Below are 72089 nucleotides of genomic sequence, written 5' to 3'. Positions count from 1 at the left end.
GCACCGGTTCAATCTCGTCGCGCGGAAGCCGGCAAGATACTTCTGCCGGTATCCTCCAGGAGCGGTACAACCAATCGATCTCTGCCTGCGTTATGTCTGAGCCCTTCCAGGCTCCGCGTGTGATTGGGGCAGGATCCGCTCCGGAACCTTGGCCAGAGCTGCTGGCCTCGTTGCCCCTACCGGTACCGGTTTCTTGAGCGTTAGAGGAGGATTCCATCCGGCCGGCTGAGATCTGCTTCTCAATAGATGTTGAGGGGGTCTCGCTGTGAGGGCTGCTGCCGGTTGGTTCGCTCAGGTACTCTTCGCTGGACATGCAAACCTAAGAGCGCCCAAATCTACCCGCGAACCGGTTCCCAAGATCTAGCCCCACGCGAAGATCTACGAGTAAGAGAAAAACCAATAGAAAAAGGGAAAGTAAATCCCCAATCGGCCAAAGAACTAGAAAGCAAGAGAAAAGAAAACAAAGAGGCATTGGGGCTAACCTGAGGCGGCGCGAGATGCTAAGGACGATGGTCGCCGGAGATACAGTGAAGTAGTAGGCGGTGAAGATGAACTGCGGTGAGGAAGAACAGGGGAAGACGAATGACTCCCGAAGCAGCAACAGCAAAGGCTCTGCGGAGAGTCTCCACGCGGCGGAACTCAGTGGACTCGCTGCAGAGGTTCGCCGGAGAACAGAGCTCTGGCGGCGAACGACGGCGGCAGGGGCGCAGAGAGCAAAGAGCTCAGAGCGCACGAAGAAGATGGGAATGCGGAGAAGAAGTGGGGAAAGAACCGCTCCCCCCTTAAATAGGAAAAAGAAGTAGTGGGCTGGCAACCGCTGGGCCGCGGCGGTTCGGTTCGTGGGCCGCCACGTGGCGTGATGATACACGCGCGGAAAACAGAATGCCACAGGGAGGCCGCACGGATCCAAAACGGCAGCGAGGATCCGGTGCGGCGCCATAAATGCTAGCGCAGAAGCCGAAGGGAAGTGACCCCTGGCACTGGCGCGTCAGAAACAGTGCGCATGTCTCTGACAGGCACTGTACCCGAGAAATTCTTGACTTCACCGAGGAAGAGTTTAATGTCATAGATACCGGAAGGATCCGGAAAGAAAAAGAGAGAAAGTCCGGCAAAGATGCCGGAGGATTTAAACTGGCTACCGGAAGGATTAAACCGGTACCTTGTGAAATGGGAACCTGGCATGGTCCGTCGGATAAGATCCACCGGACTATACCAGCTTCGGGGACTAATGTTGGGGGGATGGCCCCCGGTAGGCCAAAGGCCTGGCAAACCGGAAGGTTTGAGCTAACAAGTTTAAAGGTTATTCCGGGCTGTGAAGCCAAACAATTGGCTAAGTAAGTCTGTACCGGCATCCCATGGGGGGGTATGCCGGAAAGAGCTAGGAAGACACCGGGTTACCGGTAAGATGTGCACTGTAGCACGTCGGCAAGACTGGTCAAAGATTCTCTCGAGAGCTAGAGGACAAGGATGAGCTAAGCAAAGTAGCTTTAAACGAAGCCCTGACGCCAAAGACGAAGGTGACACTGAAAGCATCCGGAGGATGTCAGCCTCCCTGATTAAAGAGATACCGGCGTCACCAGTGATTAAAGTAGCTTTGTAAAGTAGTTTGTCTGTTCAAAGATGCCATTAGGGTTTCCTAGGGTTTCGTCCCCTGTAAGCCACCCTCTCCCCTATATAAGGAGAGGGGGCACACACCCCATCGCGGGCATGAGCTCTTGTGTCCAATCTTGTATGCACAAACCTGTAACCTCTTGTGATCAATGAATAGAGAGATCTGAAGGGAGGAAAGCTCTTGTGTTCTTCTTCTTCTACCTCTGGCCAAGGCAAAGTTCTTAGGAGATCCATCCCATCCTTACCAAAAACCCTCACCCAAATCCTCTAGCGCCCATTTGGCCCCAACTTAAGCCATCCTATGGCATCTGTCTGTTCACCACGACGACACATGTTGAGTGAATTCAACTCACCCCACAACTTTTGGGGAGAAGCCATCTCTACGGTTGTCCACTATTCCAACCGGCTCTTCCTCCGCCTCCTCCATAACAAAACTCCATACGAGCTTCTCATAGGTAACAAGCCTAATGTCATGTACATTCGTGTCTTTGGATGCAAATGTCTTGTTAAGAACAACAAAGGGAAGCTCGGTAAATTTGAAACTAGAACCATAGAGGGCATATTTGTTGGATATGCGGAGAACTCCCACGCCTATAGATACTACAACCGGTCCACTGGGACTATTGAAGTATCTTGTGATGTGGTGTTCTTGGAGGATAATGGCTCCCAAGTGGAGCAAGTTGTTCCATGTGTTGTAGGTAATGATGATGATCCATCTAGTGCCATCAAGCATATGGGCATTGGACACATCCGGCCCATGGAAGTTCATAATGATGATCAAGATGATGGAATAGAAGTATCAAGCTCACCTCAAGTTGAGCCTAGCCCAACTCAAGTTGAGCCATCAAGTGCAACTCAAGATTTATCCTCTACTCAAGATGAGTCACATTCCAAAGAACAAGAAGAAAGCCCTCAACCCACTGAGCAAGACCATGATGATGATCAAGAAACATCCTCAACTAATGTTCAAGCTCAAGTTGTCCCTCATGATCAAGTATTAGCAAGAGATGAATTCATTGATCATGAAGGAACCATTCGGAAGATCAAGGCGGCTACAAGGGCAAGTGACATGAAAGTAGATCAAGTCCTTGGAAGAATCTCAAGAGGAGTGGTAACTCGTAGACACCATGCATTACTTATCACTTATTGTCAACATCATGCTTTTGTGTCCAGTTTTGAGCCACTCAAGGTACATGAAGCCTTGGTTGATCCGGATTGGGTTATTGCCATGCAAGAAGAATTGGAGTGTTTCACTCGTAATGAAGTAGGTCTCTAGTTGAGAGACCCAAGGATCATCGCATCAATGTTATTGGGACCAAATGGGTATTCAAGAACAAGCAAGATGAGAATGGCATTGTCATTAGAAATAAAGCAAGGTTAGTGGCGCAAGGGTTTGCCCAAATAGAAGGTATGGATTTTGAGGATACCTTTGCGCCGGTAGCCCGTCTTGAAGCTATTCGTCTTTTGCTTGCATTTGCATCTTTTCACAATTTCAAACTATATCAAATGGATGTGAAAAGTGCATTTTTGAATGGTCCCCTAAAACAAACTGCATATGTAGCTCAACCCCCGGGTTTCGAATACCCAAGCCGACCCAACCACGTGTATTTACTGCATAAGGCACTCTACGGTCTCAAGCAAGCTCCACGTGCTTGGTATGAGTTCCTTAGGGATTTCTTACTACATGATGGGTTTTGTATGGGTACGGTCGATTCCACCCTTTTCACCAAACGGGTTAAAGGGGGTGGCTTGTTTATATGTCAAATATATGTTGATGATATTATATTTGGTGGAACTAACCCCAATCATAACAAAGCTTTTGAGCTACTGATGACTAGGAATTTTGAGATGTCCATGATGGGAGAGTTGAAGTTCTTCCTAGGCTTCCAAGTGAGGCAACTTGTAAAAGGCACCTTCATCTCTCAAGAAAAGTATGTGAAGGACATGCTCAAGAAGTTTGACCAATGTGAACCCAATGAAGACACCCATGCCCGTAAAGGGGCAACTTGGCTCATGTGATGCATGGTGAGAAGGATGTGGATATGAAGGTATACCGTTCCATGATAGGATCCTTGCTCTACCTTTGTGCCTCTAGGCCGGATATCATGCTAAGTGTAGGGATGTGTGCTCGTTTTCAATCTGCTCCTAAGGAGAGCCATTTGATGGCGGTCAAACGGATTCTAAGATATCTTGTTCATACTCCTACTCTCGGACTGTGGTATCCAAAGGGGTCAACCTTTGAACTCATTGGCTATTCGGATTCCGATTGGGCCGGTGATAAGGTTGACCGGAAGTCTACCTCCGGGGCTTGCCAATTTATTGGCCGGTCATTGGTGAGTTGGTCATCCAAGAAACAAAACTCCACCGCTTTATCCACCGCCAAAGCCGAATATATATCCGCGGCATCTTGTTGCACTCAATTGTTATGGATGAAGCAAACCTTGAAAGACTATGGTGTGTGTCTTGGTACGGTGCCTCTTCTATGTGACAATGAAAGTGCAATAAAGATCGCCAATAACCCGGTTCAACATTGTCGCACCAAACATATTGACATTCGCCATCACTTCCTACGTGACCATGTTGCCAATAAGGACATTGCTCTCACTCATGTGGGGACAACATACCAATTGGCGGATATTTTCACTAAGCCTTTGGATGAAGCCCGGTTTGTGAACTTGAGAGGAGAACTTGGTATTATTGATCCTAAAAACTTAGATTGAATAACTTCTTGCACTATATTCTTGCATTTATCTAGCTATCTAGCTTAGAGGCACAACACACATGGGGATAGTCATCTTACCATGTCTTGGTATGATGCATACATATGTGTGCAACATAAATAGACCCAATGTCATTATATGGACCCAAGCATGTCTCTTCGAGGTCTCATGACATTTGCGCTTTCACATAGGGGGAGTAATCCCCCGCCCCTCATTAAGCCTCAATTGCAAATTAATTCGATTCTACAAGGCTAAATGATCTTATTGCAAAAACTATTTCAAAATGATTTATGATTCTTGATATTCTTTGAATCATGCCCATTGTTGCTATTTATATCTTGTTTGGATTTCACTCCAATGGGTATGCCTAGAGAGCTTTGTGTTTCCAACCCCATGTCTATGCTCATCTCATCATCGTTTATCTACCTATATGTACATGTCATCATCTGAGCATTCATACACATTTACACAAAGAATAGGGGCAAAACGAGGCAAAACGGGACAAAACTGGGAAAAATACCTCTGGCTGGTCTCTGGCCCGGTTGGACCGGCCTCTGCGCTGGGCTATCCGGCGCCTGTCCCGGTCGACCGGGCGGCCAACCGGCCGTGCGGCTGGTTAAGTGGGAGGAGGTTACCCCTTGGGGGTTCTTCTTCCTCACTTCCCCCTCCACCTTACACACCATGGCCGCCGCCTCCACCATCTCCACCTCTCCCTAGGGCATTCCCACCACTAGAATCCCCTCAAACTTCACCCAAACATAGATCGGGATCTCTCAAGCATCTCCACCAAGGGATTTGGTGTCTCTCAAGCCACATTTGGAGATTTTGGGAATTTGGCCCTCAAGCTCTACCTAGGTGTTCTTCTTGTTCCCTTGAGCAAGGAGGACCATGTCTTCGGGTAAATTGTTCTCTCTTTCCCTCTTTCTCCAAGCCCTCCTCACACATTGCATTTTTCTTGAGGAAAAGTTGAGAAACTTAGGGTTAGGGTTTGCAAGTCCTCATGCCATTAGAGTGTCTCACATCACTATGCACATATTCCACTCTATTGCTATAGTCTATGTTCAAGTTTATGAGCTTTTGCATGATTTTGTGGTAGAAATTCTGGGCAACACCTCACAATTCGACAGACCCGGTCTATGGCCCGCTCAACCGGCCGGCCCGGCGTGTGGCCCGGTCGACCGGATATGGAACCGGCTGGCCCGGTCTCCCGTCCGGTTGGACCGGCCTGTGCGCCGGATTGCCCAGTTCTTCGCATAATCTCATCGAAACACTTGGATATATGCTATGCTTTTTGGCCTCCCTATTTACTGATGACATGTACACTTACCCCACTGCTATCCTCGCTCTATTTTGCTGATTCACAGATGATTGGAGTGGTGAGGACCGTGGCACTGCTGCCAAGAGAAGAAGGCATACGGGGCCTCCAGCACGACGTAGCGGTCGTGTGCCTTCCGGTGCACCTCCGCCTACTGGCCCTGGCAGCTCATCTGGAAGAACCAAGTCAATTGCCAACAAGAAGAAAGATAAACAGGCAGCACAAGAAGATGATCTTACTGAGCAATTGCCATCGTTCAATGTTGGCAATGTACACCATGGTGCATGGAGAAGACTTAGAGAGAGCAACCCCTATCGCTATGAGGAACCCACTTACACAGGGGGAGATAAGTTTTTCTGGACCAAGACACAACAAGTGATGTGGGAAGAATACTACAACGCCCGAGAGCACATGAAGAATGGTACTATTGTGATGCCCAAGGCCATCAAGGATGTCCTTACAATTCATGAAGCCACCACATATCGCTTTGTGGTTGAGACCCTGAAGCGGATGGGGCTGTTTGAGCTCATGTGCCTGACGCCTACTGATGGATGTTATTGTCCAATCCTTGTGAGGCAATTTCACTGCACAGTGTTTTTCCATGATGATGCAGCTCGCACTATGACTTGGATGACAGGCAAGGAGAAATACACTTGCAACTATCTTGATTTCTGTGAAGCCATGGGGTTTGCTGGTGGTCGTGCTCGTGGTTTCAAGATATACTCTCAGAACAAGTTCAATAAAGGGGACATTGCCTTTTGCTATCCTCCGGAACCCACAGCTGGTCCTCCCACTATTTCTGGTATGTACTACTCCTACCTTTTACTTGCCAAGCTCTTCCGTGAGAATCTCATCAGCAAGTCCGTCGATACAAGTGAATGTCGTGCATACCATTTGAATTTGATGTACTACTGCCACCCTGAGCACCAGAAGACCATTGATGGCTGTGATCTCCTCTATTGTGAACTCAGGCGCTCTGTTCGCGAAAGGATGACTCCAAACTACGCTCAGTACATTTAGCTGCTTATCAACAAGGTTGTGAAAGCACCTCACAATACGCAAGGTGAACGGGTCAAGATGGAAGCCTTCAAGGTACCTATCCAAGGAGATAGACCGGATATCCCTGCCATGATGCCTTCTGAGCGTCGGTCCAAGGAAAGTCATGACCCAGCTAGCTCTCGCTACTCTAGGCGCCCACAACATGGTGTCTCACGGTTCTTGTCCAGCTTTTGGCAAATGTGCAAAAATATCAATGATGTTGCACATCAAAGCCTTGCCTTGAGCCAAGAAACTAGGAGGCGCCAAAATGACTTCATGGCTGCCAGAAATGCTCCTGTTCCTCCTTCTGGTCCTGAGATGGATCCTGTGCATGCACCTAACTGGGAGATGCCTCCTATTACTGATGAGATGCTTGATACGTCTCCAACGTATCTATAATTTCTGATGTTCCATGCTTGTTTTATGACAATACCGACATGTTTTGTTCACACTTTATGTCATTATTATGCGTTTTCCGGAACTAACCTATTGACGAGATGCCGAAAGGCCGCTTGTTGTTTTCTCGCTGTTTTTGGTTCCGGAAAGGTCTGTTCGGGCAATATTCTCGGAATTGGACGAAATCAACGCCAAACCTCCTATTTTTCCCGGAAGGCTCCAGAACACCGAAGAAGAGTCGGAGAGGGGCCGGGGGCCACCACACCATAAGGCGGCGCGGGCCGGACCCCGGCCGCGCCGGCCTATGGTGGGGCCACCCCGCCAGCCCTCTCCGCGCCGCCTCTTCGCCTATATAACCCCTTTCGACCTAAAAACGCAGTACCTCTTGACGAAACTCCAGAAAGACTCCAGGGGCGCCGCCACATCGCGAAACTCCAATCCGGGGACGAAGTCTCCGTTCCGCACCCTGCCGGACGGGGAATTGCCCCCGGAGTCATCTCCACCGCCGTCTCCACCGCCATCTTCACCGCCATCGCTGTCTCCATGATGAGGAGGGAGTAATTCACCCCCGGGCTGAGGGCTCCGCCGTAGCTATGTGGTTCATCTCTCTCTTTATGTGATCTAGTTGAATATCATCTATGTGCTACTCTAGTGATGTTATTAAAGTACTCTATTCCTCCTCCACGGTGTAATGGTGACAGTGTGTGCGCCGTGTAGTTCTTGTCGTAGATTATGATCATAATCTCTTGTAGGTTATGGAGTTAATTATTACTATGATAGTATTGATGTGATCTATGCCTCCTTCATAGTGTGATGGTGACAAGTGTGCATGCTATGTTAGTTCTCGGTGTAATTGTGTTGATCTATCTTGCACTCTAAGGTTATTTAAACATGAATATCGAATACTGTGGAGCTTGTTAACTCCGGCATTGAGGGTTCGTGTAATCCTACACAGCTAGTGGTGTTCATCATCCAACAAGAGGGTGTAGAGTGGTTCTATTATGTGATCATTATTGAGAGTGTCCACTAGTGAAAGCAGGATCCCCGGGCCTTGCTTCCAAGCATCGAATCTCCGTTTGTTTACTCGTTTTGTTGCATGTTTACTCGCTGCCATATTTTATTCAGATTGCTATTACCACTCATACTCATCAATATTACTTGCATCTCACTATCTCTTCGCCGAACTAGTGCACCTATTAGGTGTGTTGGGGACACAAGAGACTTCTTGCTTTGTGATCGCAGGGTTGCTTGAGAGGGATATCTTTGACCTCTTCCTCCCTGAGTTCGATAAACCTTGGGTGATCCACTTAAGGGAAACTTGCTGCTGTTCTACAAACCTCTCGCTCTTGGAGGCCCAACACCGTCTACAAGAATAGAAGCGTGCGTAGACATTAAGCTATTTTCCGGCGCCGTTGCTCGGGGAGGTAAGGTAAAAGGTATTCACATCCTCCGACTACTAAGCTATTTCCTAGCACTCGTTGCCGGTGTGTGAGTGCTCGAAGCTATCTCCTTTAGATTCTGCAATTGCATCTTTTTGTTTCTTGTTTTTATTTTCACTAGTTAGGCATAATGGAAAACAACAAAAAATTTGGTGAGCTTTTTAATCTTTTTCCTGATTTAGAATTGTTTGATGCGAAAATTAAAAAACCTATGGAACCTTATTTGCATGTTAGTAGCGATGTTATTAGTATGAATGCAATTACTCGCTAATGCTATGGAGAAGTCTAAGCTTGGGGAAGCTAGTTTTTGTGATATTTTTAGCTTCCCATCTTTAGGGGAGAAAATTTGCTCGATAATACTTTATCTCCCATATGCGATAACTCTAATGATGCTTGTGATATTTTAAATGCACCTACCGAAAGTATTCCATATAAAATACCTATGAAAATTATTGAACGTGTTATGGATAACCGCTATGAAGGGGATGGAACTGTCCATCCCGGAGATCATTTACTGTTTTTGCATGAATTATGCGGGTTATTCAAGTGTGCAGTATCTCTATGGATGAAGTGAAGAAGAAATTATTCTCTATGTCGTTGTCTGGTGAAGCGGCGCATTGGTATAAACTGCTGAAGGATGAGCATCCTCTTGATTGGAAGGATATTGTGCCTCTATTTTATTCTAAATTCTATCCTCCAAGTGAAATTCACAAAGACCGAAACCGAATATATAATTTCTGGCCTCATGATGGAGAGAGTATTGCCCAAGCGTGGGAGAGATTGAAGTCTTTAATGCTCAAATGCCCCAATCATGAGCTTCCTGGTAATGTTATTATTGATAATTTCTATGCAAGACTTTCTTTTCAAGACAAGACCTTGCTGGATACTTCTTGTTCTGGATCATTCACGCGCAATAAAGAAGAGTTTAAATGGGACCTTCTTAATCGGATTCAGGAGAACGCTGAAGATTGGGAGAACGACAAAGGTAAAGAGTCAGGTATAAATTATGATTATGAATGCATTGAAGCTTTTATGGATGCCGATAAATTTCGAAATATGAGTGCTACTTATGGTCTTGACTCTCAAGTTGCTGCAAATCTTTATAAAGCCTTTGCTTCTCATTTTGAATTGCCTAAAAAGAATTTTGATAAGTATCATGAACCTTTTAAAGAGGCTTGCATGAAGAATGAAATTGTTGTTAATTATTGCAATAAGCATGCTCAAACTCCTAAGAATGCTATTTCCTATAAGCATGTTAATTTTTGTGGAATACATAGACCTTGTGGAATTAATCAAATCAAAGATGAATATTGTATCCATCATGCTAATGAAAAAACTAGAGAGTGGTTTAGGGCTCTAGATGATCTTGGTAAAAAAGTTTGTGCCCTCTATCCTTTTATTTGTGAAGTTTGCCACGAAGTGGGTCATTTTAATTTCCAATGCTCTTCCAATGATAATTTGAACCCAATGAGTGCTGCAAAATTGTATTGTGATGATGAAATTACTCCTAATCAGCATGATGAACTTACTTTATTTTTGGGGTGTGAAGAACTGTCAAGAAAAATCTCTTTGTTACATATGAGTGATCTTGATATTGATGATGTCTTGCATGGGTGTTTTTCTTATTGCATTGATAATAGCCATACAAATACTTACATACAAAATATTTTAGAAGATGACACCTTGCCAAAATATGATAGGACCGCCGTGTGTTTTCAACTAATTAATGAAAAGGAGGGATCCTCCCAAGTTTCTTCTATTGTTTCTGAAAGTAAATCAGGTTATGCGGACAAGCCACCCTTCAAGCCTCTTCCTCCTAAAGAAGGGAACGAGGAGAAGGAAGAGAAGAAGAAGAAGAAGGGAACGAAGAAGGAGAAGAAGAAGAAGAAGGAGAATAAAAAGAAAGAGGTAACGGCGTATCCCCGCGTGAATGAGATAACGCTAGGTAACCGTAAGTATGTTGCTCCTAATGATTATTGTGATAATGAATCTGAATACGATGATCTTTCTATGCCCTTTACATACATTAGCGATCATGATTTGAATGAGCACACTACTTTTGATATTACAAATCTCTGGGAAACTAATTCTGAAAATGATGATAATAATTGCCATAGTGTCAGTGCTATCCATGCTTCCTCCCATAATGATATAGAAAGCTCTAAGCTTGGGGAAGAGGTGTTTGAAAACCCTTTTGCTACTGATCATTATGTGTTTGATACATCTCCTTCTAATAACAATGATGGTATGGACACAGATAAACCAACTGTGAAAGATAACTATTCTATTTCTTATGATGACACTGTGCCTTCGACCTTTGATGATTATTATAAAGAATGCTATGATATAGGTTATAACTATCCTTATGAAACTTGTCATAGTCATGATTGGATTACCAAAAACAATTCTTTTAATATGCAACTTGTTTACCATGTTCAAATTCTTGATAATAATCTTGCTCCAATTACTATTAATGAGATTAACTCTTCTTATGCCAAATTTAATGATACTTCTATGCATATGAACCATGATAAGAATGTTTTAAGTGATGGGTATATTGTGGATTTCATCAATGATGCTACTGAAAGTTATTATGAGAGAGGGAAATATGGTTATATGCATCTTAATAATATTAAGTTTCCCCTCTTTATGTTGAGAATCTTGAAGTAACTCGTATTTTATCCTCTTATGCTTGTCACTTTGTTCTTCATGAATTCATTTGTGTACAAGATGCCTCCTCATAGGAAGCATGTTAGACTTAAATGTGTTTTGAATTTGCCTCTTTATGCTCTCTTTTGCTTCAAATACTATTTCTTGCGAGTGCATCATTAAAACTGCTGAGCCCATCTTAACGGCTATAAAGAAAGAACTTCTTGGGAGATAACCCATGTGTTATTTTGCTACAGTACTTTGTTTTATATTTGTGTCTTGGAAGTTGTTTACTACTGTAGCAACCTCTCCTTATCTTAGTTTTGTGTTTTATTGTGCCAAGTAAAGTCTTTGATAGTAAAGTGAATACTAGATTTGGATTACTGCGCAGAAACAGATTTCTTTTCTGTCACGAATCTGGGCCTAATTCTCTGTAGGTAACTCAGAAAATTAAGCCAATTTACGTGAGTGATCCTCAGATATGTACGCAACTTTCATTCAATTTGGGCATTTTCATCTGAGCAAGTCTGGTGCCCTTTTAAAATTCGTCTTTACGGACTCGTTCTGTTTTGACAGATTCTGCCTTTTATTTCGCATTGCTTCTTTCGCTCGTGTTGGGTGGATTTCTTTGTTCCATTACCTTCCAGTAGCTTTGAGCAATGTCCAGAACTGTTAAGAATGATTGTGTCACCTCTGAACATGTGAGTTTTTGATTATGCACTAACCCTCTAATGAGTTTGTTTCGAGTTTGGTGTGAAGGAAGTTTTCAAGGGTCAAGAGAGGAGGATGATATACTATGATCAAGAAGAGTGAAGAGTCTAAGCTTGGGGATGCCCCGGTGGTTCATCCCTGCATATTTCAAGAGGACTCAAGCATCTAAGCTTGGGGATGCCCAAGGCATCCCCTTCTTCATCGACAAATTATCAGGTTCCTTCTCTTGAAACTATATTTTTATTCGGTCACATCTTATGTACTTTACTTGGAGCGTCTGTTTATTTTTGTTTTTGTTTTTGTTTGAATAAATGCTTGTGTGGGAGAGAGACACGCTCCGCTGGTTCATATGAACACATGTGTTCTTAGCTTTTAATTTTCATGGCGAAGGTTGAAACTGCTTCGTTAATTGTTATATGGTTGGAAACGGAAAATACCACATGTGGTAATTGGTATAATGTCTTGAATAATGTGATACTTGGCAATTGTTGTGCTCATATAGATCTTGTTTAAGCTCTTGCATCATGTACCTTGTACCCATTAATGAATAACTACATAGAGCATGTTAAAATTTGGTTTGCATGATTGTTCTCTCTAAGTCTAGATATTTTCCGGTTGAGGTGTTTGAACAACGAGGAGACGATGTAAAGTCTTATAATGCTTACAATATGTTTATATGTGAGTCTTGCTGCACCGTTTTATACTTGAGTTTGCTTCAAACAACCTTGCTAGCCTAGCCTTGTATTGAGAGGAATTCTTCTCGTGCATCCAAATCCTTGAGCCGATAACCATGCCATTTGTGTCCACCATACCTACCTACCACATGGTATTTCTCCGCCATTCCAAAGTACATTACTTGAGTGCTACCTTTAAAATTTCTATTCTTTACCTTTACAATATATAGCTCATGGGACAAAATAGCTTAAAAACTATCGTGGTGAAGAATATGAACTTATGTGTCTTATTTCTTAGTAAGTTGCTTGTTGTGCGGTAACCATGTTTCTGGGGACGCCATCAACTTTTACCTTTGTTGAATATCATGTGAGTTGCTATGCATGTTCGTCTTGTCTGAAGTAAGGGCGGTTTTCACAATCAAATGGTTTGAGTATGCATACTGTTAGAGAAGAACATTGTCTCTTATGAGAATATTAACTGTTGTTGAATGCTTAAGCATTAAAAGAGGAGTCCATTATCTGTTGTCTATGTTGTCCCGGTATGGGTGTCTAAGCTGAGAAAGATCAAAAGCGAGAAATCCAATGCGAACCTTCTCCTTAGACCCTTGTACATGCGGCATAGAGGTACCCCTTTGTGACACTTGGTTGAAACATATGTTATGCAATGATAATCAGTGTTAACCCAAGCTAATTAGGACAAGGTGCGAGCACTATTAGTATACTATGCATGAGGCTTGCAACTTATAAGATATCTTATACATAACTCATATGCTTTATTACTACCGTTGACAAAATTGTTTCTATGTTTTCAAAATGAAAAGCTCTAGCACAAAAACAAGTAATCCATGCTTCCCTCTGCGAAGGGCCTTTCTTCTACTTTATTGTTGAGTCAGTTTACCTATTCTTTCTATCTTAGAAGCAAACACTTGTGTAAACTGTGTGCATTGATTCTTACATGTTTACCTATTGCACTTGTTATATTACTTTGTGTTGACAATTATCCATGAGATAAATATGTTGAAGTTGAAAGCAACCGCTGAAACTTATATCTTCCTTTGTGTTGTTTCAAAGCTTTCTACTAAGAACTTATTGCTTATGAGTTAACTCTTATGCAAGACTTATTGATGCCTGTCTTGAAAGTACTATTCATGAAAAGTCTTTGCTATATGATTCAATTGTTTACTCATTGCATTAACATTGCTTCGAATCGCTGCATTCATCTCATATGCTTTACAATAGTATGATTAAGATTATGTTGGTAGCATGTCACTTCAGAAATTATCTTTTATCGTTTACCTACTCGAGGACGAGTAGGAACTAAGCTTAGGGATGCCGATACGTCTCCAACGTATCTATAATTTCTGATGTTCCATGCTTGTTTTATGACAATACCGACATGTTTTGTTCACACTTTATGTCATTATTATGCGTTTTCCGGAACTAACCTATTGACGAGATGCCGAAAGGCCGCTTGCTCGTTTTCTGCTGTTTTTGGTTCCGAAAAGGCTGTTCGGGCAATATTCTCGGAATTGGACGAAATCAACGCCAAACCTCCTATTTTTCCCGGAAGGCTCCGAACACCGAAGAAGAGTCGGAGAGGGGCCAGGGGCCACCACACCATAAGGCGGCGCGGGCCAGACCCTGGCCGCGCCGGCCTATGGTGGGGCCACCCTGCCAGCCCTCCTGCGCCGCCTCTTCGCCTATATAACCCCTTTCGACCTAAAAACGCAGTACCTCTTGACGAAACTCCAAAAAGACTCCAGGGGCGCCGCCACATCGAGAAACTCCAATTCGGGGGACAGAAGTCTCTGTTCCGGCACCCTGCCGGGACGGGGAATTGCCCCCGGAGTCATCTCCACCGCCGTCTCCACCGCCATCTTCACCGCCATCACTGTCTCCATGATGAGGAGGGAGTAATTCACCCCCGGGGCTGAGGGCTCCGCTGTAGCTATGTGGTTCATCTCTCTCTTTATGTGATCTAGTTGAATATCATCTATGTGCTACTCTAGTGATGTTATTAAAGTACTCTATTCCTCCTCCACGGTGTAATGGTGACGAGTGTGTGCGCCGTGTAGTTCTTGTCGTAGATTATGATCATAATCTCTTGTAGGTTATGGAGTTAATTATTACTATGATAGTATTGATGTGATCTATGCCTCCTTCATAGTGTGATGGTGACGAGTGTGCATGCTATGTTAGTTCTCGGTGTAATTGTGTTGATCTATCTTGCACTCTAAGGTTATTTAAACATGAATATCGAATACTGTGGAGCTTGTTAACTCCGGCATTGAGGGTTCGTGTAATCCTACACAATTAGTGGTGTTCATCATCCAACAAGAGGGTGTAGAGTGGTTCTATTATGTGATCATTGTTGAGAGTGTCCACTAGTGAAAGCAGGATCCCTGGGCCTTGCTTCCAAGCATCGAATCTCCGTTTGTTTACTCGTTTTGTTGCATGTTTACTCGCTGCCATATTTTATTCAGATTGCTATTACCACTCATACTCATCAATATTACTTGCATCTCACTATCTCTTCGCCGAACTAGTGCACCTATTAGGTGTGTTGGGGACACAAGAGACTTCTTGCTTTGTGATCGCAGGGTTGCTTGAGAGGGATATCTTTGACCTCTTCCTCCCTGAGTTCGATAAACCTTGGGTGATCCACTTAAGGGAAACTTGCTGTTGTTCTACAAACCTCTGCTCTTGGAGGCCCAACACTGTCTACAAGAATAGAAGCGTGCGTAGACATCAATGCTTCAGAACTTCGATCTATCCATGTATGCTTGGTCTTCCTCCTCGCACTGCTCAGGACCCTGCTTCCTCTGGACATAGGAACGATGATGATGAAGAGGATGAAGGTGATGAGGATGGTGATGGCCAGGATGATGATGAAGAGGATGATGATGGTGGTGATGGCAGCTCTCCCTCCGCGGGGCAGAAGTTCTATTGATGGGAGCGCTAGCATCTCTCCTCTTTTCTTCGCCTTTTTGGTGTTCCGATGCCAAAGGGGGAGAAGAGAGTAGAGTCTAGGATTACGGGGTCCTTGGTTGCACAAGCCATGCTTGACATTTTATTTGCTTCTTTTTGGCTTGTGCTTATTTGGTTGCTCTTTCATTCCAAGAACCATTTGCTACTTTAAGTAATTCATGTATGGACATGTACCTATATGCTTAATCTCTATGTTAGGATGATTATGTGTGCTATGCTTATATATCTTGATATACACATCTCCATACCATGCTTGTTTCCTAAAGATATTGGGGGAGCTTCTCATGTTCCACAAATGTTGCACTTTGCATTCAAACGCAAATTCTCCAAGTGCACACATTATGGGGGAGCTGTCTCAATATCTTATATGGAATCAAGGTTTAAAGCTTATCATAATATCTATATGTGACTCTAGCTCGGTTTGTCATCGTATACCAAAAAGGGGGAGATTGTAAGGGTATTTTACCCTTATCCATTATTTTGGTCACTATGACACCGTGCTAGAGTATTTGGACTAATACATGTCTACAAGATTATTCCCAGGTATTAGCCAAAGAGGTATAATGGTGTATCAATGGAACAAGAAGGCAATGGGAGACCCCCCACTTCGATGAAAAATCAAGAAGGGTTTTCCAGAGCATGGCCGGTCCCTGGCACCGGCTAGCCCGGCGCCGACCGGCCCCAGCGCTTGTGCCAACCGGGCAGATCCAGTAAGGTTGGGGCGCTGGTCCGGTCAGGGTCCGGTCACAGGCCCGGTCTGGACCGGCCGGTCCGGTCGGACCGGACGGAGGACCGGCCGCCCCCGGCGCCAACCGGCCCCAGCACTTGTGCCAACCGGGCGTGATCCAGCAGCTCCAGAAGCCCACCCGGTCGAGACCCGGTCCCAGCTCCGGTTGAAACCGGCCGGTCCGGTCGTCAGCCCGGTCTGACCGGCCCGTGCGCCGGCCTGTCCGGCGCCAAATCCGGTTGACCGGGTTTCTCGAGGAATCTGTTGATGTGTCAAGTGGGCAACAGCCATATTTCAAGTGACACTACTCTGAAAGGGTAGGCACTACACTACAATCTGTTCTTGAGCTCTCCCTCTCATACTCCATTGTTAGAAACACCAAGAGCCTCAGATCTCCTTCCTCCTCCACCCAAACTCAAATCCCTACGGGGAAACGATAGAGGAGGACCCGATCTACAATTCTACCAAGCCAAATCTCATTCCCCCTTGTATTCATCAAGAAGCTTGCTCTCTAGGGTTCCTTGGAAACCCTAGGTGGGCAAGAGTGGTCCGGAATCATCCGGGCTGTGGATTTGCTCCTGACAAGATTGTGAAGGTTTGGAGGCTACCTCAAAGTCTACCACAAGTGAGTGAGTTATTCCTTCGTGGGATAGGCTCCGGAGAATAGGGTGAGCCTTCGTGGCACGGGGAATCCTTCGTGGGACCTCCACTCCTCCAAACGTGACGTACCTTCTTGCAAAGGAAGGGAACACGGGAATAAACCCTCGTCTCCGCGTGCTATCGGTTATCTCTAACCAAACTCTTTACTTGTGATTTAACTGCCTGTGAGAGCCTTCGTGCTCGAGTTAGTTGTATCCTCATATAGGTTGTTCACCTAGTTTGCATTAGGCTCACCTTTGTATTCCGCAAAGCCTAATATTGCAAAGAAAGAATTAAAATCTGTAGAAACCTATTCACCCCCTCTAGGTTTACCATCTCTGAACTTTCAAATGGGCCTGCCGAATAAGGTACCCGGGAATAACTGAAGGCCCACAACCCGAAGATTATGAAGTCTAGAAGCCCAATAAACATCGATATGGAAGATAGAGATAGATTAGGAATAGAGAGTTTTGTAAATAATACGGGATGGACTGAAATAGTCTCCCGGACTTTGTAACTTGTACGATACGAAAGCCTCGGCTCCACTTCCTATATAAGGGGGAGCCGAGGGACAAAGAAAGGATCGAATCATTGTCAACACAAATCCTAGTTTTTAGCAGTCGAGCACCTTTTCGGCTGAAACCTTTGAGATATACTTGCCCTCTACTTTCCGCAAAACCCCAGTCTACAATCTGTAGGCATTGACAAGTTAAACCCTTGTCACCACCTTCCTCCATCTCCCCCACTTCCTCCTCGATGGGGATAATCTTGTGCTCTTCAGAATCAATAGAGTTGTCCGCGGGGAGCGGTTGGGAATGAACCGACCCCGTGGGAAAAGTGGAAATATCGAAGATCTAGAAAATAAGAGAAAAGGTAAAATAAATGCAAGAACTTAGAAAGAATCAAAGACCAAGAACACGAAGAACATGAAGAACTCGAACGGAAACTAATCTAAAAGGAAAGTTGGATGTGAGATCTAACTAACCTTGTTTGGGCTGCGTCGGTAGAGATTTTGGTCGCGGCGGCGTGTCCTACAGCAGTGGCGTCGAAGTAAGTGCGGGCATCGAAGTAGGTGCGGGCGTCGCCGATGAGAATGAGCGGTGGCAACGTTCATGCGTGATGAACTCTAGCGACGGTGGCCGAGAGCTCGAGGAAGACGAAGATGAGGGGAAAAGTGAAATTGCCTAAGGACCGGGGGTATTTATAACCCCGCGGAGTTCGTGGGTCACGGATTTACCGTGCCCACGATCCCACTAACATCGCGTGTATCGCGAGGGTTACGCGAGTTTTGGGGCCACACAGAGGGCCACATGGATCCCAACTGCCCGCATTTAATGCGCGCAATTACCGAAGGGGTAAGTACTGTATGGCCTGCGGCGACAAGACTGGTCGTGTGTCGGGAATAGTGACAGTTTTCACAGACAACTGTGAGTTACGAGATATTCCTCATCAAGTTGATTAGGCACATGACGTACCCAGCTTCGGGTCCCCTCGGTGGAGGATCCCTACGTGCTGCTAGCAATCTAGTATATGATCATAAGTATGTTTACAGGGTGCCGCCGTAGGCGGAGCTATGTTGTCTCTCCCTTGTCCTCTCGGGTCCCTGGCTGACTTTATATATGCAACCAGCCTAGGGTTTTACAAGAGTCCTAGTCAACTACTTCTTCGGGTTGCCTTCTTGGGCCTTCTTCATATTGGACCGAGCCAGGTATACTAATAATGGGTACCCGAAGGGTATGTCCATGAAAGTAGCCCCCCGAGTGTCTAGGGAAGTCAAAGACTTGCGTAGAGACTCCAATCGTAATCATCTCCGAAGTCGAAGAAATACAAGGCGAGGCCATTGATCCGGAAAACACATCAGGTCAATGTCGTAGATCATGTGTAGAGTAGATGATGTCGATGATTCTCGATGTTATTTTTCTATCGGGTGCGCGACCAGCGCTCCCGATGGGAGTAGCCCCCGAGTCTATGGGCAAGTGCTTGCACTTGGGCATAGACTCAAGTTGTACTACTCGATGAAGAACTTGACTATATTTCTGGGCGCAGCCCCTCTTTTTATCGACTCCTATTGGAGGACTTAATGAAATTCAGCGCTCCCGATGGGAGTAGGCTCCACTCGAGTCGCAGAGTCGAGTTGAGTCTACAAACCTTTATATATTTACAGAATCGAATGAATTTTCCGTACTTTTTCTCTTTTTCAAATTCTTCGAGACCGAAGAGACACTATATTTTCTTCGTCAAATATATTGTACAGGGATATTGGTAAATGCGGCTGGTTCATCTGACGGATCAGGTACCAGTTAATTTCTCTAGTGGCAAATCCAGATAAACCTACTTCAAACTCGCGTCCCCGGACACGAATTCGGGATACTGGCGTAATTCAGAATGTGCCGCTTTAGGACTTACCGAAACTGAATTCCAGCAAAATTATCGGGTCCACAACGCGTCCGCCGGGATTTTTCTTCACATCTGTTGATGTGGATAAAGTAGCAGAGCACATTCGGGTGCGATGCCACGCCACACAGGACGGATCCTGGGGTTTTACCTTCGTGACCTTTTTACGAGTCACGTCATTCGGAGTTTTTACCGCGGCGGACACGCTCCGAGAATATGTTGTCTAGCGCCTTGTTCGGCTGATGTAATAACCCATTTTTCGGGCTCTTCTATATTTTTCGCGGCGTGATGGGATGGCCAAATATATTCGGTTCTTCTACATTGTCGTCAGGTACATCGCTGATGCTCTTGATCGGAATAAATGACGAGTCAATGAACCCGAAGATTTTTCCACCCTCTTCTTCTTCCTTTTTTTGGGTTCCTCCTTGATAAAAATTTCGTCGAGTTCCTCCTTGAAGAAAATTTCTTCGGGTCCTCCTTGAGGAAAATTTCTTCGGGTTCCTCCTTGAGGAAAATTTCTTCGGGTTCCTTGCAGAATTTTTTTATCGAGTTCTTCATTGATGTAGATTTTTTGTCGACCTGAGATGTAGAGTGAATCTATATAGCGCAGCCCCGAGTGTCGGGTGCGACGAAAGTAAATGATAATCAACTTTGTGTAAATTGAAGGAAATACTTAGCTTATTAGGTACAACGGAGTTAACAGAGATATGCCGTGCAGATAAGTCGATGAAGCTTTGGTGTGCAGCGAAGAAGTTGAGCCGAAGTAGAAACCACAAAATAGCGAAAATAGATGGCGCCAAATTATTGATGAAGAAATATCCGAGCCCCCGAGCGCTGCTGGGGTGACATCATGATTGTTTCTTAGACGTCGTGTCGCAGTTGTGACCCTGGGCGAAGTTGTTGTCGAGCCCCCGAGCGTTGCTGAAAACGTTGTGCCGAAGTAGTGGTCGCCTGGAATATTATGTTATAGCTTTGCTCGGGGGCGAAGTCGTTGTCGAGCCCCCAAGTGTTGGCTCCATGGATATGTAACCTGTTTTTTTACTTCCGCTAGAAAATTCGATGAAATTGTCGACCCCATTGAAGCTGAAGCCATTTGAATATTAAGCCATTGAAGATTACACCATGAGAGATAAAGTCATTGAAGATGAATCCAACATGAAATATTTGAGATGAATCCATATTGAAGATTACACCATTAAATATGAAGCATATATTGAAGATGAATCCGCTGATATCATAGAGGATGAATCCATTGACCCGAAGAAAATAAATCCAGTAATAACCGTAGAAGATGAATCCACTGACCCGGAAACGCTTCGGGTGGTATTTTATAATAATATCAATATAAATGAATCCGAATAAAATAAATTCACCGAAGAAGTCAAATCCAATAAGCCGAAGAAGATAAATCCACGAGCCAAAGAAAATAAATCCACTGAGCCGGGGAAGATATATCCAGAGCCGAAGAAGATAAATTCACTAAGCCGAAGAAAATAAATTCACCGAGTAATCGAGTGTATTTGCGGTAACAATGTAATGGCGCAGCCCCGGATGTCAGGTGAATTTGCTGTAATGATGCAATGTTGCAGCCCCCGAATATTCGGGTATGGCGAAAGTAAATAAATAATTAAATCTTGGAGGAAGAGTAAAACTTAGCTTTTTATCGGGTGCGGTGAAGCCGATGTGAACGCAAGTCGTGCCTCGGACGCAATCTGTAGTTACGCGGCGCCTAGCCGGAAGTAGTAGATGTGGCCGACATAGTCGATGAAGAGGACGCAACCGATGAAATAGAGACATGCCGCGTTTTAGCCGAATGTTGTTGACCCGACGGAACGCAGTCGATGAAGTGGATCCGCGACGGGTGAGCCCCCGAGCGTGCCGATGTAGAGGACGTAGTCGATGAAGAAGGATGCAGCCGATGTGGTGAATCCGTGATGTTGAGTCCACCACGGGCGAGCCCCCGAGCGTGGCAATTGCACGATGTCGAGTGCGCGGCGGCAGACGCTTGATAATCTTTATGTTGAACGGCGAAGTGCGCACTAACAGGTTTGTGCTGGCAAATCCACGACGAACAAGTTTGGGAGAGTCTTCGTTTGCAAATAAATCTGAAATTTCTCGCAAAAAAATATGAAGCAAATATTTATCTATATTTTCTACATAGTGAATTTTCTTGCTAAAGATAAGATCGTGTGTTGTTTGCTTTTGTTAGATGAATAGTTGTCCAATCAAAGACCAAATAGTACAAACTGTAAGTACGTGTAAGAAACATCAATAGGAGTACTTACCTTTATTTTCCGTTACGTAGAGAACACAACGATCGGATCTTTAAAGCTCGTGAAACACCAGCTAATCCAAAATACGAGCTTCACGGACTTGACTTGCCCATCGTCTTGCAACCTATTGAATTGGCCTTTCGCGCATTGTTTCTATGAATCGATTATTCAAGTGTTCATGCACACAAAACAACATGCATATAGGTAAACTATTAGCTCTAATATAATAATTGATCATAAAGTACAAGAGAAAACGATTAGATCTAATAAAATATTGATAGATAGAATAAGCTGCAAGAGATAGAGATTAGGCTGGAAAATTGGCCATGTGGTCATGTGTAGCTGCGTGAGCAGTCTGGTTTCCTGATGCAGTGTTCTCTCGAGACTTGGACGCACCGTAGCTTGATTTTTTTTTCCGTGGGACCTCAGACGAAAACATCACGATGCCAACCATAAACTGGCTATGGTTGGTGCGCTACCTGTATGGATGTTTCCATCGCGTGGACTCTCTCGTCGAGTAGACGACTCTGTAAACCCGAGCCAAACGGATAAGCGCGGCGGGTGGCGGGCAGATGTCATCCCATAATCCAACTGTAAAATTTCTTAACGCGCAGCCGAGTAGCTAGATCCGATCTAGCGGTTGAAGACGATGATAGATCCCGTCCGAATAACAAAATCCAGTCGTCGTAATTTCCCACGGTCGGCGCTAATTGACGAGGGTTCACCTCGTCAATGCCTACAGATTGTAGACTTAGGTTTCGGGAGATTCCGGGAGCGAGATTAGGCATACGACGTACTGATGACCCACAAGTATAGGGGATCGCAACAGTCTTCGAGGAAAGTAAAACCCAATTTATTGATTCGACACAAGGGGAGACAAAGAATACTTGAAATCCTTAACATCGGAGTTGTCAATTCAGCTGCACCTGGAAACAGACTTGCTCGCAAGAGTTTATCAGTAGTAACAGTTTTATAACAGTAGCAGTAGTGAAATAACAGCAGCAGTGTAACAAAGACAACAGTAGTGATTATAGTAAACATCATGATTAAAATACTGTAGGCACAGGGATGGATGAACGGGCGTTGCATGGATGAGAGAAACTCATGTAACGATCAAGGTAGGGCATTTGCAGATAATAATAAAACGGTATCCAAGTACTGATCAATCAATAGGCATGTGTTCCATATTTAGTCGTACGTGCTCGCAATGAGAAACTTGCACAACATCTTTTGTCCTACCAGCCGGTGGCAGCCGGGCCTCTAGGGAATCTACTGGAAATTAAGGTACTCCTTTTAATAGAGCACCGGAGCAAAGCATTAACACTCCGTGAACACATGTGATCCTCATATCACCGCCTCCCCCTTCGGTTGTCCCAATTTCTGTCACTTTGGGGCCTCGGGTTCCGGACAACAATACGTGTATACAACTTGCAGGTAAGATCATAAAACAATAAATATCATCATGAAACAATAACATGTTCAGATCTGAGATCATGGCACTCGGGCCCTAGTGACAAGCATTAAGCATAACAAGTTGCAACAATATCATAAAAGTACCAATTACGGATACTAGGCACCATGCCCTAACAATCTTATGCTATTACATGACCAATCTCATCCAATCCCTACCATCCCCTTCAGCCTACAGCGGGGGAATTACTCACACATGGAAGGGGAAAACATGGCTGGTCGATGGAGAGGCGTCGGTGGTGATGATGGCGATGATCTCCTCCAATTCCCCGTCCCGGCGAGGTGCCAGAACGGAGTTTCTGGTCCCGAGACGGAGTTTCGCGATGGTGGCGGCGTACTGGATGGTTTCTGGCGACTTCGACTTCCCGTCTCGCGTTTTTAGATCGAAACCCTTAAGTAGTCCAGAGGGGGGGCGTCAGAGGCTGGCCGAGGGGGCCACACGCTAGGGCCGTGCGCCCCCCTACAGGCCGCGCCGGCCTAGTGTGTGGGGGCCCTAGGCCTCCCCCAGGCCTGCCCTTCTGGCTCCGTGAATCTTCTGGAAAAATAAGCCCTTCGACATAAATTCCGGGGATTTTCCTGAAAGTTGAATTTCTGCACAAAAACGAGACACCAGAACAATTCTGCTGAGAACAACGTTAGTCCGTGTTAGTTGTATCCAAAATACACAAATTAGAGGCAAAACAATAGCAAACGTGTTCGGGAATAGTAGATACGTTTTGGACGTATCAACTCCCCCCAAGCTTAGCTTATTGCTTGTCCTCAAGCAATTCAGTTAACAACTGAGTGCGATAAAAAACTTTCACGAACACATTTGTTCATATGATGTAAATATTCTCATGATATGGCAAGTACTTAAGCAATTCATAATAAGATACATGCAAATAAAATCATCTAATAGCTATGTCAATCATGGAAAAGGTACCAACAAATTAACAATAAGCATCATGAATCATGTCTATCAGTAGGATTGCAATGTTCATAAAAGGATATGATAAAGTGGTATCTCGCTTGCCCGTATTTGTACAGCAAAACATAAATGCTCGGGCACCTTTGAAGTTTGAGGGAAAACTGTAGGTAGAGACTATCAAAGATAAAAGCATCAAAGTTATACCACAGTTAATCATATTTTGGGACAAGCATATTATACTAAGAATGACAGTTGTGCTCTCAAGAAAGTGCTCAAAGAAAGGATGGAGACTCAATGTAAAAGTAAAAGATTGACCCTTCGCAGAGGGAAGACGGGATTAACATGTGCTAGAGCTTTTCATTTGTAAAAACAGGAGTAAAATTATTTTGAGAGGTGTTTGTTGTTGTCAACGAATGGTAATGGGTACTCTAACTACCTCATCAACCAGACTTTCAAGAGCGGGTCCCATGAAGGACGTTATCTCTACCACCAAGGTAGATCATCCCTCTTCTCTTTTGTTTACACATATATTTTAGTTTTATTATGGATGACACTCCCCCCAACCTTTGCTTACACAAGCCATGGCTAACCGAATCCTCGGGTGCCTTCCAACATTCTCATACCATGGAGGAGTGTCTATTTGCAAATTTAAGTTGCTTACTGATAAATCAGGGCAAAGCATGTGAAGAGAATTATTAATGAAAGTTAATTAATTGGGGCTGGGAACCCCGTTGCCAGCTCTTTTGCAAATTATTGGATAAGCGGATGTACCACTAGTCCATTGGTGAAAGTCCGTCCGGAGTAAATGACAAGATTGAAAGATAAACACCCACTAGTGGAAACATGGCCTTTTGCACCGGTTTTTAAAGGCCATATGCACCGGATGGCCAACCGGTGCAAACCATCCGGTGCAAAAGCCCCCCCCCCCTTTTGCACCGGTTCTCTTACGAACCGGTGCTAAAGGGGTCTCCACGTGGCCGGCTGTGGGGCGCTCGGCGGGGGAGCTTTTGCACCGGTTCGTAATACGAACCGGTGCAAAAGGGTTGGGCCGCATTTTAGTGCCCTTCCCTGCCGCGGCAGGGAATTGCACTAAAACGCTGCCGCGGCAGAGACTCTGCCCCATTCGAAATACGGTATAATATTAATGCGAATTCACATATATATACATATATATATATATACATATATATATATATATATATATATATATATATATATATATATATATATATATATATATAGGAAACCATTATATTACATATATCGATCAAAGTGACACACGTTCATGCATATATATTTATATATGTCTACATTAAATTTGATATTGGATGTCGCCCACATAGTGTTCTCCGTCTGGAGCTATGACTTGCTCAAGTAAGAATCCCGCCAGCTCTTCTTGAATTGCTCGTACACGCTCGGTTGCTAGAAGACCGTTCCGCAACCGTTGGATCTAATAATTTAAAGAAGGTACGGTGGTCAATATATATGTGTGTGTGTATGTGAATGAAACAGAAGGTGATAAAATAAAGCCATGAATGTTGTTTACTTACATCAAGTTGTTCCAAAATGTCCCTCTTATGGTGGGTATTCGGCGGATGAACTCGCAAACGTAGAACCCGCATAAATTATTCCCGTCCTCCCGCCTCAAGCACTTTACGAGAACAAAGTTCAATCAAAATAATATATATATAATCAAGGATGATAATAATGGTATTGAAACTACAATCAAAGAGATGCGCGGCCTAGCCAGTAGTACTTACCGGTACATGTTTTATTCGAAGTTCTTTATTCTTTAAACCCGAAGACTTGTTGGTGAACCGTTTCCAAGCCTTGAGGAGGATATCAGCCATGTCCCCCCACGCCTCAAGGGGTTTACTCTTCGAGTCCATGACTTCTACTATCCCGGTGTCGGGTTCAATGACTAGCAGGATATAGTGAAACCTGCGGACACACATATATATGCATAACTCATCAATTACACTTAACACATGGAGTAAGCGAAAAAGATTTTGATGTGTGAAGACAGTAACACTCACGCGAAGTTGTAAGGAAATAGTATTGCCCTTTTGTATGAGTTTTTCCTTAAGACATATACCAAGTTATTCTCCGTGTCCTTGGGAGAGTGGTCGACAGTATACCCATTCACGGTATATGGGTCAACGAACCCAAGATCATAGATTTGCCCCTTGCGGCATTCGCGGATCTTCATTCCGCATAATACAGGTGAGAGTATGGTTATATGCATGCAATGGACGAGCCGCGGTAGAGACTTAATTACATAAATAATACTTACAGATAGTAGGCACTCAGCAGAGATTTGTCGAGGGCGTCTTGGTTGAATAACTGAAATAATTCACAAAATTCGATGTTCATCACGTCATTTCGCCCGTAGTGCTCATCTGTGATTGCCACCATGATCCAGTTCTTACCATCCTTACATGCATCCATGTACCAATTATGCAGTCTTCGCAGTTGTGTTGATAGATTAGGCAACTCCTCAGCTCTGACAAGAGGTTGCCCGTACTTGTACTGGTATGCTATTTGGACATCATCACCCTTGAACAAGAATTCTGCATCGATGCGGCTTAAGTACTCAGGAATACTCATGCCGGCCGCATCTGCCTCATCTTTGTATAGTTTTACCATCTGCGGATCAAGGCACGATAGGACATCAGGATACACTTGGAGCGGGGGGCACGAGTTTTTCTGGGTTCCAAGTAGGGGAACTGGTTTCCCTTCTACCTTACTTTTTTCCCACCGATCTCTTGCTAACACATTTGACTTGCGAATATACCGGTCATAGTTCGATGAAAGACTTGGCTCGGGTTGATGAAGGTTCTTCAGCAGTTTCAACTTCTTTTCCAGAGATATAGCTGGCTCCGGCTCAAGCTGGGGCTTTTTCAGTTTCAACATCTGTTGCTTGTGCTGTTCAGCTACGATCTTGGCATTTTCCTCAACTGTATAGTCATAAGGTCTCTTGGGAGGAACCTTAGGCACTCTTGGGAGGGGCTCTTGTTTGCGTCTCGGTGATTTGTTACGACTCAGTGTCGTAGCGGTCCGCCTTTTGCTCTTAGACTTGGGCTGCGGCAGCGGAGAAGGCTCACGCGCCGGCGGGGAAGGCTCACGCACCGGCGGAGAAGGCTCACGCGCCGGCGGGGAAGGCTCACGCGCCGGCGGGGAAGGCTCACGCGCCGGCGGGGAAGGCTCACGCACTGGAGACGGCTGCATCGGTGGAGAATGCTGCCTCGGTGGAGACCTTGTTGGCGCCTTCCAACCCGGAATCACAATGAATTCCTTTCGCCATAGAACCGTAGTGTTCTTGGCTTCTCCCAGCTCTAGCAAATCCCCTTCACCGGCAGGGTGGTCAAGCCTCAGCGGCCCATACCCATCCATAACTTGATCCACCCCGGCAACGGCGTAGCCAGGTGGAACCGGATTGAAGTGGTATCTTTGATCGTGCATCGGCGGTAAGACATAGCCGACCGCCGCCTTGAGCGTTAAGTAGCCCATCGTTTGGAAATGTAGCTCACAAGGTGTAGACTCGTGATAAAGTCCACAGGGTAGAGATCAAGATCCATCCGCGGATCCACAGGTGAGGGAGGAGCCATCTCGCGGATCCACATGTGCATCATCACCGTGCAGCTCCGTGGAAGCCACGCCGCTTTTCCGCCGAGATCCCCGGCCGGTAGCATCGAATGCAACTTCTTCTATCTGCGGATTAGGTTGAGGTTGGGTGACCGTGATCGAGCCCGACATTATCATCCTCACTTGCTCCTCTAGCTTAGCAACGCGTTCGTGAACCACATCCTTTTGCCTCCGACGGCTTCTATCCGGATATTTCTTCGTTTCTCGCAGAAACCCAATACACCACGGCTTGCCACCCGATGTGGTTCGTGTTCGTCCCGAGTGTTCGGGATTCCCAAGGGCGCGTGTGAGCTGGTCCTTCTCTCTTTCGGGACGGAACTTCCCTCTTGAACTTCCTTTGCAACATTTCTAAAGGCTTCGATGGGAAGTGGGTTTTCCTTATGTCTTTGTGTATATATGCAAAACCCTTGTGCGTCCAACGTGCCCCCATGCGCGTAAAACCAATCCCTTGACCGCTGGTTCCATTTCAGTACCTCTGGCTGGATCCCCTTTTTAATTAGCTCGTTCTCCCATTTCTCCCACTTAGGCCAGCCAGCCTTGTAGCCTCCTCGCCCCATGGTATGGAAGTACATCTTATTAGAAGCATTTTTCGTATTGGTGTCTGACCTTTTCTTTGCCTTGTCCGATTTCTTTAACTTCACAAATTCCTCCCAGTGGTCTTTTATCTTCTCATAGGGGCCATTGAAATCAGGAGTCTTCCCTTTCTTGACAAAGAAGCTGTCCAATTTCTTCTTGTAGTCGTTGAACTGTACTGCCATCTTCTAAAGAGCCCACTTCTTAACTCTTCGCTGTACGCTATTCAGCTCGGGATCCTCAGGGTCTGGCATGTCATTCTCACTATCAGAGTCAGTTGGCTCCGGAAAGGTGAAATTTACCAGCAGCTTCCTAAACATCAGAATTTTTAATCTCGTGTCGACATAAGTAACTCCTTCGCCCCCCTTTACAGGTTTCTTCCATTCTTGAGTGGTGATCGGGACGGTGTCCCTAACAATAACTTCGCATTGACTTACAAACTTTTTTGCGTGAGCCTTGGGAGAAATCGGTTCGCCATCTATCGCGATTTCCGTGATGGTGAACCTTTCATGGTCTTCCATCCTTCTGGCCGCGCCTCGTTTAGTTCTGCCAGTAGAGTTTGTTGATCGGGAGGTCTAAAAGAAGAAACAACGTTAATACATGTATATGCACAAATCCGGAGGCTTGGTTAATTAATATATATACACCTCGGCGTCGTGAGCTTCTCCTCGCAGTCGTCACCTTCTCCCTCACCGGAGCCGTCTCCACGGTTGTCTTGCTCATCTTCCTCACCGGAGGCGTCTCCACGGGTTCGCTCGTCTCCCTCGCCGGATTGGTTTAGGTAAAGAGAGGTGATATCCTCATCATCACGGATAATCTCCTCGACGAGGTATTCTTTTTCTAGGTCTCGTTCCATAGTTTCTGCAAAGACTTACAAGTTATTCTAATGCTATAAATAAATGATATAAATAAATGATCAAATATTAGAGTTACACATATATATAAGTGCAAATTAAGGATAATGCTCACCTTAACCGGCCGGAGAAGGGGGCGGCGCGCGGGGGCGGCGGCGCGGGCGCTGGCAGTCGGCGACGACGCGGAGGAGGCGGCGCGGCGCGGTGGACGAGGGCGGTGGCGGCGCGGCGCGGCGAGCGGCGGCGTGCGCGGCCGGGCGGGCGGTGGCGGCGGCCCGCGGGGACGGGCGCGCAGGAGGCAGCGCGGCGCGGGCGTCGCGGGCGGCGCGGCGGCGCGGTCGACGGCGGCTGCGGGGATTCGGCCGAAAATTTCGGCAGAGTTTCGGTAGGAAATGGTTCCTCGCGCGAATTGGAGAAGATGGGTGGCGCGGGGAAATTTGTAGTCGGACCCTTTTGCACCGGTTCGTGGCTGGAACCGGTGCAAAGACCCTTTGCACCGGTTCGAGCCACCAACCGGTGCAAAAGACTCCTTTTTCGCACCCCTTTTGTATTTTCCCGCCATTTTTTTGCGTGTTTCGCGCGGGATAGGTTCCCGCCACGACGCGAGGGATATTTTCCCGCCACGCGACGATGCCGCGCGTGATTTTCCCGCCACGACGCAAGCGGCGCGCGGTATATTTTCCCGCCACGACTCAAACGGCGCGCGGGATATTTTCCCGCCACGGCGCCGCGCGGGATATTTTCCCTCTATAAATACTACGTCCCCGTCTATCCCACTTCGCTCATCACCAAACCCTAGCCCATTGCACAATGCCCCCAAAGCCGCACCCGCCGCCGGTGGAGGTGGACCCGCAGCTCGCGGAGATAGAGGAGTGGGAGGAGCTGCAGCGGCAGGAGGCGGCAGCAAGGAGGGCAGCAGAGGATGAGGTGGACCCGCAGCTTGCAGAGATAGAGGAGTGGGAGGAGGCGGCGCTAGCGGCTACCATAGAAGCATTTGAGAGGCAGAGTCTCCAGGAGCCGCATAAGCGGCCGTGTGTGGCGGATCCGGATAGTGAGGAGATGTATAAGCGTCGTCGTGAGGAGGAGCTGCGGCGAGAGGCGGCAGCCAGGAGGGCAGCAACGTATGCGCGGAAGAACTAGCTAGTAGAAGTTCTTATTATTTTAGTTTAAATTTAGTTAATGTTAAATTTCAATAAAGTCGTTGTCGTTGTTTTAGTTTAAGTTTAGTTAACGTATCTTGTTAAATTTCAATAAAGTCGTTGTCTTTAGTTTATATACCCCTTGTATCCCGGTTCCTGGCTTGAACCGGTGCTAAAGATGGTGGATTAGATTATATATACCCCTTATCCCGGTTCCTGGCTTGAACCGGTGCTAAAGATGGTGGATTAGATTATATATACCCCTTTTATCCCGGTTCCTGGCTTGAACCGGTGCTAAAGATGGGGGGCTAAATCTGGGGGAGGCTTATCTGGTGTTTGCCTTATCTGGGGTGGCCTCATCTAGGGGGGGGGATTATCTGGAGGCACATTGCTATATATAGCCCCCTCCGGGGAGAGTATAGAGAGCAGCCTGAGAGGCAACGACCAAGAAGGAAAGAGCCTCTCCGACGAAGTTTCTCGAAGATGTCTTAGATGGCTGGCCGTCTTAGACATCTTCGGAAGCTTCGCCCGAGTAACTCTTCCCGCAAGTCCCGCTCGGAAGCTGCTAGTATACACCCAACAACCAATAGCTCAGGGTAAGGAGGGCTTCCAGGAGCTTTTCGAAGGAAAGAGCCTCTCCGGCGAAGTTTCTCGAAGATGTCTTAGATGGCTGGCCGTCTTAGACATCTTCGGAAGCTTCGCCCGAGTAATTCTTCCCGCAAGTCCCGCTCGGAAGCTGCTAGTATACACCCAACAACCAGTAGCTCAGGGTAAGGAGGGCTTCCAGGAGCTTTTCGAAGGAAAGAGCCTCTCCGGCGAAGCTTCTCGAAGATGTCTTAGATGGCTGGCCGTCTTAGACATCTTCGGAAGCTTTGCCCGAGTAACTCTTCCCGCAAGTCCCGCTCGGAAGCTGCTAGTATATATACACCCAACAACTAGTACCTCATGGTAATTAAATAGGGCTTCCGGGAGCTTCTCGAAGGAAAGAGCATTTAGTTCAAACGACCAATGTTACTGATACATATCACAACAAACGCTTCACAATATGAGCTCATCAAGGTACAAGATAATAATTAATACATTATGATCGCTTCGACCGTAACCATGGAGTATCTTCAGCATTTAACGCGATGGTTGGATCAATGTTCACTGTGAAGGGCGGAATTTCAGCAAACTTATTATAATCTTCTGACATGTCTGTCTTGTCCTCGACTCCCATGATGGTTCTTTTCCCTGAAAGAACTATGTGACGCTTTGGCTCATCGGATGAGCTCGTTTCCTTCTGTTTTCTTTTCTTCGGTCTGGAGGACATGTCCTTCACATAGAAAACCTGAGCCACATCATTGGCTAAGACGAATGGTTCGTCTCTGTAACCAAGATGGTTGAGATCCACTGTTGTTATTCCGTACAGCTGGTCTACCTTTACCCCTTTTCCATCAAGCTTGAACCATTTGCACCGAAACAAAGGGATCTTAAAAGAAGGTCCATAGTCAAGTTCCCATATCTCCTCTATGTAACCATAATATGTGTCCTTTTCCCCACTCGTTAGTGTTTGTTGCATCAATGCGGACACCACTGTTTTGGTTGGTGCTCTTTTTATCTTGGGCGAACGTGTAGAAGGTATTTCCATTTATCTCGTACCCCTGGAAAGTCAGTATAGTCGAAGATGGTGACCCGGCCAACAAGTACAACTGATCTTCAATAGCGTTGTTATTAATGAGATGTGTCCGGAGCCAACCGCCGAATGTCTGCATATGTTTATGTGTTATCCAGTCTTCAGACTGCCCCGGATATTCGGAGCGTACAATATTCTTGTGATCAGTGATATACGGGGCCACCAAGGTGGAACTTTGTAGAACTGTGTAGTGTGCTTGAGTGAAATAAATGTCGTCCCTACATATCATTGATTTCCTTCCTAGCGTGCCTTTTCCACTTAGTCGCCCCTCATGTCGCGATTCAGGAACACCAATCGACTTAAGGTCAGGAATAAAGTCAACACAGAACTCGATGACCTCCTCTCGTTCCATAGCCCTTGGAGATGCTTCCTTCCGGCCTAGCACGGTTATGAACATATTTCTTTAAGACCCCCATGAACCTCTCGAAGGGGAACATATTGTGTAGAAAGACAGGACCGAGGATGGCAATCTCTTCGACAAGGTGAACCAGGAGATGTGTCATAATATTGAAGAAAGATGGTGGAAACACCAACTCAAAGCTAACAAGACATTGCACCACATCCTTCTGTAACCTTGGAAGACTAGCTGGATTGATTACCTTCTGAGATATTGCATTAAGGAATGCACATAGCACAATGGGTGTTCGAACATTTTCTGGCAGAAGCCCCCTCAATGCAACCGGAAGCAGCTGCATCATAATAATGTGGCAGTCATGCGACTTCAGGTTTTGGAATTTTTTCTCCGCCATATTTATAATTCCCTTTATATTTGATGAGAATCCAGACGGCACCTTGATACTGTAAAGGACTTCAAAAAAGATTTCCTTCTCTGCTTTGGTAAGAGCGTAGCTGCCAGGACTTAAGCGACTCTCTGTATCCGTCTTGTAATTCTGTTCTTGCTTGTTCTTTGGGACTTTCATACGATACTGGTCCTCCCTTGCTTCTAGTGTATCTTTTGTCTGCCCATACACGCCTAAGAAGCCTAGCAGGTTCACGCAAAGATTCTTCGTCAGATGCATCACGTCGATTGAAGAGCGGACCTCTAGGACTTTCCAATAGGGTAGATCCCAAAATATAGATTTTTTCTTCCACATGGGTGCGTGTCCGGTAACAACGTCTTTGGGAACAGATTTTTTCTTCGAATCCCTTTTTTTGGGAATAGATTGGCCGCCAGGACCCTTTCCAAATATTACTTTTATGTCCTTGACCATATCAAGTAAAGCATCACCGGTACGGAGTTCAGGCTTCTCCCGGTGATCTGCCTCACCTCCGAAATGATTGCCTTTCTTTCCGACGGGGTGCCTCTTTGGAAGAAATCGACGATGCCCCGTGTACACAACCTTCTTACATTTCTTCAAATAAGCACCTTCGGTCTCATCTAAGCAAGTGCGTGCATGCATTGTATCCCTTGTTTGTCTGTCCTGAAAGGTTACTAAGAGCAGGCCAATCATTGATGGTCACGAAAAGCAACGCTCGTAGGTTGAATGACTCCTGTTTGTACTCATCCCATGCAAGTACACCTGGTTTGCTCCACAACTGTAAGAGTTCTTCAAATAATGGCCGTAGGTAAACATCAATGTCGTTGCCGGGTTGTCTTGGGCCTTGGATGAGCACTGGCATCATAATGAACTTCCGCTTCATGCACAACCAAGGCGGAAGGTTATAGATACATAGAGTTACAGGCCAGGTGCTATGATTGCAGCTCTGCTCCCCAAAAGGATTCATTCCATCTGTACTTAGACCAAACCTTAAGTTCCTCGCGTCATCCGCAAAGTCCGGGAACTCTCTATCGATTTTCCTCCACCGCGACCCATCGGCGGGGTGTCTCAGCTTCTCGTCTTTCTTACGGTCTTCTTTGTGCCATCGCAACAACCCGGCATGCTCTTTATTTCTGAACAGACGTTTCAACCGTGGTATTATAGGAGCATACCACATAACCTTGGCAGGAACCCTCTTCCTAGGGGGCTCGCCCTCAACATCACCAGGGTCATCTCGCCTGATCTTATACCGTAGTGCATTGCATACCGGGCATTTTACCAAATTTTCGTACTCAGCACGGTAGAGGATGCAGTCATTAATGCATGCATGTATCTTCAGCACCTCTAATCCTAGAGGGCAGAGAACCTTCTTTGCTTCGTACGTATCGTCGTGCGATTCGTTATCCTTTGGAAACCTCCTCTTCATTATTTTCAGTAACTTCTCAAATGGCTTGTCACATATACTAGCCTCTGCCTTCCATTGCAGTAACTCCATTGTGGCACCGAGCTTTTTGTTGCCATCTTCGCAATTTGGGTATAACTTCTTTTTGTGATCATCTAACATGCCCTTTAACTTTCGCTTCTCGTTTTCGGCTCGCATCTCTGTGTGCATCTGCGATGGCCCGACGAAGATCATCATCAACGGGCTCATCCGATGCCTCTTCATCTTGATCACCTCCACCTGCCTCCTCATCTTCATCATGCCCCGTTGCGGTATCACCGTAGTTAGGGTACATATCATCATCCTCTTCTTCTTCGTCGTCGTCTTCCATCATAACCCCTCTTTCTCCATGCTTGGTCCAACAATTATAGCTGGGCATGAAACCTTTCCAAAGCGGTGGGAGTGAATGACTTGCCATTCAGGGTATTGCTTTAAGTTCCGGCAATCAACACATGGACAACACATATAACCATCCGCCCGTGGGTTTTCCTCAGCCACACGGAAAAATTCTTTCGAGCCCGAAGTGAACTCGGGCAGACGTCGGTCAACGTACATCCATTGTCGCCGGTTCATCTACATCAAATATTAAGTTTATCAAAAAACCATTACAAAACATCATAATATATATAGTGGATATTAGCACCGTACAAATGAAAGGGTAAAGTTGTTTAACCTTGATCGAGGAGGGAAAGAAAGAGGAGAAAGTTAAGTGTCGCTCCGGCACCTCATCTCATTTTTATTTTGTGTAAAATCAAGCGAAATCATTCTCTCAGACATTTCATCGAGCACCTTGTGTGCATGCCAAAGAAATGCAAGGTAGCACTCAACACACACACCTTCTCCTAGCAAAAATGAAGTGAGTGGGCTGTTTGGCCGGTAGTCTGAGCTGAAATAGGGCTGGGGACCTTTAGCACCGGTTCGTGTTACGAACCGGTGCAAATGGTCTATCTTTTGCACCGGTTCGTAACACGAACCGGTGCTAAAGGTTCCTCGCCAGGCACGTCTCAGCCGAGGAACCTTTAGCACCGGTTCGTGTTACGAACCGGTGCAAAAGATACCTCATTTGCACCGGTTCATAACACAAACCGGTGCAAAAGGTCTCTCGGCCGGCTGCGCACCACGAACCGGTGCTAATGACCCCTTTTAGCACCGGTTCGTGCCAAATCCGGTGCAAAAGCCATTTGGGGCAAAAAACCAAAGCCCTTGTTTCTACTAGTGACCACATACTTCCTCATGAGCTATAAAACATTAACACAAATTGAGAAGCATTTTGAAGGTTTTAAAGGTAGCACATGAGAATTTACTTGGAATGGTTTGAAATGCCATGCATAGGTATTTATGGTGGACACTCGGAATAACTTGGTTTTCGGGGTTTGGAAGCACGAGCAGCGTTCCCGCCGAGTACAAGTGAAGGCTAGCAATAGACTGGGAAGCGACAATCAAGAGAGCAGTAACTGTCATAATCATGCTTGCGGCAAAATAAATTAACGGAGGCATAAAAGTGATACAAGAACTCTGAGGTGAAGTAAATCATCGAGGCTTAATTGACTTTTGTTCAGTCATATGCATGCGTGAGCATGTGCCAAGTTGATTCAAGTGAAATATTCAGAGGAGGATACCACAATGTCATATCTATCTATGAATAAAGCAATGCAAGCAAATATTTATGACATGCTACTCATATTAATAAATTGGAGCTAATCATGAGAGATCATGAACTACTAGACTCTCTTAAATGACATATACCTCACATGAACCAACTAAGCATGCTCACATGGATGAGTATATGTACAAAAATGAAAACAAATAGAGTTCATACCAGACCTCTCACCACAGTCGGATTGTCGTAGATCGTCATTATTGCCTTTTCACTTGTGTAGCTTGAATAATATGGAATGAAAACCAAGCTCCAACCACCGAAGACCACTGAACTCCATAATGAACTTTACAAAACCAAAGAAGAACAGAAAATATTTTTGGTGTTTTCGAATTGGAAACAAAAACAAAAGGAAACAAGCAAACAAAGCAAAATCTTTTTGGATTTTCTTATAGCAAACCAACGATAGCAAATAAAGCAAAATGAAAGCAAGAAACCAAGATAAACAAATGGTGAAAAGAAACAACAGAAATATTTTTGGTCTTTTTGTGTTTTAGGAAAGAAACAAAGCAAAAACAAGAAAATGAAAACTAGAAGAGTCACATAAACACAAAGTAGCAGAAACCTGCCAAACTTGACAGCAGTACAGTAATCGATTTTTAAGAAATTCTTCAGCTGCCCAGCTCGAAAAGTGTTCAACTAATGAAAGTTAGATAATAACCTGGGGAACATGCACAAAAATTGGCTTCACAAAATAACGTTCTGGCTGTTTTTGAGAAGTTTTTTGGTAACAGTCCAGAATCTGTTTTCAATCAGCACCTCCCCAAATATCATCTCCCTCTTATTAGAAAACCACTTTTAAGAAGCTAAACAAGTATGTACAAGTATCCATCAACTATCATATGCAAAGAATGAGTGATGCCGGTATACCTCCCCCAAGCTTAGGCTTTTGGACCAAGTGGAGTTCAATCCCATGGTGCCCATGAAGTGGCACCTCCGTAGTACGACGAAGATGGATCCTGTTCTGGGTATGTGCTGGAAGAAGCACCAGGATACGTGACGGTGTAGTCGTGGGAGGGCTCGGCGTCCTCGGAGTCATGCTGCTGGTGGAAACCTTATATCTTCAGTTGCTCATCCACCTCCTCCTTAGAGCGCGACCACGGTTTCCTGTCAATACTAAACAAATCTGGCTGTGGCAAAGGGATTTCCCTTTCTTCCCCGTCAGCAAACAACATTCTATAGACAATATTATCCAAGCTAGAGTCATTTGTAACAAATTGGTGACTCTTCATAGCAGCAATATCAAGCCTTATAGGAGTTAATTTCTCATCAGTAGGGTCAAGAGGAAGATTTAAATATGCCAAAATGCGTGATGCAACAATTCCTCCAAAAATAGGCCCATTGTTAGACAAACGGCGAGCAACAAGAGCACCAAGATGATAAGGTGTCTCTCCAGTAAGTGCAGCAACTAAGAAAGCAAGATGATAACTAGAGATATTGCTAGTGTTCTCCCTACCAAGAATGCTAGTAGCAAGATAGTAAGCGAAATATTTAATGGCAGGAAGTTGAATATTTCTTATCTTGCCACACTGAATGGTGCGACAATCATCATTGGTGATTCCTCGATAGAGCTCCAGCAAAGCCTTGGGATTGTTCTCAATCCTCTTTGTTGTACCTACAGGGGCAATATCCAATGCAGTACAAAAATCCTTCAACTTCATAGTAATAGGATCACCATAAATCCTGAATGCAACTGATGGTTGGTAGTGCTTATTGTTGAACTGAAAGCTCTCAACAAAGATTTTAGTTAGCATGTAGTATTGATCCCTCTCATCTTCCATATAGGAGGTTAAACCCACATTATTGATAAGGACCAGGAAATCATCAAGCAACCCTGCATTACTTAAAAAGTTATAGCATGGAAAAGATGAAGCATTAGGGATTCCATTATCCTCTTCAACTTCGAAACTCGGTGCGATGACATCCTCATTATAGGATCGTCTAATCCGAGTGGATGACCTTGAGGGTCTCCCCGTGCTTGTCGTCTGTCCTTCAAACACTTCTCCAAAGTTATAGTTATCCATCTTCCTTTTCTGAAATTTTCCAACAAACAATATAAAATTTGATTTGGTGACATATAATTGAGGGAAACTACTATAGGAACTTGCTAGAGTACTAAACATGCATCAAAACTAATTTTTACCACTTAGAACAAGCATGCAAGATCACTAAACATGTTACCTACAACAGCAAAATATTCAAGATATACTCAACCAAACAAAATTCTACTTGGATAATCGGAGGAGTCACATACCGAAGAACAAATGTGCCAAATTTCAGACAGAAATCTGGGTTGAGCAAAGAGATCGAGAAATCTTGAGCTCTTGAGCAGAAACGCGAGTGAGAGAAAGTGAGTACGGGTTTTTTCGAGAGAGAGAGTGCAATGAGTGAAAGAGATGATGAAGCGGGGCAAGGAGGGCCCCACACAACAGGGTGGCGCACCCCCCTTCCAGGCCGCGCCGGCCTGTGGTATGCCACCCTGGGGTGCCCCACTGGTCATCCCCAGGTGCTCCCAGGTGCCTCTTCGAAAAATAAGACCAACGGTATAATTTTTGTGAATTTTTGAAAACTTTGAAAAACGCACATTTCTGGGTATTAAATTTATTATTACTGGGCAGAAAAAGATTTTGAAATCTCTAATTAATTAAAGAACTTTACAAAACAAAAGTGCTACAGCAAGTAAAACAAGTGGAGGGAGAAAGAAATGTTGTTTAGCTCCTCTATGCATATAAAATGTACTTGTTAACAAGGTTGATCAAGTCTTGCCACCAAATAGATCTTACATGTCATAAGAAGAATTAAACCTCAAATCAATCAAGTTTGATATTCTTCTTTAGGCTCATATATTGGACAATCAATATCTCCCACTTTGATAGATCTCAAATTAGAAATTGTATTAACTCCACATATTTTATCAACCTTCTTGGGAAAATAAACAGTATGCTCCTTGTCATCAACATTGAAAGTAACTTATCCTTTATTGCAATCAATAACAGCCCCTGCGGTGTTAAGAAAAGGTCTCCCAAGAATAATAGACATATTATCATCTTCAGCCATTTCCAACACAACAAAATCAGTTAATATTAAGCAGTTCTGAGTAAGTTGAACAGGAACATCCTCACATATACCAACAGGAATAGCAGTAGATTTGTCAGCCATTTGCAAAGATATATCAGTCGGTATCAACTTATCTAAATAAAGTCTCTTATAAAGAGAAAAAGGCATAACACTAACACCCGCTCCCAAATCACATAGAGAAGTTCTAACATAATTATTCTTGATGGAACAAGGAATAGTTGGTATACCTGAGTCGCCAAGCTTCTTTGGAACCTTGCCATTGAAAGAGTAATTAGCAAGCATAGTGGAAATCTCCTCATTAGGAATTTTCCTTTTGTTAGTGACAATATCTTTCATATACTTTGAATAAGGAGGCAATTTAATAGCATCAGTCAAAGGGATTTGCAAGAATAATGGTTTCATCCAATCACAGAATTTATTATAATGTTCTTCTTCCTTTGATTTTAGTTTCTTAGCAGGAAAAGGCATTTGCTTTTGAACCCAAGGTTCCCTTTCATTACCATGTTTCTTAGCAATAAAATCTTCCTTAGTATACTTTTTATTTTTAGCATGCTTTTCAGGTTCATCTTCAACCTCTTCTTTATCAGAAGCATCATTCTTATCATTATTTTTATCATGTTCATTACCACTTTCAGTTTCAGCATCAGAAATAGAAATACTATTAGGATCATTAACAGGTTCAGAGGATTCTACAACAGTTTTATGTTTCTTTTTCTTTTTCTTTTTCTTAGATGGAGCACTAGTTTCAGTTCGTTGAGAATATTGTTCAACTCTTTTGGGATGCCCCTCAGGATATAGATGATCCTGAGTAGAAACGCCACCTCTAGTTGTTACTTCATAAGCATGTTTTTCTTTAGAATTATTTTTTAACAAGTCATTTTGCACTTTAGTGAGTTGATCAATTTGAGTTTGAACCATATAAAAATGTTTAACAAGCATCTTAACATCATTGGAGGTTCTCTCCACAATACCATGCAATTCACTAATAGCTCGAGAATTTTCCATTAAATGATTCTCTACTCTCATATTAAAATTTTCTTGCTTAACAATATAATTATCAAACTCATCTAAGCATTGTGCAGGAGGTTTCAAATACGGAATATCTTCCCTAGTAAAGCGTTGAAGAGAGTGTACCTCAATCATGGATGAAGGGGGAGTTATCTTACATAAATCTTCTATGGGAGGTAAATTCTTCACGTCTTCGGATTTAATACCTTTCTCCTTAAGAGACTTCTTGGCTTCCCTCATATCTTCATCATTTAAATTAATCATACCCCTCTTCTTCAATATTGGTGTCGGGGTTGGTTCAGGTGTAGACCAATCATCATGATTCCGGCCTATTCTAGCCAATAATTCTTCAGCTTCGTCTGGAGTTCTTTTCCTGAAAACACAACCAACACAACTATCCAAATATGCTCTAGACTCAATGGTTAGTCCACTATAAAATATATCAAGTAAATCATGCTTTTCCAAATCATGTCCAGGCCGAGCTCTGATAAGAGAGCAAAATCTCGCCCAAGCTTCAGGCAATTTCTCTCCATCTTCCTGGTCAAAGCTATAAATTTTCTGCAAAGCAATATGTTGAACACTAGCAGGAAAGTATTTCCGAAAGAAAACATCAAGCAAATCACTTGGACTATCAATAGAACCAGGAGGCAAACTATTATACCAAGTTTTAGCATCATCCTTTAATGAGAATGGAAAATTTTTAGCAACAAAGTAAGTACGCTTCTTAACATCATCAGAAAACAAGCTACTCAGAGTAGATAGCTCAATCATGTGTTCAACATCACTTTCTTTTCCAGTACCACAAAAAGGTGTTTTCTCAACAATAGATATATGAGATAAATCAAGAGAAAAATCATAATACTTATCCTTAATGTTTATAGGAGATGTGGCAAATTTAGGATCAGGAGACAGTTTATATCTAACAGTATGTTGTGCAAGCAACTTTTTAATTTTTATTGCATCAGTAGTAGAATTGCATTTATCAATGAAATCATCATCAAGTTCCACATAATCTTCATCAGGATGATCACTAGAGTATTCAACAGACTCAGGTGAATTAACAGGTGTAGCAGCATTTTCATTAGGAGTTTCAGTATTTTCAATTTGTCTAGACCTAGAAATTGTAGCACCTAGAAAAGGTCCTAACGAACCATCATTATCAAGCACAGCAGAAGCATCATCAAAATTATAAGAGGAATTTTCAGATTCAGCAGAAGTACCAGCATGCGAAGCTTGTGGTGGTGAAACAAGTTTATCTATCACAGATGGTGAATCAAGAGCAGCAGAGGTACTCAGAGTTGTACCTTTTCTTGTAGTGGATGGTAATATGGAGACTTTAGTATCGCGAGGTTTACCCATGATGGAGAATTTGCAGCGAACAATATCAATCCAAGTGAACTTCCAAATAAAGTTATGCTCCCCGGCAACGGCGCCAGAAAATAGTCTTGATGACCCACAAGTATAGGGGATCGCAACAGTCTTCGAGGGAAGTAAAACCCAATTTATTGATTCGACACAAGGGGAGACAAAGAATACTTGAAAGCCTTAACAACGGAGTTGTCAATTCAGCTGCACCTGGAAACAGACTTGCTTGCAAGAGTTTATCAGTAGTAACAGTTTTATAACAGTAGCAGTAGTGAAATAACAGCAGAAGTGTAACAAAGACAGCAGTAGTGATTATAGTAAACAGCAGGATTAAAATACTGTAGGCACAGGGATGGATGAACGGGCGTTGCATGGATGAGAGAAACTCATGTAACAATCAATGTAGGGCATTTGCAGATAATAATAAAACGGTATCCAAGTACTAATCAATCAATAGGCATGTGTTCCATATTTAGTCGTACGTGCTCGCAATGAGAAACTTGCACAACATCTTTTGTCCTACCAGCCAGTGGCAGCCGGGCCTCTAGGGAATCTACTCGGAAATTAAGGTACTCCTTTTAATAGAGCACCGGAGCAAAGCATTAACACTCCGTGAACACATGTGATCCTCATATCACCGCCTTCCCCTTCGGTTGTCCCAATTTCGTCACTTTGGGGCCTCGGGTTCCGGACAACAATACGTGTATACAACTTGCAGGTAAGATCATAAAACAATGAATATCATCATGAAACAATAACATGTTCAGATCTGAGATCATGGCACTCGGGCCCTAGTGACAAGCATTAAGCATAACAAGTTGCAACAATATCATAAAAGTACCAATTACGGATACTAGGCACCATGCCCTAACAATCTTATGCTATTACATGACCAATCTCATCCAATCCCTACCATCCCCTTTAGCCTACATCGGGGGAATTACTCACACATGGATGGGGGAAACATGGCTGGTCGATGGAGAGGCGTCGGTGGTGATGATGGCGATGATCTCCTCCAATTCCCCGTCCCGGCGAGGTGCCAGAACGGAGTTTCTGGTCCCGAGACGGAGTTTCGCGATGGTGGCGGCGTCATCGGATGGTTTCTGGCGACTTCGACTTCTCGTCTCGCGTTTTTAGATCGAAACCCTTAAGTAGTCCAGAGGGGGCGTCAGAGGCCGGCCGAGGGGGCCACACGCTAGGGCCGCGCGCCCCCTACAGGCCGCGCCGGCCTAGTGTGTGGGGGCCCTGGGCCTCCCCCGAGCCTGCCCTTCCGGCTCCGTGAATCTTCCGGAAAAATAAGCCCTTCGACATAAATTCCGGGATTTTCCTGAAAGTTGAATTTCCGCACAAAAACGAGACACCAGAGCAATTCTGCTGAAAACAGCGTTAGTCCGTGTTAGTTGTATCCAAAATACACAAATTAGAGGCAAAACAATAGCAAAAGTGTTCGGGAAAGTAGATACGTTTTGGACGTATCACGTACCCAGCTTCGGGTCCTCTCGGTGGAGGATCCCTACATGCTGCTAGCAATCTAGTATATGATCATAAGTATGTTTACAGGGTGGCGCCGTAGGCGGAGCTATGTTGTCTCTCCCTTGTCCTCTCGGGTCTCTGGCTGGCTTTATATATGCAACCAGCCTAGGGTTTTACAAGAGTCCTAGTCAACTACTTCTTCGGGTTGCCTTCTAGGGCCTTCTCCATATTGGGCCGAGCCAGGTATACTAATAATGGGTACCCGAAGGGTATGTCCATAACACCAATGGTCATGTGCCTGCCCCCAAAGTCCACGCTCAGGTCATGTCGCTACAATCATGGAAGAGGTATAGAAAAATATCATTATGACAAAGACATGCGCTTCATTCTAAGGGCAAGGCTGACCATGTCGCTGACGAGAGGTACAATGGTCAGCGGTATGGTGGCAGAAGGCCAAGTCACGTCCAACAAGCGTACTTGTGACAAGATGGAAGCTTCATGTCAGGAAGTAGGTATAGACTGAGATCCACAAAGTGTGGCTTTATCCCATGCTAGGGTTTCACCCCTGTAACATGCCTCCCCACTATATAAGGAGAGGCATGACTCCCTTGCACGGGACGATCCCACATTCTCTCATTCTCCCCATAGCTCTAAGAGCTCATCTCCTACCTCTCGCTACACAGCTCGAGGAGCACCATTGTTGTGGGGTTTCCACCTCGATCATCTATACAGCCTAGACAAATAGGAGTAGGGGTTTTACCTCCTCACGAGGGCCCTGAACCTGGGTAAACCTTGTGTCGCGTGTGTGTTCTTTCATCTCCCCTCCTCTGGATCCCCCGGGGCACATCGGCCCCAACTTAAGCCTACCCATTGCATCTGTTAGTTCACCATGAAGGCAGCTTTTGCCTTGGTCACTCAAGATTTATGGAAGCAATACAACTTAAGTGGGCACTACCTCCACTCGCTTGTTTAATGTGGTGGATGTATGACGCCACTGTTAGACTACACAATGCATATATCATGCGTATTATATTAGTACTACCTCCATCCCAAGGCTTAATGTTTTTTTTTTCAGAAAGTCAAACTATGTTAAGTTTGACTAAGTTTTTATCCAAAATCATTAACATGAAAAGTACAAAATCAATATCGTTAGATAGATAATGAAATATATTTTCATATGGTACCTACAAAATATCATATTTGTTCATAAATTCTTCTAAAAGTTTGGTCAAACTTTAGTTCGTTTGACTTTCTAGAAAAAATATAGGCCTTAAGCCTTGGGATGAAGGTAGTATATGTTAATATCTCAACAATGCATGGTATTATGTACTAGTATCATAGTTTTCTTGTATTAATTAATTTGTAGATTCTGAATGCAAATACGGAGTACATTTTTGTGTGCGGAAAATAAGCTTGGGAGCAACCAAAGTGTTGCCCAAACCCAAACCCCTCCATCCTCTCCTCCGCGAAGCCGTTGGCAGTTGCCACGAGGGGCCAGACTCCGGGGCCAATGATGCTTCGCCATATCACCCTGATTGCCACGCTCTAGCCTCCCATTCGCTGTGCACCCGTTGCAATGACGTGGCCGGAGAAGCCGCACCTTCCTCGCAGCCACCAAGACCTGACGACAATGGCGAAAGGGTCCCAGGAACGCAGCACTCACGTTGGTCCCGCATGTCACTTGCTACGTATCACCAGCTTTCGGTCGTCGGTCGCATGTCACTGCCATCCCAACCTGTGGAGCCAAAATAATAACTCGACGGAAAAAGAAAGAAGACGAGCACTCGCAACTCGCAAGGCAAATACACTTCCAACACAAACTCACTCAATTCCCCTGCTCTGCTCCTCGCCACACCACACGAGCTCACCGCGGAACGCAGGACGTACGGGCGAACCTTCTATAGGCTTCCGGCAGACACCGCCGCGGTGGCGCCGTCCACGTCCCAGTCGCCGGGCCTCTCCCGCCGCAAAACCGCATCAGCCGAGACGAATTCGTCCGAGGCAGCGGCCACCAGCCTCGCCGGCGCCCTCGCGCGTGAGCGGACAAGGCGTCGCGGCGAGCCGGAGGAGGAGGACGAGGTGCCCTTCTGGCAGAGAACCTGGTTCCTGGCACTGCTGCTGGCGATGGCTGCCGCGTCCTTGGCGCTCGCGTTGCTGCTCTACCTCGGCCTCGATTTCCCTGAGGCGTCGCCGGCGCAGTCCTACGCCGCCGAACCGGATACTGCTGTCGAGGTGGCTAATTTTCTGCCTCCGTCCTTGTGCGTTTGAGATTGACAAGTCTCTCATGGATCGGACCAGTGATACCATTGTTTCTCCAATTCCTTGTTAGATTTCCTACGGATCAGTGATCAAGTTGATGCATGAGAGGACCAAGTTTCGGCTGCATTCCCACGACGTGCCCTATGGATCTGGGAGCGGCCAGCAGTCGGTCACCGGCTTCCCCAATGTGGACGACGCCAATAGCTACTGGGTATGTACGTACATCTCTAACGCTGTACCAAAAAAAATTTGTTCACATCCTCATACTATATTATTGGCATTGGAACGTTCAACCTACACTAGGATTCTGTTCAATCCAGCGACTATCACTTGGTTGCTCCTATGTGATTTTGACGTGTGCTTGTTTTTGCAAGTTCAAATTGATTATAACTTCCACGAATTACTCCATGTTTAGTACTGATTCTAGGCGCGTCCCTTGGATTTACATTCTTAACCTGGAACAGAAAGACCATAAGTGTGTTAATCTGGTTTTGCTCAATTACTTTCCATTTCTGATTATTTTTTTCCGTGCATTCACTCATTAAGGTAACTCCATTTTTCTCTTGGCTGTTGGACCTTGCTGATTTACGGGCATTGACCCATTGAATCTGTCCAGAACTTACTTGTATGTCTTCTGTAAAACAGTCTGTTTGAGATGTTTTATCCCCAAAAAATAAGCTAATTAAGTAAAATAATTTCAATGAACTGGACATTTTTTATTTCAAATTATGTAGAAACTCTCAAGATAGCTCAATAACCATTTATCCAGATGTGGCATGGGATATGCACCTTTTCTTCTGTCTAGCTGAGTGTATATCTGCATAAAGCCAAGTGATGGGAATGATGTTACATACCGTAGCTTTGATAATTTGATTTCTAGCGAAATACTAGTTGAGTGCCCGTGCGTTGCACGTGTCTTCATTCACATCCACATGTGAACATAATGCGCTTGAAAATCCACCTTTTTGCACTGATAAGCATCTTCGTGCTGGGTTTTATATTTCAAGTGGACATCACAAGTGTCAAAAGTTAGAACTGATCATAGTATCTCATTTCCAAAGCTCAATAATGAACCACACTCTATTTTTCATTATAAAACCTTAGATACCAAACGCATCAAGTGCAACACGAGTTTCTTTACAACATGTTTCTTTTGCTGCTTCCACCTCCCTCAACCATCAAGTGCAACACATGTTCCTTTGCTATCCCCACACAGTAAAAATACCTCATGTGCTCCTTGAGAGGAATTTCCAATATATGGTCATGGAAATATATCATCTGAGTTCATTCAATTACATATCTATAAATATTTGCCGACGAAACCAAAAATATAGACCTCAACGTTGACTTCCTATAACACATACCATCTTAAATAACAGAAAAGTAATTATTTGGCACAACCATAAGGGACAGAAGCTTGATTCCAGTTTGGTTTAGCCAAACACTTAAACTTATTGGTACTCTAATATTTGATTGCCATGATAACTCTAGCCTTTGTGATGTATTTTGATTGTACAGTGACATCAAGATTATTAACATTTAAACAGTCCATAAAAGTATTTATATCTATGTTGCGTACAACTTATTTTACTGAAAGCACCTATCATTATCATTCGGTTACATTCAAGAGATCCAATCTAAAGCTGTGACCATGTAGGTGCCTTATGTATCTTTAGTTCTTCACCATTGTAGACCAGTCTAACATTAAATTGTTTCAAAAGTTATTCAATCTACAAGTACCTATAATTTTAGTTTATTACAGATATGGCACATTACATGTTGTAAACAGATTTGTGTTGGCAAGGTACATTTTTCCCATCTAGAAGCTAGAAGCTCCTGCTAAGCACCTTTAGACTGAAAGATAAAATCTAAAGAGAAAACGTACAATTATAAAAAAAAAAGTGTTATCAAGTTTGGCACACTGATCGATAATACATTTAAGGAGGTTGTGGCAAGAGTGTGTAATTACGTATATTTATTGGTATACCATTCGTCTGTAATAAAAGGATTTAAGGTTAAGACAATGTATCCATGAAATAAGCTACAGTAAGTTCACATAAGTTGGTTCATCGCAGAAGCCTCATGTCTTGGATCAAAACAAAAAAGGGGGTTGTGCGCAGCATACAGTAATATTGAATTGATTTTAGATTTCAACAAACGATTTAGCTAAGACATATACACCTTATTCAACAATAATTGTTAGTAAAGTTGTTGCCCTAAAAAATTAGCAACCACTAAATTTTCAATAATTTAGAATCTACCGATTGTCTAGACTCGCATACATGTTCACAAGAAAATATTGGTAAACAGTTATTAAACAGAAAATATTGGTAAAACAGTTATAAATGAAATATTCATATTAAATTTTCTTTAAAGGTCATTTCTCCAAATCTGAAGAAATACACTGGGCACAAATATATTATAAACCTAGGATACCCAAATTATTTATATCCATGGTAAATTTCATTGATACTATATTACCTCTGAAAGAGTAATAAACAATTGAATTATACTAATACCTTACCACAAAACAGATCTGATTGGAAAGAGGAAGGTACATCCCTTCTCTTACCTGTGATAAGCAAGACTACTTTCAAAGCCGAAGTAAGGCCAGAGTCCAGCAATCCGACATATGCTGGTCGCTGCTGCCACGGATCTACACAATCTGCATGAATCATGCAGGTCATATGGAGGCAGACCTCGACCTATAACCTTGAAACTGGAATAAGTAGATATGATGTTAAACTGAAGATGGGAATGTAGCAAAATAATACAGGAAAAACACTAAGAAAGATGCAGTGTACCTTTGATATGTGCACTGACTGCTCCATACTGCATCCATGGGTCGATGAGTACGATTGATTACGATTTCGATAGTCCGCAGCAAATTTAATGGCACATACCAACGGAATTTGGTTGTGGACCACCCACCCACCGTGCGCCACCGCCTTGGCCTCGGCTCGGCACATCAGTTAGCCACATTGTATATCCTCATCTTCTCGTCCTCCTCGTGCCTATCCTTTCCTTCTCCCCTCCTTCGCCTGGTCAGACCATGACACTACGTGCTCGCCAAGCTCAAGGCCATTCCTCATGTTCATACTCATCCCTATCCCAGATTCCGACCGGCCATCTCAACCTACAAAGGGTGTCGGAACATCTATCAGGCCATGGGATCATTTAAGTTGTGACTCACACAACTTCTATTTACCTAGTTACATATCTTAGGCATCTATAAAAAACGCATTGAGCTCCCTCATGTCTTTGTCGGTTAGAAACTACAATATCGTTGCTGGTAATCCCTGAACAGGAAGTGAAGAAGAAGAAGGTCTCGTCCAATCCATTAGATGCTTTGATATGTGCTAATCATCATGATAAATGGGAGCATGGTGCTAAAATACCAATAAGATCTAGTTAGCAAACCAGTTCACACCTTGAACTTCCAAAGTAGCTAGTAAAAGTATGTACTGACAGGTCAGGTCCATGCACATACAATCATTTTAATTAGTTCAGGTTCTCATAATCATTTAATTGGTCCAGGTTCTTACAAAGATAATGCATTAACCAATTAGGTTATTTTCAATAAATAGTCAGACTGTTTAAGAGAAATGCATGCCTGATGATTTTTACAGAAATACATCCATTCTTTCAATCCTCTGCGAAATTGCAAGGCAATACAAAGGCCAGAAATGGTGCATCATTATTATTACATGCGCTCAGTATGGTGTACATCAGATATGAAAGATTAAGAAAAAAAAATACAAGGTCCATTTCTCACTCAGATATGCAGCATGCAGAATATTATACTAAGTCAATTTTGCTTTTAGCAAGTCAATGGAAAACAACTGATTCGCAAGGGATAAGTTATGGCCTGACGAAACTGAAGAAAAGTGCAGTTTATACTGCAAGGATTACCAAAGCTTTTGCTTCTACAGGAGCGGTCGCTATCGATGCCGTCAAGTACAACTGGTCAAAAGCATGTTCATGTATTAAAGAAACCAATACATCAGCAAGGTTAACACAACATATATAGCATAATTTTCATATGGATTGGACCTGCGAATCAGCATATAGCAACTATAAATACTTGACATCTTAGAACAAGCTAGTGCAGTCCAGTACAGACTACGTAAGCCATCAACTTGTGCAACCAGTACATCATTAAACAACTCATCTAGTTTCATAATAGATGAGGCAAACACTTCTACTTAGGAATCAGGCAAATGGAACATGTTCGAACACCTGGAATAAACATAGACAGAATATCAGCATTTGTAGATACAACTGTACCTACTGTATTAGCAGCTCCAGATGCAATTGTGAGTAATAAAAAAGATATGATATAAAAAATTACTATTTTGCAAATTAAAACTTACCATTACTATATATATTGCCTGCAAGCTTCAAAATTATATCAAGGATTCAATCATAGGGATTTCGAATCTGAGTTATAGGAGGTATAAATCAAACTTGCAGTCCTCACTGACCTCTTAGTACAGAAGAAGGTCGGTGATACAAGTTCAGGTCTTTGATCTGAGGGAGACTTTTGCCTCCCGGATGGCGTGGAGGAAGGCAACAGAGTCTGTGTCATCCCCGACCGCGCTGAGTAAGGGCGAGAGCTTCTGCATCGTCCCTTGCCCCATGGAGGAACAGTGGCTGCATCTCCAACCGCATGGAGGAACGGCAGAGGGGAACGAAGGCGGGGCGGCGGCGCATCCCTAGGAATGAGGGGAACGAAGGCGGTGGCTGGATTTGCATCCCGACAAGAGAGGGAACCCCAGCACACGGCCGATCAACATCGGCGAGTGGGAGCTGACCTATGTGGGGCGGAGTGCGGAGGCCATGATCTCCAAGAACTGAAAGGAGAAGATGACTGAGCACCTGATTAGTTGATTGCGACGCGAGCGATTTGTGTGCGTGGATAATGCGAATGACTCCCGCGATGATTTCGGGATTTAGGCGACGACCGCGTGTGGGCACTGAATACAGAGATGAGCGGACCTTCGCATGCGGGATGAAGAAAGACAGACCATCACATTGGCAGGAAACCTTCTCATTTGTTGGGCTTGGCCCATCCGTGTGCGGGGCGAAGCGGGACAAAGCTGAGGACGTACCATGAGATGGATTGTCGGCGGAACGTCTTCCCTCTTTTTAAGTAGTAGAGATAGAGATAAGTACTCCTCGTAGAGATCTTTTGTAGAAAGTAAAGTAATAACATTACAATATTATTCAATATTTTTGTGGAAAAACCTGTGACGTTATTTCTGATTGGCTAATCTAAGTATCCGGAAATATATTATTCTTCAGTTGTTCAATTCAAAATTTTGACAAAATATTGGCTTTGAGTTTGCATGGTTAGAACATTGTCTTTAATAGAGTTAGTATATGTTTTAGGCTAAGATTGTGTAATTGGGTAGGCTAAACAGACCATCAGAGTACTCCTCTCAAGATATATTAGATTTGGAGAATGAAATAGCAAAACCTCAACAAAAAATAGTAAACCTGACCTAGTGTATAAGTCTAAGAGATATGCTCCCGTGGACTCCTTTTGTTGCTGGACATACCAGAGGCGCCACAAGAAAATTGATGTTAGCAGCAATACTATTCCAGAAGTAGCAGGCAGCGAACCGGGAGCGGCTGAAGCAATTCAGATGCCTAGTGGTGGAGAGAATTCAACTGATAATTGATCTTAGTTTCTACAGTGTTCTAGTGTGAGGTGTATCCATGTTGTTTGTGTTTGCTTTCCTAGTTTTAAGTAATATTATCCAGAACCTTCTGCTATAAGTAGAGGTAGGTAGTGGAGGTTCATGAGGCCTATAAATAGAGGTCCTCACCTCTAGCTATGGAAAAAACCGGATTATGTACCCACTACCTATCAAATGACTGGAACTTTGTGTTCTTGTCTTAGATCTTGGACTAGATCTCGTGTGTTGAGAGTTTTGGACTAAACTCAGCCTCGCCCCTAGAGCGATATCTAGCTTACCTAGAGCGATATCTAGCGCAGCACATTGAAGTGGTTACTTCAATATTTGTGCTGTTCACATTGTAGCAGCAAGGTGGAGCTGTTCCTCCACAACATTGTGCTGCTTTAAAAAGGCAGCGGCGGGTCACCCAGGCGTCATGCATGCGGCTGCTTGGCGGTGGTAGGCGCTGGGAGTAGACTGGCATGGACTCAACCAGGAAATAGAAGAACCGGCGGCGCAGTTATGGATTTACGGAAGGACAGTTTTTTTTAGGAAGAAATTGTGGAGAATTTTGAGGAAGAGGCGAGGCAAAAAAAAAGAGGGGATTTAGATCTTCAATTTAGGGGAAAGAGGAGGGGAATTTTGGCTCAGATCTAGTGCTAGGTTCGGAGGAAGAATAAATGCTGGCTGCCCTTATATAAGCCAAAGAAGTACGTGGCTTGGGCTAGTTTCGAACGTTAAGTGGGATTTTTGCCTACTTTTATTTTGTGTGAAACGAGAAAACATTTTGAGGTTTAAAACGGATAGGAAGTTTAGTTTAATTTAAAGTAAGAAAAGGAGGGGAGTGGCTTTACAAAACCATAAATATGGATATTTTATCAAACAAAACAGGGTTTTCAAAAAATAATTTTGGGTCAAAAATATGCAAAAGAGAATGCATGATGTCATGATAATGCAAAAATTAACACAGCAAGCAAAAACTAACATGCAATATTTTCTGGGACATTAGAACAACCTCCTTCGCTCTCCACACAAATTCCACCAAAATCCAGCCCATAATTAATATGTGAACTGACCATCACACCTTCCGCATGGCATACGGCGATGTCATGCAACAACCATCAGTCAGGAGTCCAAGCTGATAACCGAGCTTCTCTTGGCTCTAGTTACAACGGGGTACACCCTGTTTGCCAAGATACAAAGGAATATCAAAAAAAAATTCAAGAAAAACCGGTAAATAAAATAATACACCCTCTGATCCATATTACTTGATGCTAAAATGAACGTATCTACAACTAAAATATGTCTAGATACGTCCATATTAACATCAAATAATATGAATCGGAGGGAGTGTGATTATTTTGTAGTGGGACAATCACCCAAAAATTAAGGAATATATGATAATTAATAAAGGATAAAATAAGTAATTATTTTTTACATACCTATCCAGAAGTTGATATATGAGTCGATTCTTTATACATGTTAGCAATTTCATAGTTTTTTTCCGTATTACAGCAGCCCACCTTTTCTGTTTTTTTTTCTTTGTTTTATTTATTATATCTATTTTTGATTTTGAAGCCCATTATTGCAAAATTCTTGTATTTTTGTATTTTTTCAGAATATCTTTGTCAGTATTTTCTATTTATTTAAATATTTGGATTTTTTTAAATTGCGTGATGCTGACTTGATATTTTTCACGACATTAACATTGTGTCCTTAAAAATATTGAACACTAGGCGCCAAACGGTCTTGATAGTTGAGGGCAGATCTCTACCCGATTATTCGAGTTCGGGTTTGAAAATTCTACTTGGGTCATAATTCATTGCAGTATTTGGTATACTTACCTCTGAACTAATTAGTGTTGACTTTTAGGTTATAGCACACTCCACCATCCTTACTTCATGGGCTTGGACACATACTTGTACTGATCATTTGAAGTAATACCCTCCAGGAGATTATTGACCATTTCATCGCCTTCTTTTATAGAAAAAGAGCTCTTTTACCATGCTCCAACTTACCTCCTAGGACCTAAGCGTACTAGATCAATCTAAACCGATGGTTTTATAGTATGTGGGGCTAAATTATTAGCACATGCATGATTTATCGGCTAAAACAGGTAACTAGTCCCTATAAACAACGTTCCCCAGTCCCTATAAACATAGTCCGAAAGCTCACGCCTCAAATCTGGTTTTTTTTGCACCCTTATGCTGATGGAAGTTTTTACACTCCAAAGAATTTTGGCTGGCCATCGTTATCTATGTCAAGTTCAGTTGTCCCAGCATGTGAGAATATGCAGACAAGCACAATTACCTTTTGAGCTTGCCATGAGTGTAAAAATAAAATAAAATAAAATATTAATATTAGCATTTATATATCACCAAGTTCAACGGTATATGTCACGTTACTATGCATACTGATCTACAAAAATATTACTATGCCAATAATGCCCCACAGATGCATCCGTTTGCATGCACAAGATGGACTCAATTGCCTCTCATATATGCGGTAGAAATATGCAATAACAATTTTTTATATCGCCAATTAATACTTTCTAAATGCAACATTTCCTATGTGGTAACATATTGTAATATAAAAGTGATCATTACCTAATTTAGAGTCACAATGACCTATTTGCGTCCTAGGTGGTAATAGGTCACCATGTTCAATCTAAACCCTTGGATGGAGGAAGATGGATGGCCCAAGTAAATTGCTCAAAAGCTTGTTCGAATTCAATACACTAAATACTTATGTATTGGAATTCGTCATATGAAGTTTCAGCATAACATTTGCTAAGAATAAGTACTCCCTCCGTCCCAGAATAAGCTGCTCAAGTTTGTCTAGATACGGCTACATCTAGACATGTTTTTAGTAGAAAAAGTTGAGCAGGTTATTTTGGGACAGATGGAGTATGTTTTCTTCTATTATTCATGGTGGAACATATTTTAGTTTTTTGTTACCATAATAATTCATAACAAATGGTTAGAAGTTTTGTGTGAAGTTTTTTCTTGACAAATTATTTATATATTATGTCTGAGAATGCAGATCGTGAGACCTCAGCCGGATACTTCAGCAAAACAAGGCCATCCTATAACACATGGAACAATCGTAAGGCTTCAACATATGAGGACAAGAAAGTGGTTGCACAGTCATCTGCATGCTTCTCCCATTACAGGAAATTTGGAGGTCAGTAACTTGCGGCTTATAATTTTTTGTTATGCATGATATGGATTTTTAACAATTAGACAACTGTTATTCATTCTTCCATTTGTAGAACCATTTTTGAATGCAGTTTAATCTTATGTGGTAAAATTGGTGGAGTTATTCTCATTGGTGTGGAAAATGGATCTATCTGCCGATTAATTGACCTATTAAGGCTCAGTTTGTGGTTACTGTGCTGCGCTGCACCAATTTATGATCTTCTGTTGAAAATTAGCCACAAAAATAGGCAAAAGTGGTTTAAACAAACACTAAAATAGGAAAAGGCAGGCGGTGCAAACAAGATTATGATAATATACTGCAATGCCAAATGCAGCCTAACTGTTGCTGGTGGGTAAAGGGTCACCATTGTGTATGTGGGGATCATTTACTGCAGTTGTGGATTAAATTAATCAGTCAATCCATATTTAGGCAGATCTTTTTTTTTGCATTTTTCAGAACAAGTATTGTCATATAAATGGAGCGCTAACAACTTAATTTCAAGAGTAAATTACTCTGGGTGACTAATCTTTTTCTCTGTGCCGAATAGGTTACCATCCTTCTAATTTTAACTTAGGTCACTCTAGTAAATTAAGTTAGTACACGCATCACCATGTTATGCATGAATTCAATGTGGCACTGAAGTGCTGTATAGTGATCTGCCTATCTCGGTTCAGTTACCTATAAGTGCAAATTAATAGATCAGTGACCTTTTTGACACACTCGAAAAAGTTTAGTGGCCTAGAGTGGAATCTGATGTGGTCAGCTGAAGATCATCAACAAGACATACACGCTGACCCAATGACAAGGAATATTTCCTTTCAGAATTTTCAGTTTTGTGCCACTAATTGGTTGTAATAACATCTTTTATTACGGGATGGAGAGAGTAGTTATTACAAAGTCCAATAAGAACTTAATCACCATTAATCCTAATTGACTTCTGAATACCAATAATTGGCTGGCCTTACGGTTAATTTCTTGCAATTATTCATCCTCTGAAACAAATGCAAGTTTCGAAAGTAGTGCATATGATAATGTAAGAGATGCACCAGTTATTAACTTGAAAACTTTCAACCGATTCTGACTTCAGTACTATGTTTGATGTTAGTTTCCTAGAGAGTATTTGGAATAAGACATTGGACTCAGTGACAACCTTTGCAAAATGAGCATATTGTAAAGGAAGAACTAATGGTGCCGTCTTCAAGTAAATTAGTTGTATTCCTGATAGAACATCAGGGTGATCAATATATACTCATGAGTTCATCTAATCTCAGGTTAGTTGCTTTGGTGGCGAGGGTGAATCAGATACGGGAGATTATTGGATGTAAGTGCTGCATGTGCATCATATATCAGCAAGCCATTCTCGGGTCCATTCCTTGATCTAGCTGATCTCTTGTATTGTACGATTCTGATATCAGGCTTGAGATCGAGGGCAGTGGAAAAACGTGGCGGCAAAAGCAGAGAATTCGATTGCGCCATGTTGACACTGGTGGCTATCTCCACAGCCATGACAGGAAGTACACCCGCATTGCGGGGGGGCAGCAAGAGGTGAGTCCACAAGAATAGTCTCGGATGTTCCGTTGAATCCTGTATGTTATCAGATGCTCTAGGTGCTATTCTCATATAATGGAAGAACATACAAATTGTGTGTCAATTGGATTATTATTTCTGCCTATGCAGGTATGCGGGGTTGGCGACAAGCGACCTGACAATGTCTGGGTTGCAGCTGAAGGCGTCTACCTCCCGGTGAGCCAGCCCAAATAGCTGAATTGCTGGATGAGAGGTGCCATCACTGATAGAATGATCGCGTATGATTCGGGATACTGGAGTTGTAATCATTAGAAATATTTGACCATGCCAAGTTCAGTTCACTTGAGCTATTAATGTAAATTGTAATGTAAGCTTGCTGCGTATGAACTGAAGATCACATGATGTAGCTGGTTGCAACTTCTTACATGCTCCCCTGGTCTTTTTTTTTTGTTTTGTTTTAAATGCCAAACAACTGCATTAACAGTGTGTGTGCAACAGCGCAAGTCCCCAGTAAAGAACTTACAATAGACATAGGTCATGTTCTAAAAAAACATAGATCATTAATTAACGGTGTTTTGGTTTGGTGGGATACCAGGCGTTTGGAAGGCAGGATAACACAGATGGGAGCAAACCATGTTTGGGAATGTTTTCTCCATATTATGCTGGTAAGCTGGTTGATGATACCCCACAAAATTATGGGACGATGGCAACACGAACCAGCTTCGTGGGCATTACTAAGTCGAGCGATTTCCCCACCGCCTCTGGCTCTCCCTGTTCTTCCACTCGAAAATCTGAGAACCTGCACGGTGGTTCCACGATTAGATCTGAGGAATGTTGGCGGAAATGTAGTTTGGCTCCCGTGTGCATCTGCTCTCATGTCATGGACCAACGAAATCCTGACAGATGGAAGCCCATGTGCGTATATGGGTGTGTATTGGACACAGTATCCAGAATATTTAACAGTGACCATGGCCCACCCGCCATCACAATTGGCTGTTGCTACCTTGCTGGTACAGAACGTGGGCCGACGACTGGACGAACTCTGGACCGGTTTCAGCCATCATTACAGTATTACACAGCCCACCAGCAAGCCGCCTCATGCTCCAATCGCACAATCCGTTGGTGCAAAAGCTTGCAACCAGATCCACTGCTTCCTCCTTCCCAGGTAAACATGAACCCTCTGTGAGTCAGTGCTAGCTCCATTTCGGTTAGTTTTTCCCTACTCCAGTCCAGGTTGACAGGGTACTTACTGCAAATTCGAAAGTAAACATGTTCATGTTTTCTGATGCTTCTGAACCATACGATTCAGACTGCTGACAATGGATAATTAACTCGTAGTGGTATTCACTATTCAGTGAATAATGCCCATCACTACGCCGACACTCGACCAACAACATGCCCTTCTAACACATCAACACATTTTCTAATTCTAAAGCATATTCTCAGGCAGTATTGAGTATTCACCCGTCATCATTTGGGCACTAAATAACTGTCAGTGCGGTCACATATCCGGAGTACTTTGTGCAAGAACATTACCTCTTCGTCCATCCCGACGCAAGTGGATCCATATTTCTGACGGACTCAGCTTGTTCGTCTGTCTTGCGTTCACCCGCGGCGGCAACTGCGAACGATGCCCGCCACAGATGGATCCGCATCAATGGAACGCACATGGCTGCCCTCACCATCTTCCATCATGCCCGCAGCAGCAGTCGGGGCGCCTGAGATGAATGCTCGTAGATATATAGGCATACTGGAACAAAAAGACACGAGAAGCCAGGTCAATGCGGGGAACAGATGCTGCTGAAGCTGCGAGTCGCGCATACGTACGTACTAACTGGATCGAGAGGGAAGTCCATTGACGTCGCTCGTAGGAGTTGCGCTCTGCTCGTCGCATGTCGTTCTCTCCGCTGCCCGCCTAGTCACAGTTGTCTAGATTCCAGAACTTGGGGAGAGCCTGGTCCATCACGAGTCCACGTATCTGTTCCGCGGGTCCAGGTTTCAGTGGTTAGAGCTCCGTCCTTCGCCGGTCATCTCACCGTTACCGTGTAGGCCAGTAGCGTGGGCATCTCACAAACGTATGCACACCCAGCGCTGTATAAGATATTAACTGTTGCTCGTATGTCAGGATATTCTGACCACCTGAGCAATCTCGACGCAAACGTCGGTGGTCCAGATAACAGCTGGACCCGGGAGCCAAAACTCCACTCCCGAAATGTTGGCTATCTTTTTCTTTCCCGGTAAAAATCTCTTTACTACTCCTTCCGTCACGATTTAGGTATCGGACGCACAGTTCATTTGCTTTTTTTCGTAACCCCGCCTAATACATCTTAAATGCTACAATTTTAGCCCTAATTTCGAGATCCAAGCCTTCGTCTTCCCCGTCCGCCCTGCCGTCCGCCATCGACAGGGGCGAGGAAGGAGGTCGACCAGGAGATCAGCGCCGTCCATGCCCTCCGCGCCCTCTGTCTTGCTCTTCCAAGTCCGCGCCCCCCGCGCTCTCTGTCTTCCCCTTCGAGGACGTGCTCAACCTCGAGCTCCACGGAGGTGACGTCCAACTGACGTGCTCAACCTCGAGCTCCACGGAGGTGATGTCGCAGGAGTTGGACGGAGGAGACGAGCTTGAGCTCTATGGAGGACACACGCAGTTTTCCCGTCACGTAGATAAGACCAGGAGCCTTTTCCCCCTCTCGATTGCCTGTTGGGACGCCGTGGATCAACAAAATCGACCCCTCTCCTCCAACTCCGGCCGTCGCTCGAGCTCGACGCCGTCGTCGCTCCTCAGGCTTCCCCGAGCCATTCAGTAGCTTCAGGGTGATAATCTGGTCCTCCGGGAGCCTTTTCCCCTCTCGATTGCCTGCTGGTTTGCTCGGACGTCCAGGTCCGCTGCTCGCCGTCGCTGGAGTTCCTCACCGGAGCTCCTCCGGTGACCAAGAACCAGCGTCGCCGCCACTGAAGTTTCGCAGATGCAAGCACTCGTATTGCCTCTGCCCTGCTCACCGGTGGAGCTAGCTGGTGCTGCTTTAACAATCTGAAATTGAGATCCTGGAGGTCGCTGCCGTGGTCCTCCCGTGAGTTTGCTTGAAGAAGTAAGTGTTGAATATATAAGCAAATATCCATATAAAATAATCCGTACAAGTAAATGATAAATCATGACTATGAAAACAACAAATAAACTAATCGTGCAGACTAGTAAGACAGATGAACGTATCACATATAAATAAGACAAACCGATCACATCTATCACAGAAACTAGAAGAAGAAACTCTAACAGAGGCTGAACGAGAAACGACAAGATCACATACTTCGCAGCAGCATCGTTGTCGCCCATGTTGAGGTTGTCGAAGAAGTCGCTGAGGTCCGGGAAGAAGTTGTCGGTGTGGAGGAACTCGTCGTCTGATGACGACGTCGTGATGCCAGTAGTCGCGCCGGAGCGTGATACGTCTCAAACGTATCCATAATTTCTTATGTTCCATTCTACTTTTATGATGATACTCACATGTTTTATACACATTATATGTCATTATTATGCATTTTCCGGCACTAACCTATTGACGAGATGCCGAAGAGCCAGTTGTTGTTTTCTGCTGTTTTTGGTTTCAGAAATCCTACAAAGGAAATATTCTCGGAATTGGACGAAATCAACGCCCAGGGGCTTATTTTTCCACGAAGCCTCCAGAAGACCGAGGGAGATACGAAGTGGGACCACGAGGCGACGCCACACTAGGGCGGCGCGGCCAGGCTTGGGCCCGCGCGGCCCTAGCGTGTGGGTCCCCCGTGACTCCTTCGACTCCGCCCTTCCGTCTACTTAAAGCCTTCGTCGCGAAACCCTCTATACCGAGAGCCACGATACGGAAAACCTTCCAGAGACGCAGCCGCCGCCAATCCCATCTCGGGGGATTCAGGAGATCGCCTCTAGCACCCTGCCGGAGAGGGGAATCATCTCCCGGAGGGCTCTTCATCGCCATGATCGCCTCCGGATCGATGTGTGAGTAGTTCACCCCTGGACTATGGGTCCATAGCAGTAGCTAGATGGTCGTCTCCTCCTCATTGTGCTATCATGTTAGATCTTGTGAGCTGCCTATCATGATCAAGATCATCTATTTGTAATACTACATGTTGTGTTTGTTGGGATCCGATGAATATTGAATACTATGTCAAGTTGATTATCAATCTATCATATATGTTGTTTATGTTCTTGCATGCTCTCCGTTGCTAGTAGAGGCTCGGCCAAGTTGATACTTGTAACTCCAAGAGGGAGTATTTATGCTCGATAGTGGGTTCATGCCTCCATTGAATGCGGGACGAGTGACGGAAAGTTCTAAGGTTGTGGATGTGCTCGTTGCCACTAGGGATAAAACATCGATGCTTTGTCTAAGGATATTTGTGTTGATTACATTACGCACCATACTTAATGCAATTGTCCGTTGTTTACAACTTAATACCGGAAGGGGTTCGGATGATAACCCGAAAGTGGACTATTTAGGCACGGATGCATGCTCGGATAGCGGTCTATGTACTTTGTCGTAATGCCCCGATTAAATCTCATAGTACTCATCATGATATATGTATGTGCATTGTTATGCCTTCTTTATTTGTCAATTGCCCAACCGTAATTCGTTCACCCAACATGCTATTTATCTTATGGGAGAGACACCACTAGTGAACTGTGGACCCCGGTCCATTCTTTACATCTGAAATACAATCTACTGCAATACTTGTTCTTTACTGTTCTTCGCAAACAAACATCATCTTCCACACTATACGGTTAATCCTTTGTTTTTAGCAAGCCGGTGAAATTGACAACCTCACTGTTACGTTGGGGCAAAGTACTTTGATTGTGTTGTGCAGGTTCCACGTTGGCGCCGGAATCCCTGGTGTTGCGCCGCACTACACTTCGCCGCCATCAACCTTCAACGTGCTTCTTGGCTCCTACTCGGTTCGATAAACCTTGGTTTCTTTACGAGGGAAAACTTGCTATCGTACGCATCACACCTTCCTCTTGGGGTTCCCAACGGACGTGTGTTAACTGCACGCATCAAGCTCTTTTTCTGGCGCCGTTGCCGGGGAGATCAAGACACGCTGCAAGGGGAGTCTCCACTTCCAATCTCTTTACTTTGTTTTTGTCTTGCTTTATTTTATTTACTATTTTATTTGCTGCACTAAAACAAAACACAAAAAAAATAGTTACTTGCATTTACTTTATTTACCTTTTGTTTATTTCATCATGTTTCCTCCTAAGTACACTCTAAAAGACATACCGGTAGGACGAGGGTCTATAATTGGAAGAGATAATATAGAAGATTTTTTCACTCATGTTAGTATAGCTGAAGATTTTGAAGATAGACACTTGGTAGAACTTGCTCCTACTTATGAAATTGTTGCTGCCTCTTTAGTACACATGTTGGAAACTAAATTTGTTAATCTCAATCCTATAATTCAGCATATGTTTCTTACACTCTCTGATATGGAGGAAGGAGAAAAGAAAGATTTTGTCTTAGAAACCCTTCTTAAAGAATTTGGTGGTGTAGCAAGAGAGGCTAGAAAAGTCTTTATTAAATATAAGATGCTTGGTTCGTACACCAACTTTGCTAGTACCCTTGAAAAGATGGACATTGATAGAATAAAGTACACTAATAATGTTAATGATGGAGGGGAGATTAAGACATCAATACCCTGCAAGCTCCTAGGAATGCATGAAGCTCTAGAAAATAACTACGGTTGGCTTGTTCCTGAAAATTTGTTTGATGAGAATAGCAAGCCTAAGATTAATGAAAAAGGAGCCTCTGAAACTTACATAGATAAGATACAATGCATAGTTAAGAAAATTCCAAACTCCTCTGTCAATGCTTCATCTCTTGATAATACTTGATTCACACTTTCTACGCCTAGCTGAAAGGCGTTAAAGAAAAGCGCTTATGGGAGACAACCCATGATTTTACTACATCGCTTTTGTTTTATATTTGAGTCTTGGAAGTTGTTACTACTGTAGCAACCTCTCCTTATCTTTATTTTATTGCATTGTTGTGCCAAGTAAAGTCTTTGATGGTAAAGTCAATACTAGATTTGGATTACTGCGCAGAAACAGATTTCTTGCTGTCACGAATTTGAGCAGTAGTCTCTGTAGGTAACTCAGAAAAATCTGCAAATTTACGTGCGTGATCCTCAGATATGTACGCAACTTTCATTCAATTTGAGCATTTTCATCTGAGCAAGTTAAGTGCCCCTGGAAAGTTCGTCTTTACGGACTGACCACGTTCATGAGATTTGCTCCACGCTCGACATGCAACTTGTATTGCATAAGTGGCTTTGCGGGTGTCTGTCTCTCCCACCATAGTGAAGATCCAATTTACTCTTTCTATTGACAACAATAGTATCACCGTTGTGGTTCATGTTCGTAGGTAGATTGGATCTTACTCGAAAACCCTAAACCACGTAAAATATGCAAACCAAATTAGAACCGTCTAACTTGTTTTTGCAGGGTTTGGTGATGTGATATGGCCATGATGTGATGATGAATATGTATGAGATGATCATTATTGTATTGTGGCAACCGGCAGGAGCCTTATGGTTGTCTTTAAATTTCATGTTGTTGTATTATTTCAAAGTAGTTGTAATAGTTGCTACATGGGAGAACAATCATGAAGACGGTGCCATTGACCTTGACGCTACGCCGACGATGATGGAGATCATGCCCGTTGATGATGGAGATCATGTCCGTGCTTTGGAGATGAAGATCAAAGGTGCAAAGACAAAGGGGCCATATCATATCACATATGAATTGCATGTGATGTTAATCCTTTTATGCATCTTGTATTGCTTAGATCGCGACGGTAGCATTATAAGATGATCCCTCTCACTAAATATCAAGATAATAAAGTGTTCATCCTTAGTATGCACCGTTGCTAAGACTTGTCGTTTCGAAGCATCACGTGATGATCGGGTGTGATAGATTCTACATGTGCATACAACGGGTGCAAGCCAGATTTGCACACGCGGATACTAAGGTTGCCTTGACGAGCCTAGCATGTACAGACATGGTCTCGGAACACGGGATACCGAAAGGTAGAGCATGAGTCATATGATTGATATGATGAACACTTTGAGTGTTCGACATTGAAGTTACATCTTGTCTCGTGATGATCGGACTTGGTGTAGTGGATTTGGTTCGTGTGATCACTAAGACAATGCGAGGGATATTGTTTTGAGTGGGAGTTCACCTAGTTTAATTTTGTAGAATTAAAATTTGAACTCAATTTGTCATAAACTTAGTCTAAACTCTTTGCAAATATATGTTGTAGATCATGGCGTCCCCATCAATCAATTTTAACCAGTTCCTAGAGAAAGAAAAGCTTAAAAGCAATGGTAGCAACTTCACCGACTGGTTCCGTCATGTGAGGATCTTCCTCAATGGCGGAAATCTGCAATATGTGCTTGATGCACCGCTAGGTCCCCCACCACCACCTGCAGTATTCGAGGAAGAAAAGAATGTTTACAAGACTCGGGTGATTCGGTACTCTCAAGTTCAGTGTGCCATCCTATGCAGCCTATGTGGTGACCCTGCATACCACTGCATGTTGTAGTATGCCAGTCGTTGATATAACATTCACGAAGTACCATTCCGCAAATATTACATCCCTCAGAGTAGTACAACAGAACATAGCAGGGTCCATAACTCATTCATTTATTATTACAACTATCATACACATGTCATCTTGGAGCTCCTCTTGGGTCCTAAGAGGAATACTCCCGGGTTCGAGGCGAACCCAACTTAACTTACAATACCGGAGTCTCATTAAACTAAACATTTATTTCATCGAGCAGCTAAATACTAGAGTTCGGGCTGCTCGGTTACTACCACTATCGGATATCTCTAAGCTTGTTCTCCTCCGGAAGCCTCCCCGGATCCGTAGACTATGAGATAGTCTACTCCTTCAACACCTCCTGAGAGGTCAGGTTCATCATAGCCGATGATCTCGGCTCCTTCATTGTTGTCGTAGTCCTCCTCCAGACGATTCAGACAATCTAAGCATGGGATTTAAGAGTGGTATGAGTACGAGCGTACTCAACAAGTTCATTATAGATAAGAGGTGTTTAATGCACTATCTACGATATTAGACCAGAAAGTCTAATACCAATGCAGGTTTTGGTAAACATTTCTTCAAGAGGTTGCTTTTATTTCAAAGAGAACTATGTCCGTCAGCCTTCACCGGTTTACTAGAACTTCATGGAGCTCCTTTCCGGCCGCGTTCGCAGTTCCTCAATCCCGGAACAGGGAGTGACAGGTCACGGTTCTTTACACTCTGCAGAGGTGTGTTGCTTTACCCATAAGAGATCTTAACCTTGGTGCCAACCGGGCAGCTTTCCCGTCCACACTTCCTTCGGTGTGAGGCCCGGTATAAGGTCTAGCCAATCATGTTCCTCCGCTACCTCGAACACCCACCCTTTGTTGCATACCCCGACCCTGGGTCCTCGTCGGTCCCATTATTCCCGTAATTTCAGGGTGGACCCCGACCACGACAACAGTTTGGGACTCGTTAACCAAACTCCTTCGCCGGTAGCTGCAACCCATCATAGACCACATTACCGTGGGGAATTAGAAGGGGATCACCACCCACCAATTGTTCCGCAAGCAGCAACCGTCTACGGTAAGCAACAGCTATACCGTGGGGAATTAGAAGGGGCTCCCCACCCACCAATTGCTTCGCAAGATACAACCGTCTACGGTAAGCGAATCCGTTGATGTTCAAGAGGTGGAAACACTTTTGACTACTCCGTCCCACTCCGGATCTTATGGTTAACACGGGTATTACGGCACAAGAATCACTGGCGACATTTGTTGTTTAATCCTAGATGGATATAAACCCGTGCAATGGAACCTCCACCATATCAACACAATCCATGGTTCCATTGCCCACCACATAGTCATATTCATAGTTATGAAAGTAGTGGTTTTGATTTTTATGCAATAGTGATAACCATAGTACTTTGCAAGTAATTTGATAGAAATACACAAATGACATGAGCAAGTGATGAACTTGCCTGAACACTGCAAAGTTTTGCAGTTGGAAGGTATGGACTGACCCTTGTCCTCTGTCTCTGAAAAAATAGCATCATTGTCCGATAAGGGCAATGGTTAAAGAAGCAATTATGCATGTTTCCATTTTTACGGTTTGTTCCCCCCTTCCGATGTTGTTATTATTTCGTGTAAGAGGTTGATACTAAGAATAATTTGGGAATACTTGATTTAAAGTGAAATACAACCTTGAAATGTTTTCAAGGTGTTTTTTAAAGTCCAATTGCATTAATGGACTTATTTTCATTATTGAAAATAATATGTGTGATTTAAATTATTATTTAAATCCTTAAAATAAGACTTATTCTTAATTGTCTTTAAAAATTCTCTTTGATATTTTATTTAAATAGAGAATTTTATGCTGATGCTTTTTCATATTTTTAATTTATTTTTAGGAGCTTTTCATAATTTTCTATTGAATTTCAAAGTTTCATGTTTTTATTAAATTATGAAAAGTCCTTTTTGCCCCTGGGCCCACCTATCAGGATGGCCCAGCGGGTTAACCCTAACCCGAGCCGCTCGTCCGGCTCGGTCGGACGCACCCGTCCCCTTCCTCTCGCGCACGCGCTAACCCTAACCCCTCTGGGCTCTGGCGACACCCGCGTCGCCGCCGCCTTCGCCGATTTTCTCCGGCCAACTCCGGCCACCGCCGGCGGTGAGATGGGTATCAATCGAACCGCCGTTTGACGGCGCTTCGATTGATCCGCGTCGATCTGCTTTTCCTCGCCGCCGCTGTTCTTCCCCAACACCCCTGGGACATGGCAGCGGGCGAATCGCCGTGGTCTCGTCGTTGCCGACGAGCCTGGCGCCTTGGCGTGGCCGTGTGCCCCGCCGTGGTTATGCTGGAGTCACTGCGCCCGGCGACTACCCGGCTTGGCCATGGCCTCGGCGCCGTCGTTCGCCCGACGTGTGCCGCCGTGCCGCCATGGCCGTGCTTTCCTCCGTTATCGGTAAGCTCGCATCGCCTCCCTACTCGCTCTACGCCTTGTTCTTCCTCTCTCCCTTTCCTTATAAGCTAGCTCGGTCTCGGCTTTCCTCCTTGTGGAGGTCTGCCATGCTCGTTGCTCGCTTCGCTCGCTGCGCTTAGCTCGTTGTATGTGCGTATGTTGCTCTGCCGCTGCCTTGATGCCTATGCTGCCGTGTCTTGTTCATGCGACTCTCTCGCTCTAGCTAATGCTTGTGCTGCTAAGCCTATGCTCATATACATGCTAGTTCTTCTTCCGTGCCGCCTCCATACTTGCTCATGAGCAAGCCGTGATGCTCATGGCTTGCCATGTTGCTCCAGCTTGTTGTTGTCGTGATCGGATAATCATGTTTGGCCTCGGTTTCTTGCCCCTGGCTTGATCGTTGTGCTTAATCCTGGCATATTTGCAAGTGCCAGCGCCTCTGGCTCGATCATTGTGTTCAAATTCATGATTATGCTCCAGTGAGCCTTACCGTTGGCTTAGCAGTGGGATTCAGTGATGAATTAATGTGTGCTTTTCTTGTGTATTATGATCCTTTGGTTCTTCAAGCCTTTGATGTGCTTCTGGATACAATTATAAAGTCATTAATTCAGTTATCTAATTATTCAGTTATGACTTGGTTGGATTTCTTCAGTAGCTGGTTAATTCCTGTTGTGGTACTAGGCTATGGCAATCTGTAGCAAGAGCTAGCAAGCTCGATGATCCTCCGATCATCATTTGCTTGATAGTTAACTCGTTGTGCTCCTTTCCGTGACTCTCGGGGCTCACTCGTGCTGTTTATGCATCACACGAGCTTGGCCTCGATGTGTGCTCGTTGCTTGCTTAAGCATCAATTGATGCCTGTCATGATCCATTTGATCATTTGCAAGACCCTGGTGCATCAATTGCTTGTCTGTTTCATTTATCTGTTTATCCTTGCTTGATTAGATAGATAAATGATGTGAACTGTGATTCAGTGATGATCATTTTAATGAATTTGTTAGGGCTAGTTGGATGCCAACCACTTTTTGGGTACCCTAGCCCACTACTGAACCTATCTGGTGATGATGTGGTGGTTCTAAGTGTTGGCTTGTGGGTTGAGGTAGCCCTGGCAGCACTGTGATGCTGTCAAGGGTAGCTCCCCCCCTCTGTGGCTTATTGTGGCTTGCTGGATACATCTCTGGGCAATCCATGTTGGATTTCCAGTGCTCTTTGCTGTTGACTGATACGTCCAAATTGCATCACTATTTTATATCATAATTTGCTGTTATTCATCGATATATTTCATATTGGGACACAATACTTATGTTATTTCATCTATTTTGCATGTTTCATCATTATTGGAGGATCGAACGCCGGAGCCGGGATTCTCGCTGGAAAAAGCACCGTCGTAACGCAATATTTCGGAAGATCAACTCGTGGAAGGAAATTATACCAAAAATCCTATTTTTCAAGATGACGAAGGAAGCCGAAGGAGGAGCCAAGAGGAGCCGGGGTGGGCCCACACCCTAGGGCGGCGCGGCCCGGGCCCCGGCCGCGCCGCCATGTGGTGTGAGGGGCCCACGACCCCTTTCGCCTCCTTTTCTTCGCCAAACCCTTCGTCCCGAAGACCTAAGCCACGGAGGGTTCCTCACGAAGAGTTACAGCCCGCCTCGCGGGGCGGAGAACACCGAGAGAGAAAGAGCTCTCCGGCGGGCAGTGAATCTGCCGGGAAATTCCCTCCGGGAGGGGGAAATCGACACCATCGTCACCGCCATCGAGCTGGACATCATCGCCATCACCATCATCATCATCTCCACCATCATCACCGCCATCTCCTCCGCAGCACCTCGTCTCCGCTGTAGCAATTTGGGTTTGATCTTGATTGTTTGATAGGGGAAACTCTCCCGGTATCTATTCATACTTGTTGTTGATGCTATTGAGTGAAACCATTGAACCAAGTTTATGTTCAGATTGTTATTCATCATCATATCACCTCTGATCATGTTCCATATGATGTCTCGTGAGTAGTTCGTTTAGTTCTTGAGGACATGGGTGAAGTCTAAATGTTAGTAGTGAACTATGGTTGAGTAATATTCAATGGTGTGATATTTAAGTTGTGGTGTTATTCTTCTAGTGGTGTCATGTGAACGTCGACTACATGACACTTCACCATTTATGGGCCTAGGGGAATGCATCTTGTATTCGTTTGCTAATTGCGGGGTTGCCGGAGTGACGAAACCTAAACCCCGTTGGTATATCGATGCAGGAGGGATTGCAGGATCTCGTAGTTTAAGGCCGTGGTTAGATTTATTCTTAATTACTTTCTTGTAGTTGCGGATGCTTGCAAGGGGTATAATCACAAGTATGTATTTAGTCCTAGGAAGGGCGGTACATTAGCATAGGTTCACCCACACAACACTTATCATAACAATGAAGATTATTTAGCCGTATGTAGCGAAAGCACTAGACTAAAATCCCGTGTGTCCTCGAGAACGTTTGGTCATTATAAGTAAACAAACCGGCTTGTCCTTTGTGCTAAAAAGGATTGGGCCACTCGCTGCAATTATTTCTCTCGCATTTTACTTACTCGTATTTATTTCATCCGTTACATCAAAACCCCCGAATACTTGTCCGTGAGCATTTACGGTGAAACCTTCATCGAAACTCGCTTGTCAACACCTTCTGCTCCTCGTTGGGATCGACATTCTTACTTATCGAAGATACTACGATACACCCCTATACTTGTGGGTCATCAAGACTATTTTCCGGCGCCGTTGCCGGGGAGTGAAGCGCTATTGGTAAGTGGAATTGGTAAGGAAAACCTTTACTCGTTTGTGCTGATTTTATTTCTGCTCGCTCGCTATAAATCATTATGGAGAGATCTTCTCTTCGATTTCTATTTGGGAAATCTACTACTACTGCAACGGTAGTGGATGAGGCGCCATGTGAGGAAGTGATACCATATAAAATACCTATGAAAATTATTGAACGTGTTATGGATAACCGCTATGAAGGGGATGGAACTGTTCACCCCGGTGATCATTTACTGTTTTTGCATGAATTATGCGGGTTATTCAAATGTGCAGGTATTGCTATAGATGAAGTGAGGAAGAAATTATTCTCTTTATCGCTGTCCGGTAAGGCGGCGCATTGGTATAAATTACTGGATAATGGGGATTCTCTTGAATGGAATGATATTGTGCCCCGGTTTTATTCTAAGTTCTATCCTCCAAGTGAAATTCATAAGGATCGGAATCGCATATATAATTTTTGGCCTCATGATGGAGAGAGTATTGCCCAAGCTTGGGGGAGATTGAAGTCTTTAATGCTCAAATGCCCCATTCATGAGCTTCCTGGTAATGTTATTATCAAGGTTTTAAATAGCGCGCTATTTCATTTAGCGAGGACCTTCTCTAAATGCTATGCACGTTATAGCGCGCTATAACGCGCTATATATAAAATAGCGTTTTGCAAAAAGACATGCAAATGTTAAGGATTTTGGCAACTAAAATCTTGTCCAACAGACAAATTGCATAACCAGATCGTTCAAAGTAGATTCCAAGGAGTAGATTAAAGACAAGATTTTTTAACTCATACTAACATTATGATTTCGAGCCAAGGAGGCAACAACAAAGGTGAAAGCACTCATTTAGAATCGGAAGAACTACACATCAACAGTTCAATACATTCAATGCATCTACGCATCTACAAATCAGGATGAGGAGGCATAGCATTTGGAGAAGGTCCTCGCTAGTACGTATACGAGGCTTTAGGTATTTAGCATTGTTGGGGAAATTGGACATTTGGGCGGATGGGTTGGCATGCAGTTTTGGACCTTTGTTTTTTGCAGCTAAACGTTTTAGCGCCGCTACATCGTGTTATGTGTTTTAGCGCGATTTAGCACGATTTAGCGTGTTATTTCGTGTTTAGCACTATAGCGAGCATTTTCTGTCAAATATAGCGTGGAGGGTCCAAATTCGCTATTGCGTGCTAAAACCGGTGAAATTGCGCGCTATTTAAAACCTTGGTTATTATTGATAATTTCTATGCAAGACTTTCTTTTCAAGACAAGACCTTGCTGGATACTTCTTGTTCTGGATCATTTACACGCAACAAAGAAGAGTTTAAAAGGGACCTTCTAGATCGAATCCAAGAAAATACTGAAGGTTGGGAGAACGACAAAGATAGAGAATCAGGTATAATTTATGATTATAAATGCATTGAAGCTTTTATGGATACTCGATATATTTCGTAATATTAGTGCTACATATGGTCTTGATTCTCAAGTTGCCTGCAAACCTTTATAAAGCTTTTGCCTCTCATTATGAATTGCCTAAGAAGAATTTTGATAAGTATCATGAACCATACAAAGATAAAATTGACTCATCTATTAATAAGTGTGTCGTTATTGAAACTCGCTGATCGTGTCATTCCCGAAGCTTATATTGAAAAAACTCCTTTCCCCGCTAAAATGAAAGAGTACTCTCTTATAAATAGTGCGGTTCATAAAAGTGAAAAGAAACCTGTAGAACCTGAAGAACAAATAAAAATTGAACCTCGTTGTTGCAATAGTTAAAGATCTTGTGACTCGAAAATGTTGAGGATGGTCATATTATTTTCTCGTGAAGATGCTTCTAATATTGTTTCACATCCTAATAAACCCAAGCAAGCTAGTGTTCCTATGCTATACTGTTAAAATTGGTGATCATTGCTATTATGGATTATGTGATATTGGTGCAAGTGTTAGTGCTATTCCGTATGAGCTTTACACGGAGATTATGCATGAAATTGATTCTTGTGAACTTGAAGATATTGATGTGGTTATTCAGCTGGCTAATAGAGAAACTATTTCACCAATTGGTATTGTCCGAGATGTGGAAGTTTTATTCGGTAAGATTAAATATCCTGCTGACTTTTTGGTACTTGGTTCTGCTGCTAGTGATTATTGTCCTATCATTTTTGGTAGACCTTTTCTAAATACTTGTGGAGCTATTATAGATTGCAAGAAAGAGAAAATTTTGACTAAATTTGCTGGTGAATCTTATGAGTTTAACTTCTCTAAATTTACTAAAACTCCTTATAAAGCTGATTTGCCTAGTAATGATTTTAAAATGGAGCGAGTGTGCATCTATTGTTCTTGTTCCTAACAATCCTTTGCAAGCAACATTTGGAGGATAGCGAGAGTGAAATTTTTAGGAAAGAAAGAGATGAACTTGAGGAAATCTTTCTTCGCCAACCTATTCTCAAGCACGATTTACCGGTGGAAGATTTGGGTACAACACCGCCACCTAAGGAAGATCCTGTCTTTGATTTAAAGCCTTTACCTGATAATCTTAAATATGCTCATATTGATGATAAGAAAATATATCCTGTTATTATTAGTTCTAAGCTTACAGAGTTCGAAGAAGAAAGATTATTGCAAATATTGAAGAAACACCGTGGAGCTATTGGCTACACTCTTGATGATTTGAAGGGGATTTCTCCATCTATTTGCCAACATGCTATTAATATGGAAGATGATGCAAAGCCTGTTGTTGAACCTCAGCGTCGTCTAATTCCTAAGATGAAGGAAGTGGTAAGGAATGAGGTATTACGACTTCTTGAAGCTGGTATTATATATCCTATTGCTGATAGTAGATGGGTTAGTCCCGTGCACTGCGTTCCCAAGAAAGGAGGTATGACTCGTTGTGCCTAATGATAATGATGAGCTCATTCCTCAAAGAGTAGTTGTAGGGTATAGAATGTGCATTGATTTTCGAAAAGTTAATAAAGTTACTAAGAAAAATCATTACCCTTTACCATTTATTGATCAAATGCTAGAAAGATTGTCTAAAAATACTCATTTTTGCTTTCTTGATGGTTATTCTGGATTTTCACAAATTTCTGTTAAAGCTAAAGATCAAGAGAAAACCACCTTTACTTGTCCCTATGGAACTTATGCTTATAGACGTATGCCTTTTGGTTTATGTAATGCTCCTGCTACTTTTCAAAGATGCATGTCTCGCTATTTTTCATGGTTTTTGTGAAAGTATTGTAGAGGTATTCATGGATGATTTTTCTGTTTATGGGAATTCTTTTGATAGTTGCTTACGAAACCTTGATAAAGTTTTGCAGAGATGTGAAGAAACTAACCTTGTTCTTAATTGGGAGAAATGCCACTTTATGGTTAATGAAGGAATTGTATTGGGACATAAAATTTCTGAGAGAGGTATTGAAGTTGATAGAGCTAAAGTTGAATCAATTGAGAAGATGCCCTATCCGAGGGATGTTAAAGGTATTCGTAGTGTTCTTGGTCATGCTTGGGTTTTATAGGAGGTTTATTAAAGATTTCTCCAAGATTTCAAAGCCTCTTACTAATCTTCTTCAAAAAGATGTACCATTTGTTTTTGATGATGATTGTAAGGAAGCTTTTGAAACTCTTAAGAAAGCCTTAACAACTGCTCCTATAGTTGAACCTCCCGATTGGAATTTACCATTTGAAATTATGTGTGATGCTAGTGATTTTGCTGTAGGCGCTGTTCTTGGACAGCGAGTAGATAAAAAACTGAATGTTATTCATTATGCTAGTAAAACTCTTGATGTCTGCTCAAAGAAATTATGCTACAACTGAAAAGGAATTGTTGGCTGTAGTCTTTGCTTGTGATAAATTTAGATCTTATATTGTTGATTCAAAAGTTACAATTCATACCTGATCATGCTGCAATTAGATACCTTATGACAAAGAAAGATGCTAAGCCGAGGCTTATTAGATGGGTACTTCTTTTGCAAGAATTTGATTTACATATTGTAGATAGGAAAGGTGCTGATA

The 72089-nt window shown here is 43.7% G+C and overlaps 1 protein-coding gene across 1 annotated transcript; it reads left to right on the top strand.

Moving 5' to 3' along the window:
- Positions 1–44404: 44404 nt before the first annotated feature.
- Positions 44405–55706, top strand: LOC124685603 (stromal cell-derived factor 2-like protein). Its single transcript, XM_047219823.1, has 6 exons — positions 44405–44849; positions 44947–45087; positions 53600–53740; positions 55027–55076; positions 55171–55300; positions 55433–55706. Exons 1-6 carry the CDS (start codon positions 44742–44744, stop codon positions 55514–55516), a joined length of 654 nt encoding a protein of 217 aa, XP_047075779.1. The 5' UTR covers positions 44405–44741; the 3' UTR covers positions 55517–55706.
- The last annotated feature ends 16383 nt before the right edge of the window (positions 55707–72089 follow it).

The sequence above is a fragment of the Lolium rigidum genome, chromosome 1, assembly GCF_022539505.1.
Source record: "Lolium rigidum isolate FL_2022 chromosome 1, APGP_CSIRO_Lrig_0.1, whole genome shotgun sequence".
In the NCBI taxonomy this organism is placed as follows: domain Eukaryota; kingdom Viridiplantae; phylum Streptophyta; class Magnoliopsida; order Poales; family Poaceae; genus Lolium; species Lolium rigidum.
This window is presented reverse-complemented; position numbering and strand designations above follow the sequence as displayed.

Coding starts and splice junctions, on each gene's coding strand:
- LOC124685603 (XM_047219823.1), top strand. CDS start 44,742: ATGGCTGCCGCGTCCTTGGCGCTCGCGTTGCTGCTCTACCTCGGCCTC. Junction 44,850..44,946: donor AACCGGATACTGCTGTCGAG/GTGGCTAATTTT, acceptor ATTCCTTGTTAG/ATTTCCTACGGATCAGTGAT. Junction 55,077..55,170: donor GATACGGGAGATTATTGGAT/GTAAGTGCTGCA, acceptor TTCTGATATCAG/GCTTGAGATCGAGGGCAGTG.